This window comes from Brachycentrus maculatus, unplaced genomic scaffold (genome assembly GCF_059751285.1).
Source record: "Brachycentrus maculatus isolate JH-2025_06_01 unplaced genomic scaffold, ASM5975128v1 h1tg000087l, whole genome shotgun sequence".
Lineage (NCBI taxonomy): Eukaryota > Metazoa > Arthropoda > Insecta > Trichoptera > Brachycentridae > Brachycentrus > Brachycentrus maculatus.
Genome location: NW_028280841.1, coordinates 458,375 through 519,422, shown reverse-complemented (window position 1 = coordinate 519,422; position 61,048 = coordinate 458,375). Strand labels below are relative to the sequence as shown.

At 31.9% G+C, this 61,048-nt stretch overlaps 3 protein-coding genes across 4 annotated transcripts; 1 reads left to right on the top strand and 2 right to left on the bottom strand.

Moving 5' to 3' along the window:
* Positions 1 to 12,800: 12,800 nt before the first annotated feature.
* On the bottom strand, positions 12,801 to 25,303 carry LOC148310783 (BTB/POZ domain-containing protein KCTD3). 2 transcript variants are annotated; one of them, XM_088257763.1, is made up of 13 exons: positions 25,119 to 25,303; positions 22,756 to 23,069; positions 21,520 to 21,718; positions 20,892 to 20,983; positions 19,923 to 20,016; positions 19,090 to 19,274; positions 17,877 to 18,101; positions 16,753 to 16,869; positions 16,448 to 16,587; positions 15,722 to 15,902; positions 15,060 to 15,156; positions 14,336 to 14,505; positions 12,801 to 13,742 (listed from the first exon to the last, which is right to left on the bottom strand). In XM_088257763.1, exons 1-13 carry the CDS (start codon positions 25,178 to 25,180, stop codon positions 13,630 to 13,632), a joined length of 1,989 nt encoding a protein of 662 aa, XP_088113889.1. In that variant the 5' UTR covers positions 25,181 to 25,303; the 3' UTR covers positions 12,801 to 13,629. The 2 variants fall into 2 exon arrangements, with proteins under 2 accessions (XP_088113889.1, XP_088113891.1); XM_088257765.1 differs by lacking the exon at positions 25,119 to 25,303 and adding an exon at positions 24,074 to 24,212.
* Positions 25,304 to 26,810: 1,507 nt separating this feature from the next.
* On the top strand, positions 26,811 to 34,407 carry LOC148310782 (uncharacterized). Its single transcript, XM_088257752.1, has 6 exons — positions 26,811 to 26,950; positions 28,226 to 28,408; positions 28,936 to 29,062; positions 30,224 to 30,367; positions 31,985 to 32,153; positions 33,139 to 34,407. Exons 1-6 carry the CDS (start codon positions 26,878 to 26,880, stop codon positions 33,562 to 33,564), a joined length of 1,122 nt encoding a protein of 373 aa, XP_088113878.1. The 5' UTR covers positions 26,811 to 26,877; the 3' UTR covers positions 33,565 to 34,407.
* Positions 34,408 to 40,337: 5,930 nt separating this feature from the next.
* Positions 40,338 to 59,390, bottom strand: Sgf11 (SAGA associated factor 11kDa). Its single transcript, XM_088257753.1, has 4 exons — positions 58,886 to 59,390; positions 55,358 to 55,529; positions 44,733 to 44,900; positions 40,338 to 42,978 (listed from the first exon to the last, which is right to left on the bottom strand). The coding sequence occupies exons 1-4, from the start codon at positions 59,238 to 59,240 to the stop codon at positions 42,735 to 42,737; spliced, it is 939 nt and encodes a 312-aa protein (XP_088113879.1). The 5' UTR covers positions 59,241 to 59,390; the 3' UTR covers positions 40,338 to 42,734.
* Between the last annotated feature and the right edge of the window lie 1,658 nt (positions 59,391 to 61,048).

Genomic DNA, 61,048 nt, shown 5'->3' with positions numbered 1-61,048 from the left:
TATGTAAGTTGAAAAGCAGTGCCTACCCTACTTGCGTGCCATATAGGAACACAACCAGTGCCTACCCTTTCTTACTAAGTAGTGCCTACCTTTCTTTAAAAATAATAGGATTAATATCTAGGGTACTTGGGGTTATTTGTATTGAATTCGTACAAGTCCCTTGAATAAGTTTGTTTCTACTCTTCTCATTTTAATGTATGTATAAAGAGATTTCAGTAGGATTTATAATTGTTAAAACATGTTTTATGAACATTATTTAATGTTTTTAATCTGTTTTTTTAATTATAACTTGTTTTAAATGTATATTTAATCAACTTAAAACAATCATTACATTATAAAAATGCATTCAGAGTGTTGATAGTATGATAATAATAGTGTTAATCAAAAGATAAAAAATATATATGTTTATTTAAGGATCGCCATTTTTCCCAATGTGTCCTAACATTTTACCTATTGACTGTAATGTCCCGGTATCCCAGAAAATGTCACAATACTTCAACTAAATACAATGATATTAATTTTTACACGAGTTATGAAAAATATATAAAACACCAACCAAAATGAAAATTGTATGATGCAGAACATTGAAAAAACTAAATATAATATTTTTGAATTCAAAGACTTTTTGGTTGTCAATATGAAGGGATCTCAGGAAAATATGGCAACCCTATTTTACTTGCACAATAATATGTAATGTGTGCCATTTAGAGCTAACACCAAATAGTCTAAACTAGCGTTTCCTAAATTTATCTATTCCAAACCCTAAACCTCCACAAAATGTGGAGAATGCTACCCACCAGAAAAAAGATAAAACAGTGAAGTAAAACTAGATAACCGGCAAAATAAAGTTATAAAGACTGTTTTCAAATGCTTCCTTATAATTGATGAAAAGCTTGTTAACATTCAAACCTGTATGATTTCACGTATGGTGCTGTACAGATTCTAAAACGTATGGTGCTGTACAGATTCTAAAACAAGAGCGTATAAAAGTTATTTGGGAAACAAATGTAAAAAGCTCTACAAACAAGCATATACCCATGAAATTGACATAAATTTTGGATTTGTACATTTTGCCATGGTAGAATGCAAACAAATAATCTAGTTCAAAAAGGAGCAGTATAAAATTAGCTTGGCCATGGAAAAAGTTTGGGAAACACTGGTCTAAACCATAAAGCGGGTGTTTTTTTAGTGTATTTTTTTCACCATGCAAAATATCACTTAGATTTAAATCATGTTTCACAATAAATAAATTTTAAATGGCTTACTTTTTAAGACTAGTGTGAAATAAGGCTCAGACTTCATGTTCTTATGTTAATAATTTATATGTTCTGTGTGTTTTTAATAGAATTAAATTTAAAATATCACACTGTTTTCAATTTAAATACATTGTACCAAAATGTTCATACTGAGATAAGAATATAATATACGTGTCAAAGAAAAACTTTGCAGAACAAAAAATCTTTACCTTGTGGACGATTGAATTACTTGGATAAGGGTTCTTCTTTTTTAATTTCAATGTTTTTAACAAACTTTTTTTCCAATTTCTTCTTCTCTATTTTCAACCCTGGAGATTGGTTGGCAGTAATGCTCCGCATCTCTTCCTCCACTTCGTTTTATCTATTAGTGATATTAAACTCTGTATAGGTGACATATTTGGACCAGGTACTCCCGGTGAGTACGCTCTCTGCCAATCAATCCCTTATTATTCCCTCCAATATTCTGTGCAGGATCTTCATGCTGCAAAACATGACTAATCCATTCCGGATGTTTGACAGCTGTCTGATCTCCATTATCCTCTTGAGAACCTCGTCATTCGTAGTGTGGTCTCTTCGAAAAAGAAATTTGTCTATAGGTCCACATCTCGAAGGTTTCTTGGTCTCTTTCTCCTATGCACCATGTTTTGCAACCATACATCAATGTCTAGACTAGTTGCTTAGGGAGCTAAAGTTAAAAATCTTAACTTTCTTATTAAAGTCTAGCTTTGCCTGGTGGATGTGACTATCGACCTATCTCTTTGTATGGCCATCCCATGTGACTCGAAGGCAGACAAACTGTTTTGTATTTTAAAGTATAGCTCAAAACAACCTGGTGTTTGTCTCTGCCTTTGGCTATCCTTTTTGTTTTGTCCCTGTTTATTTTCAAGATAAATTTAGCATTTAGGACTTTCTCCACGGTTTTTAAGGTCTCTTTTAGTTATTCTTTGCTGTCGATGTCGGCGATTTTTTCATTATTTTGTGAATAAACTAAGTGATATTTTGCATGGTATATTTAAGCTTGTATTTCAGTACATTTAGCACACAGTTGTTTATTAATAGTATAGTCTTACGAATAATGTACATTTTTATATTACTAATAATGTATTGTAAATACTTTTTTATGTATCTTTGTATACTAAATTTTAAAATTGTTCATCTTGATTCTGTCCAATTTGTACCAATTTTATCATAGAATTAGATTGTTTCAATTAATCTTCAGTATTTTTTTCATTTTAATATTTATTCAATATTACCTGAAGCGGAGGGCTGATCACCTTTCCTTTATGTGTTAACGATCAAGATAACACTGCTTTTATGTGATGCAGTGCCCTATGCACCTTTGATTGCGGATAAGGGTTAGAAGAAGATTTTTTTTGGGACTTTATTTGTTAAAAACTTTACATGGCATTTATTAAATATCAAACTAATTCAGGAATTCAAAAAGATTAGTCGTCTTTTAGTTGTTAACTATTAACGTAAGTTTTCATATTCAATATTTCAATTGCTTAAAATTTTCGTTTTAAAAAGATATACTTATTATTATTGTTGTATAAAAACACTAGCATTTTTGTTTGTCCATGCTGTGATTTTTTACCCTTTGAACGCGTTAAGCAAAAAATAAAAGTCGATTTGAAAAATGCAAATTTTCCATAAAAAATAAAGTATTCTTTAAATTCCTTTTATTTGTTTACTTTAGTCCATGGACAAGTCATGGACTATAGTCGATTTACGCGTCCAAAGGGTTAATGTTGTATTATTTTATGGAATCAGTCTGGAAATATTTCGGTTTTATTGATTTTTCAACATAGTGATGAGAATACGGAAATTTGGGTATTTACAGGGCTTATTAATTGGCTGGTTTAAGTAATCACTTTATACACTGTGTGACATTCATTGTTTAAGCCATGACCGACTTTTAGTACTAAAAAAAATCTGTGACAATATTTCCAGTATAAACTTGACTTCATCGTTATACCTTTTAATTTATGCATGTGACAATCTTACAAATTATTTCAAATTCTAGAAAATGCCCATATCTTCCATATTACCATCTTAATAAACTCCTTGATCTATGTTGAGATATCAGTAAAATTTTATATTAATAGCTCCTAAATCCAGCGTTTGTAATCAAAGATTTGGACTGACTGTTGAATTCCAGGTAAGATGATTTTATTTCCTGAATCTTTTGAGTTTTAATTTTTCTTTCTTTTCAAGTTATAGTCTTAAAGTGGAAGAATGATTTACCTAATTTAAAAAAAAGTACAATTGAGGTTAGGTTGGGCTGAGTGAGGTTTGGTTCAGATAGGTTGCTTTGAAAATATCTTAATTAAAACATTAAATTCTCCATATATTTGAACTTTTACATCACATTCTTAAAAGCTAATCATGAAATCTACGAAACAAGTAGTCTCATAAATTAATACGGAATTTATCTCTTATAATAAGAGGTATGCAGGTATAATATACGTAAATATATATTTTCTGCCGAATGAAATACTGTATTTAGTATGACAACCTAATTAGTTTTTTTTTGTATTTTTGATATTTAATATATTGATTGTAAAAATATGATATGATAAAAGAAGGCAAAGAATGCCAATTGCATAATGACTGAGAAAAACGGTATCAGCATAACTGGTAATTTTTTATTTGAGTTTGACGAAACTTCAATATTGCTATCAAACTAGTAATAAAAAAAACTTATATAAAATGTCATTTTAAAAGCCAACCTAACTAATATTTTTCTTTTTTCTGTCGATATATGTAGTTTTAAGACCGAAGTGTGCCTAGTTATGTCGTAAAACAGTAAAATGTTTTATTTTGACATATTATATTTGTAATTTTTATCTTAGTGCCAATTATCAAAAAGAATTATATCGTTTCCGTACTTACCATAGCCAAATTGAAGATAAAAACCACACATCGCTCACTCCTTTCAAGAACGTCATAAATCGAAAAACTTGATTTTTCAGGAGAACGTTTTTAAAGTTTAAATATATAATACAATGTATTAAAAATAAATATCAAGCCACTTACTGAACTTTTTACTGTGCAACAGATCTTTTAACGTAAAATCTGAAGGTTTTTTCTCCATTTGAAATATATTTAGTATATTTAAAAAAATAATTAAACAATAACTTAGTACATTTTCTGGGCATTCCGAAATCATGCACAACTCAAAATTGACGATTTTTTATTTATGACGTTCTTGAAAGGAGCGAGCGACATGTCACAAACCCTTTTTATTTATGGGAGATTCAAGTTTTCTTGTGACATTTCTTGGTGGACCTGCATAAATAACAACCATATAGCCTTTTCCACTTTTATTTTATCTAACCAGTGACTCGGTTTTATTGTTACCTACATGAGACTGGTGATGACGTTGGTAAAAATAAAATAATTATTTGTCTTAATTTCTATTTTAAACCACTGCTTTTAAATTCCAAAGTACCATCATCACCAAAACGCTATGACAAACATATTTTATAACCAATAAATTGTCTTTATCGACATTTTTGAAAAATGTGAATTATTGGTTGTGCATTATAAAAGTATATAGTATATTATATAGTAATAATTTTCTTGCAATGTGTGATATCCAATTTTTTATATGAAGTAATAAATTAATCTTTCTAAATCATAAAATCTTTCATTTATTATGTAACTCGGAAAACGAACTAACCATCACGCTGCTTCTCCATAGGGGCAGGCAGAAATAATAAAATGCTACACCGCACTGTCTGCAAATAATCTTCGTCTGTTCCACATTCATGCTCCTCCTCATATACATACACAATGATTATTCCGACTCCTGATCTGACCACACCCAAGTATTTGAAATACTTGATAATGCCAAGTTTTCCTCAGTCTTTCTCTGTTCCTATTTGCAAGTACGTTTGCCACGTAAATTTCTTTTACTGTTCTCATTCTCATTCCCACTCATATGTTCCACAAGTTCAAACTATCTCAACATCAAAGTAAGTGTCAAATGTTTTGATATTTGAAAGAGAGAAAGAAGTAAAAGAATCCAAGATACATGACAAATGGCTAGAACAAGTGCTGGAAGTTTTATCTGGTAAGTATGTTTTCAAGGGATGGAAAAGTAGACATACCATAGATATTGAGACAAGATTAAAGGTAGAGAATATAATAAATTGTTCTCCGAATACAGTGAAAAATTATGTTTATGAAAGCTAAACTAGCAGTTCCCAACAGAGCGCTACTGCCAAAAATGATATATGGAACTGAAGCGTTGCAGTTTCTTTGATAGTAAAAATAAAAATAATAATGTTACAATTTTAGCTTATTTTTATGATAGATGTAATTTCTGATAATTTTTTTCTTGTGTTTTAATTATACGAGTAGTGTACCATACAATTATAACTACTGTATACTTACTACTCAAAATCTGCCAAAATTTCAACAGGAAAATATCATTTTCACAAAGTTTATATTTGGTACCTTAAATGACATTTTAACAAAGTTTCATTGAAGAAAACAAATAAAAGTCCACAATATTATTTTTTTTTTAATTGTATTTATTACAACAATTTATTTTCACAATAATGATTACATCACATCAAAATGTAAACAACATTCAAAATAAGCTTTACAATATTTTAAACACTAAATATAATAATAATACAGTCAAAATTTCATTCTACAAGAAATTATAGGAAACTCTGCAATCATCAGGCAAAAGATACCGGATTTCTCAAAAGAAAGACGCAGTAAGACCCCGCGCTTAACACTTATCAGGATTTCCCGAAATTAAATGTATTATTCACCAAAATCACACATGACATTGCAGTTTCAAAGTATATTCTACGTTATTATGGTAAGATTTAAAATATAAGTATGTATTTAAGTGTTAAGATTACCTTTGTTTAACACTGTTTTTTAGTGCTAGAACTTATCGGAGAATGTATCACCCGCATTAAGCAGAGTTTTACTGAAATTAAATTATTCAACTTGTTATAATTAGAATAAAACATGTAATCAATTTAAATTTATTTATTATACAGTTCGTATGTAAGATCTTCAACATATATGGAAATGAAATAAAGTTTTTTTTGACACAAGAACATATTTTATAATACTTACAAATGACACTCAAATTGATATTGTTTTCACCTCTTCAAATCTCACTAATTCCTATCTTCAGTTTTGTTAACTTAAATTTTCTTTGAGAAATCCGGTACAGTTAGCCAAATTGCAAATAAATACATTTGATGAATTCAGTCACATTATATTACATTACAAACAATCTACGCACATTGAGAAGATCTACAGACACAGTTATCACAGAAAGTTGACAGGTAAATAATTTGGATCAGGTTGATCAAGATCTCCGGAATAATCAACTTTATTTGCTACCATTTACCATTTAAAATAAACTCTTAAGCCAACATGATTTAGAAAAAATGTACATTATCAAGTTGTTGATTTACCAACAATTATTTGGAACAAAGCTAAGAATCCAAAATAACATTATATCATAGGAAAAAAATATTTAATAAAACCATATATCGCTCACTCCTTTCAAGAACGTCATAAATCAAAAAACTTGATTTTTCAGGAGAACGTTTTTAAAGTTTAAAAATAAAATATAATGTATTAAAAATAAATATCAATCCACTTTTTGAACTTTTTACTGTGCAACAGATCTTTTTAGGTTAAACCTGAAGGTTTTTTCTCCATTTGAAAAGTAAATAGTATATTTGAAAAAATAATTAAACAATACCTTTTCTTCAAAATGCAAAAACAACACTTTCTGCCCTGTAGCGGGTAAATATTAAGTTTAAAACATGCCTCTTTTGCTGGGATATAGTACATTTTCTGGGCATTCTGAAAACATCCACAACTGAAAATTGTCGATTTTTGATTTATGACGTTCTTGAAAGGAGTGAGCGATATGGTAATAATCATAATACACCTTGGTGTGAAAACTACATTAAGACCTCATTCATAAAAATACTGGTAAATACAGTAAACACATCATATGGCAATAATGAATAGATTATTTTAACACTGCCGGAAATTGAGTCTGGGTTCTCTCATGCATAGATACCAAACCGATAACCACTAGAAGGTAAATAAAAAGATGATAGAAATTGTTTAAAACCATAAACATTGTGATAGTTTCATCAATTGATTCGGCAGTCACTTGCAGTAATATCTATGCATTTCTAATTTATGTTTTACTTGGTAAATACTATTATTTTTTTTAAATGTATTGTGACACGTGTCCGCCTCCGTAATGTAATGGTCAGCATACTCGCCTACCGTTCTGGAGGTCCCGGGTTCGATTCCCAGGGGGGTTTAATAAATATAAGTGATTTTTTCACTCTAATATTTATTCAATATTACACTGGACTGGTACCTGAAGTGGAGGGCTGATCACCTTTCTTGTGTAATCGATCGAGATAACACTGCGTTTATATGAAGCAGTGCCCTATGCACCATTGGGGTGCGGTAAGGGATTATTATTATTATTAAATTGTGACACGTGATGCGGAACGCTTCGAAACACGAGTCACAATGGATTTTAAGAAATAGTGGTATTTACCAAGTAAAACTTTAATGTAAAAAATCATTATTCATAGTTATTTATTAATTTCACAATCCAGATATTAGATTGATGGATATATCATTTATTGGACATAACGACATTGGTCACTTTCTGGGTTGGCAGTTTATTTTTCTTAAATTTATAATTATTTGTTATTATCACACTGGTAGAATATTCAAATTCACCTTACGGATATATGTATATCAATATTATCTATTGGTGTCTCAACTTTAGATGAGACATCTCTCATTTTTATGAAAGATGGAAGTCCGAGTATCCCAGAGATTACGACCTGGCGTTTGGCTGACTTAAATGATCACATTGAACACTTGAGTAACAAAGACCAATGTTCAATAATGATGAACCATCTTCCTCCATAAAAAGGATAAAGGTTTGAACTTAGAAGTTAAGACAACTATGATAATTAATTTTTTTCCTATGATATAATTGACCGATATTGTTATAATGATTTCCTTTGCAAATTTGTTATAAATTACACATTTTTTTAAAGAATAATTGTACTAGAATAAAAACTTGAATTAAAGACGTGTTTTAAAGATTGCGCTAGTAACTTTGGCACTGATTTATTGAAATAAAGATTAAATAAATAAATAGATATAAATTAAATATTACAAGATATAGGAAACAGTCAAGGAAATAAAATTACACTAGAACTCAAGCCATATTTCATAAATCGCGACAGTCTTGTTTGGGGATGAAAAATTTATACTTTTTTCAAGGTCCGAGAGTCCGTGATAAAATAAAGAAATGTCAGCGCATTTGGAGTAAATGGGAGATTTTCTAAGCAGGTTTCTAAAGCTCTTTATAATTTAAGTTATTTTGACTTAAAAAACCAACTAACCAATCTAAATCAATATTTTAGTCATTTGGGAATTGATGTCCATCCATATTTCCACACATTGGAATACAACAGCAGGTAGAAAGCGTATTTGTATTAGTTTGCAACATATATGCAAAATAAAATGGATAAAAAAAACTATGAACCAATGACGATATAAGCAAAAAATTCTTTAGTCTTCAATTTTTTGTTTACAAATTAACATACATCCACTAGAGATTATGTTTCTTTTCTTGATGATAGATTAGACTCTGTTAACATACATAGGTAAAAGATATTGCGAAAATCTCCCAATTAAACATTTAAAAAATCCATAAATTGGTACACTATAGGCTGCAAAAAAATGACAACGGGTCCATACAAAATGATTTATTCCCCTTTGATGAAAAATGAAAAACGAAATAGAATTATAAGGATGATCAATAGTATTTTATAAATGTAATATTATTCCATTATCGGCAGTAACAGATAAAATAAAAATAATAAAGCGTGTAATAATACATTAATAGTGGAAATTAATACAACAATTGATTATTTAATTACATCCTTTAGAGGAGAAAATAAAATACACTGATTTATATTTTTCTTAAGTTCTATTCCTAATACCTACAGTTTAATATTCATATAAATATATAACTTTATTTTAAAATATCGAAATCATACTAATTTGTTTAACTAATATCTAACAATATAATTTACTAATGAGAAACTTCAGTGCTATTTAAATTTTTATATAATAGTGGAATCCAAATATTGCGATCACTTTAGAATCTGCTAGTTTTGACAACAATAACGAATAATAACGTTAAGCATAAAATAAAATCAATTTACGTATAATTTATTACAAACATACAATATTATCAAATTTTTACTAAAATTTAGATGCAGTTTATTTAAAAATTTGATAATTGTTGTCTGCTTTTATTCAAGTTTTCATACTCTATCATATTTCGATCTGCCTATGTAGCAAAGTGATCAGCGCTTTTGGCTACCGTACTGGAGGTCCCGGGTTCGATTCCCAGGCGGGGTCAGATAAAGAGTTTTTTTTTCACTCTAATATTACCCTGGACATTATCAGAAGCGGAGGGGTGATCACCTTTCCTTCATGTATTAAAGATCAAGATAACACCGCATTTATATGATGCAGTGCCTGCACCATTGAGGTGCAGATAAGGGTTTGGAGAAGATTTTTCACTATAATAAATATTTAATATTACCCTGCACTGGACCTGAAGTGCAGGGCTGATCACCTTTTCTTAGTGTATTTAACGATGAAGAAACTGCATCTAAATGTTGCAGTCCCCTATGCACCATCGGTGCTGATAAGGGTTGCAAGGACACAATGTACTGAACACTGAATTTACAACACTCAACACACTGACAGTTCCTTCGTACAGCTTGTATAACACTAAATTCAATTGAGAACCCTTTGACATACTATGAAATTCTTTCTTTTCTATCAGCAATGTTCAATTGAATGGCCTCCAAAATTGATAACAATAATTTGAAGATTTTGCCAAAGCTTCATTACAATAGGCGGATTGCTTATAAATAATTTTATATGCAAGATTTTGGGACTGACTGATAATGACAAAAAACAATTGATAACATTAACAGTGATCACTATACTAAGATTCCACATATTACTGCATATTTGTGAATAAATAGAATATTAAATTAAACTTCCGCGGGCCTCTGAATTATAAATTTTTTTAAAAACTGCCATACATAATTCAATTTCTTTTTAAAATATATTTATGACATGCGTACAAAAAAAATTAAAGTAGCATTGAACCTCCTCACTATGTAGTTGCTTAAATGCAAAACTAATATTACAAATATACTTGAAATTGTTAAATAATTTAGGTCAACTTGGAAAATTAAGACGCATCATGCTGATTTCTGCACACAAAATACCTGCCCAAAATTTGTAAATTAGATTAATTTTTTACTAGTGAGTGTTACAGTTTTGCATTTAAATAACTATTTTTTATAGGGTTCCACCAATTTTATGTATTAGGGGGTCTTAGGAGCAAATCTAAAATTATCCACCAAAATGGAAAAAATATTGGTGCTAAAATAACGGCAAGAGACATACCATTTTCATAAGATACATATTTCTATTACCATAAAATGTTTACTTGCAAATGATACATTATTATTGCTGACAATCGATATATCGACCCAGGCACACTTTCCCAAACGTGCGGTTGTCGATATACTGACGATGAAGCCAGTGTATTTTAACGGTTGAGCTGAGAGATTGTGCCACAGCGTGCGCGATGGTAAAGACGAAAACTGATTATCTTACGTCTTCTTTACTATTGGCAAGAAGCACAGCATCGTCAGCATACAAAAGGCAACAGACAGTCAAATCTATTTGATGCGACAAAAAAACGGGATTAATATTTATATTTGACAAAAGTTTTTTTAAGTAATTATTTTATTCAGCAGCCACATTGCAGAAGTATCAATGCAATGCTTTCATCCTTCTTTTGCCAACTACGTAGTTCACTTCCAAACATAAGGGTTATAATCCTAATTTAATTGAATAAATAATTGGTTTGTTAAGATTTACGGTAAAATAAATATATGTATATGAAAATGAATGTTGCAATGACCATAAACACAAACTACATTCCAACACAACACTTCAAAATTCAACACCATACAAAACTCGTGTTTTCTCAAAATGGTTGATATTTTTTCGTGAAATATCAGAAACGCAATAGCAGAAACGCCTTAATTGATGGAGAATTGTAATATTGTTTTGCGGCTAATACCCTTAAATGTGTTTTTTTTTATGGCTATTTTAACATTTTTATGGTGACCATTAACACTAAGTCTAAACGTGATCGGTTTGATTACATCTGTTAGTGCGAACATTCCACACCTAATTCGTATTACTAAAAACATCAATTAATATCAAATATATAATATCATATAAATTTTTACTATCAATATAACATTTATTAGAGCTAAAAATAAAATGCAGATTTTAAAGATCGTGTAGTTTTTAACTAACCAACCATCACGCCACTTTCCGCAGGGGTAGGCACAGAGAATGGAACGCCTCACAAATCTGTCTATCAAACAACCTTTGCTTCTTCAACATTCATGCATTTCCTTGTACACATCCACCGATCATTGATCATGCCAAGTTTTCCCCGTTCTTTCTCTGCTTCAATTACCATATTCATTCGCCTCATGATTTTGTTACTATCCTTTCTTCACTTATTTGATTCACATTCCCAAACCATCTCAACACACCTTTCTTAATTTTATCGATAATGCTTATCTCAGCCTTGTATTCCTTTCTTATATCACTAATCAAACATCTATCATATAACGTTTCGTCGCACATTTATCTGAGAGAATGCATTTCGACCACATTCAGTCTACTTTCATTCTTTTGCCAACTCCATCCTTGACTTTCATACTTTTACATTGGTTTTTACATTGGTTTGGAGTTCCATGCATCGTGGACTTTTTTCTTCTTCCAATATTAAAAATAAATACTAAATTATAATATCTCGTATACAAAATAACGTTTTAACAATACTTCAACAAAAAAACGGATAAATCCCTTTCTCTGAGAGATCCTCGAGGGATAAATCCAGTATTTGTGCACTTACAAGGATTTCACATTAAAATAATTATAACATACACAAACTTAAGTCAACAAGCATAAATTTTAATAATGATTCAGGAGTCTCTCAGTTTGTATTAATCATTCAGATAGAATGTCACATACAACAAAACATGTCTCTGCTAATTTACTTCGAAATAATTGCTAGATGTCGCAGTTCACTCACACGTGAATGAACGTGTGGATATTAGACATCTTTCATATACAAAGATCTGAAAAATCAAGCACGGATGTTGAAACTTAAACGGCAGAATGGTGAATGTCACACAAGTAACATTCACTTTTCGGCTCAAACCAATTGATGACAGTATGTAGGTCCTATAAATGACCAAAGACTCCCGTTTTCCCTTACCATAAATTACTTAGGGTCTGTGGGATTTCCTTTTTTATAAAAATATGGTTCATATTTGAATTATTAAACTGAAAATTCATCAGCAATAATTTATTCGACATTACAATATTTCGTTTCTTTTCTTTGAACATTTGAGCCGATTTGACTGTTCATCCCGGCACATTGTCCGCGTTGGACTCTCTGATTTTCATTTTGCATTTCATTTGCCCGATCACCGTGTTTCAAATCAAATATGACATTTACACCACACGCTACACTTATGACATCTTTCATTTATCATTTTGAACACAGATTTTCTTGAAAAATCATTGATTTTTTTAAATTAAACGTAAGTAAGTTACCAACCATTTAGATCAGGGCTGTCCAATTCAGATATGATCCCGGGCCAATCCAGATAACTAAATAGATTAGAGGGCCGCAGAAACATCTGAGAAACACGATAAATCGTAAACAAATACACCTATTGGAAATTCCCTTATTAATAGTGGCAAAACTTGTTGCCATATAAATAAATATTTCATTTATTTATTTGGGATACCATAAAAAAATAAATCCTATTTAATAAATTTTGTAAAACGAAAATGTTTGTATTTGCGGTAGATCGTAAATATAATGCGGGCTACAGAAATATAAGCCGCGAGCCACGTTTCGAACAGCCCTGATTTAGGTGATAAATTATACATTTAAGCTTTGAAGGAGATGACATATTTAATGTAATTACTATACGATAAAACAAAAACAAAAAATCTATCTCCGTTACCAGAGTTCAGCCTTATTAAAAAATAACGCTGCTGGCCTGAGATATGATATTTTCAGGTATCCAAGATGATTTTTCATGGTGAAAAAATGAATTTGCAATACAGTGTGGTCTTCGATCCCGAGATGGTTTCAGAGAAGGAAGAAAGGGCAGCAGAGAGAGGGCGCCGGGAGTGGGGGACAGGTTCAGATGAGGGGGCGGTGCGGGGAAGGGGGCGCGGTGCAGTGGAGGTCGCACTGCTCCACCAATCGGACCAGCTCGTCGGCGCTCGGACCTCCACCAGTCATCTGCTCCAGGTCTGGAAAAAGGAAATAAAATGTGGAAATGTTGTGTGTGCAAAAAACTATCTACATATATGCCTTGTCAATCTTCTTACATCGTTCAGAATCATTAAGACTTTTCACCATTTCATTTGGTGAACCCACAAATATTTCGGACATGTTATATAATATACCATTCACACATAATTTTTAGAAAATATACCTCTAATATAGGGTAAATCTCCCTTTCTCTCTCTCTCTCTTCACACACACACTTAGCAGGCATACTACAATTATTTTTTAAATGAATAACCCGAAAAGTCTCTACTACATAAAGACTTGTTTGCAGGTATAGGATAGTAAGTATATGGAAAGCGAATGTGAAAAATACATAATAAAACCCATACCAATTGAATTTTTTTTTTTTTTTATTTATTTTGCAATTTGCGGGAATCGAACCCATGAAACCAGTTTTGCAGTCGAGTGTCTACCCAACTACACCATGGCGCAGGTCAATCTCAACTATCCATTGTCAATTATCCATTGTCAATTATTGATGTCAATTATTGATGTCAATTATGCCATTGAACTATCCAGTTGCCAATCTGGGAGACAATCCTGCGATACTTACCCCTGTTGGGGTCCTGGGCCCTGTCTAGCGCGGTGGTGAGGTCCCACATGTTGGTGGCCCCCGAGCAGTGTCCGGTGAGGAGCAGACGGCGTGGACGGAGCACCCCTTCACACTCCATCACAGTGAAGCATGTCACCGCCGCCCCGTCCACAGATTTCAGCACACACACCCTGGAAAACACCCACACCAATTGTAATAAAAACACATTGTTTGCGGGAAATGCTTAAAAGCGTTATTTAAATACTATTAGTAGAGAGCGGAAGATGTTTATATGCGTTACTTTTAGTAGACCTCAAGAGTCCCCAAAAATCAATGTACAGATTGGAATTGGGTTTGTGGTTGATTGTGATTAGTAGGATTGAACAGAGTATAACTAGGGTCGGGGTTGATGAAAAAACCGTCCGACAACAATGTGTTAATACATAGCATCCAATTATTTAACATTTTGTCTGTAAATGCGGAATGAAAGTAATGAAAAAAAAATTGGTGTACAAATCCTTCTATACTTGTGTCCAAGTAACGTGCATAAGAATATAAAATGAATTATTGAAAAATTTTGAGACCGCAAGGTTGAATTTCCCCAACCCAAACAACCATGAAAAGTAGTTAGTATTAATGAAAAGGGTAAGCCATTTCATTGAACTATTTTGAAAATGTACTTGGTTGCTTTATGAATTATACAAAATTATTATTATTAATTATTAACTCATTTGACATTACAAACCTTTTGCCATTAGATGCGAGGCGGACATACAGAGTGTCTGTTTCTGGAATGACTTTCTGCACAAATATCTGCTCCTCATCCTGCTCACCATATGGTCCTGTGGATATTTTTAGCAATTTAGAAATAACTTTGATGGACTAAGCGTTTAGTTGAAATGGCAGGCGACTGTTGCACATTTTCACTGTGATTGTGTATCTCCAGACAGGTGACTATGAATAATGTGTATCGTCAATTGCCATACGTACAGGGGATAACGATTGTTTAAATTTGCAACTGATATTAAAATATCAGCGTAGGAGCTGTTTCATTTATTTTTTTTTATCAGTGGGAGCATGGATAATAGGGGGAGGCTTTAGTCCTTGTTATATTGTTATCTATGGGTATATTTATTATTATTTCTATTTTTATGAACTTTTATTGTTTCAAATTGTTGCAGTTTATGACTTTTTGTATGACCTCTTTATCCTTCAATGTAACAAGAAAATTGAAAATGATGAGGAATGCATCAAAACTCAAAATTGCCCTTCATTTCTATTAGAATCCTTCATATTGTGTGGAATGTGCCATGTCAGAATTGATTATTTTATGATATTGCTTTTGACAAATGGATAGACCAATTAATTCACTTTTGAAACAACATAATTGAAATTAAGTTTTCTTACCACAGTCATTGGAGGAGATGAGGTTGGGGTCGCTGGGTTCCAGAGACAGGACCTTGAAGGAGGCCTCCGGGGTGGTTCCGGGCTGCGTGGAGATCATGCCTCGGAAGCGGGTGACCTTCCACGAGCGTACGTGGTTATACTCGCTGCACACCGATACCAGGTACTTCTCCGATAGAGACACCTGGAATGCACACATTATTTACATGTCTGTGCAATCTGTAATTCGGTCATTATATTTTGGTGAATTTTTACTTCTCAGTATTATTTATAGCTAGGGGCTAACTGTTCTGCTAACAATCAAATTGAGTTAGGGAAAATTCAGTATATGGGGCATATTTACTAGTTAAGGTTCAGAAGTTTTTATTATTTATGGAGCAGGATATTGCTTTAGAAGTGGCAAATAAAAAGTACTTTTTATAAGGAGAGAGAAAAACAAAGTAACATAGTATTATGTAACAAGGCAAGTCAAAGGTAAACACAGCATAGGAAGAAGACGTATATTCAGGCTTAAAAACTTGAGAGAGTAGTTCCGGTGTACCACTGTTTAGAGCGGCTGCAGATAAAGTAAATATTACCATGATGATTGCCAACTTCCTTCCTTCTCGCAAAGTTTTGATGAAGAAATTGTTAGTGGGATTAGGATTTTGTAATATTTCACCGAATTATTGCACAATTTGGATTAAAATTGCACATTGGGATCTTTTTGTTAAAATATTGAGTACCAACCTTTGTGACGGGACTCTGGTGAACATTGAAGGTTTGGAAGAGCTGAGGGCCGTGCCCAACAGTCTCGGGATGCTGAACTATAACCCTGACGGACCCACCGCGAGTTCCATAAGCTATCTCGATCCAATTGCCGCATAAACCTAAAAAATATTCAAAAGTTTCATTAATTAATTGTGGCATTGATAATCAAATAATTATAGTTGAAATGAACAAACTTTTTTAATGTACATATATATTTCGGTTTGTAAATGTGGAGTACAAAATAGAATTCAGTAAGAGTGGTTTTCTTAGACTATATTACGTACTTGTTTTGGGAGTGAGGTACACAGAGATAGCCGTGACGGGTTCGTGGTTTGGATCTCTGTAGAGCTGTGTCACCAGTAAATCATTGTCCTTCATACGGAGTGGGAATTTCTGCATATCTAGAAACCGAATAACGTTTTTCATAAAACAGTAGTCCACAATCGAAAATTGTAAGCACTCATTTCAATACATAATAAAAAAATATACATATATCTAAAAATTCTAAATAATTCAATACAAAATAAAGTCATATAAAGATGCGCTGTTTAGAGCTGTCCAAGACAGGGACACATACTCTCAAGTGATAGTCAAAGTAAGAGGGACCTGACATGGTACATACACAAAAAAGAAGAAGAAACAAGATGAAATACATGAATAAGTACAGTAAGAAATTCCTAGGTACATAGATTATATCAACAAAACAAACATTTTAACAATAATAATCTTTGTTTTGGTGGGGTGACCAACTTTCCAAACTCTCCTGAATTGAAGCAGATTGACTGATAAGCGCAATCGACCCGTCAGATTGATCATCTCAAAATGCGATTGACAAATGTATTTGACGGCGAAGCGGCGTTGAAAGTTATGGAAAGAAATATCAAAAAACGACATGAGCAAGCTTTGCAAAAATAGTTAAGCCCTATTTCCACCCAGCTGTACACGAACACTACATATTACCTTGATCGCTAATTATATGAAGGCAAAGTGGTCAGTCACACGCACCAGAATTTTGGATGTAGGAGTTGAATATATTAGATAGAAAACAGATGATGTAATCGAAGGAGATCAGGATGAAGGATATTATTGTTATACGGGGAAAAAAAGAATTAATAGTAAGTAAAAGAGAAAAGAAATGAAATGACCAAGGCATTCAGGGTTGCAAAGTTAAAAAAAAATGTAAAGTTGAATAAAAGATAGCGGTTAGAAAAAACTACTACTATTAACATCATACAAGCTATTGCACCTAATCATAAAAGGCAAAATAGAGGGTCGACAATGTGTGGGCAAAAGACACATCTCCTGTCTCTGGAATATACGAGATTGGACGGGGATCAGAACTGTCGGGGTGCTGTTTGCAGTGCCCTATGCACCACCGGGTGGGGATGAGCATTTGAAGAAGAAATACCTATATAGTTGATGGCGCCGTTGATGGTCCCCAGGAGCAGGAAGGAGCCGGCCGTGTCGAAGGAGGTGAGCGGCGCGATGTCCTGCACCTGCCAGTGCTGCGTGGAGGTGTGCCACACGCCCGCCTTGCCCCCGCCCCCGCCCCCGCCGCCCCGGCTGGACAGCGCCACTAGCTGCGGCCCGATGAACAGCAGGTGCTCCACGCGGACTCCCAGGTTGAACGTCCCTGGAATGGGGTTTTATCACTCGGGAGGAATACATATCTAATTTAATATACTCAAACTAAAAAAAATATAGTTTTGAGATAAAAGAGTTTATAAAAACTAATTAACTAACTAACCATCGCGCCGCTTCTCCCGCAGGGATAGGCAGAGAGAAAAGAACGCCACACGACTCTGTCTTTGCAAACTTCGCCTCTTCCACATTCATGCATCTCCTCATACATACCCGCCGATTATTACAACTCCTAACCTAACCACTTTCAAATATTTGGCATACCTGATTGTGCCAAGTTTTTCTCGGTCTTCCTCTGCTCCTTTTTCCAATTACATTCGCCTCGTAAATTTGTTTTACCTCACTCATTCGTTCCACATGTCCAAACCATCTCAAAACACCTTTCTTAATTCTATCGATACTGCTTATCTCAGCTTTGCATTCCTTCCTTATTTCACTATTCGAACATCTATCATACATCGTTTTGTCGCACATTCTTCTGAGAGATGGCATTTCGACTGCATTCAGTCTACTTTTATCCTTATTTTGCCAACTCCATGTTTCACTTCCATACATTAGAGTTGGAACCAGGACTCCGTTGTATACTGTCTGTGTAATATCTCAGTAAAGGAAAGAGATAGAGCAAAATCTGTGATTGTATGTAATAAAATAATAATAATAATAATAACTCTTTATTCCAGCTTGACTAAGTGGTGGGTGCAATTCTTAGTCAGCCATATATGTTTTACAATATTTTTTTTATAAAATGAAATTAAAATTACAATAATAAAGAAATAAAAAATAAAGAAAAGAAACCGCGTATATGATGGAGCGTTCGGATTTGTAATCTGCCAATGAGAAATACTTATAGAGGCTACGATAAAAGATCATATTTATTAGATATACTGACTCTCTAATACAGATCCAGGGTTCAAAAAGATTGTAAATTATAGTACCAAGTATGAGATTTTGATAGTAATTGAACAGGTATGGAGTATTACCGACTAGGGTCCTGCGTATGGGGTCCATGTGGGAGGATATGGCCCAGAGCTTGATGAACGCCCCGCAAGCGAGCCCCAGCATGACTTCGCCCCCGCCCACCTTGGCGTTCAAGGCCACTCGCTCGATGGGCGCGTCCTGAACTGGAGACTGGAACCCGACGCACCAGCCGCACGTGTCCGTCAACCTGCACCGAGTAAAGAGTTTTGTAATTAGGCCGCCAATTTTAATAAGGTCTGATAAAATGACCCAGTGAAGAATATATTATAAATTCAATTATATTTATACTCCAAGCACAAGAGCTTAGTCTCTTTATTGGATAGAACATCGTAACTAATTTAAGGAATGTCAAAAGTAGAAATGTCTAGCAAATTAATTATTCTTCAAACCCTCATCTGCACCCGATGGTGCGAAGGGCATACATCATATAAATGTAGTATTATCTTGATCGTTAACAGATGAAGGAAAGGTGATCAGCCATCTGCTTTAGGCACTTTTTTTTTCTTTACTTCAGCCTTCTTTTTGTGTCCAGTATTGATCAAAGGCCTCCGTTCGGGCACCAGTCCAGGGTAATATATAATAAATATTAGGGTGAAATCACTTTTTATTTGAACCCCCCCCCCAACTGGGAATCACCATAAAGGAGAGAGAAGGACAGAAAATAGGCGTTTTGGAGAAGAGGCGTTTTGGAGAAGAGGTGCTGGAGTAGAATGCTGTGTGTATCATGGATAAAACACAGCACAAATGTCTCCATCTTAGAGGAACTCCACATTACAGAAAGACTGAAGTGTGTTGTAAACTCTAGAATATATAAAAATACTAGTTAGGTACTCACCGATAGCCAACAACCAAATGTGTGTACGCGACAACTATCCAATTATGGTGGGCCTTGATGATCTGAACTTTGAGGTGGTCGGGCCATCCATTTACTAGAAATATAAACCTTCATGTAATTACAGATATAAATAGTAAATCGTATAAAAATAGGTTTTTTTTAGATGGGAGTTGCAATTATTAATTACCACATTCAATGCATAAACAAAATTACATAGTGCGAATTTTTGAAAACCCACAACTTTGTTTAAAATTAAATACTACTTTCAACAACAACTTTACTTTAAACAAACAACTTTACTTTATTTATTGTAACTGCAGACGGTTGGTAGAGTTCCATTTGAATTGTTAGGTAATATATCCAAAATTTAACACGGTTAATGGTTTGAATTCTACTTTATTTACATATATGATATGTGACGCGTTTCGTCTTATTAATATATATTATATTTGAATGTTTGATAACGTCTTAATAAGACGAAACGCGTCACATAACATATATTGTAGTCATACAGGAGAAAGTGACCAAGTGCATTTTTTACAAAAACGTGATCATTGACTATTTGATATCTTTCTAGCTTAAAATTGCCATGAAAATAATCCTAAAGGATTTTAAACTTGGAAGTATAGTATATTGACTTGTTAAAAATGACTAACTGCATTGATGTTTATTTTGTTGCCGAGCAAAAGTGACTTAAATGGCCCTCCTGAACATTATACGTTTTGTTAGTTGGTCACTTTCTCCTGTATGACTACGATATGTAAATAAAGTAGAATTAAATCCAATAACCGTGTTTTATTTTGGATATATTACCCAACAACTTTACTTTAAACAAAACAAAATTTAAATTTTCATCAACAGATCTCTCTTGAATCTTTGTGGGTAGAAGGATAATGATCCACCAAAACTAGGAGCTCTGCGAATTTTTCCACTTCATTTGTAAACTTCATTTGTACATTTAAAACTTACTATCTGGCCTTATAGGAACTGATGGTTTGGTTACATCCTGAGTGCCGTTTCTTAAATCTAATGAAGCTGTTCTTGAATGCCCTCGATTGCATCTGAAAAAAGGAAAATCAAAAAGGTTAGGGTGGATCATTCATGACGTCATGATTGCTACGCAAATTATAATAATTGTAAATTATATGAAGGCAAGATATATTTTTATACTTATATTTTTTCCCATAAAAGGTAGAGATATTATTTTGTCCGCCTCCGTAGTGTAATGGTCAGCACGCTCGGCTACCGTTCTGGAGGTCCCGGGTTCGATTCCCAAGGGGGGTAAAATAAATATAAGTGATCTTTACATTGTAATATTTATTCAATATTACCATGGACTGGTACCTGAAGCGGAGGGCTGATCACCTTTCCTTCATGTGTAAACGATCAAGATAACACTGCGTTAATATGACACAGTGCCCTATGCACCATTGGGGTGCGGATAAGGGTTTTATTATTTTATTATTATATGAAGGCAAGATCTAATACTAAAAATGAGTATGGGAGTAAAATTGTAGTCAGAACATTATTTGCCAGAATTTCTTAGTTTACCCCTGTGTACCTACTCTAAATGTGTTAAATGCAAAATGGAAGTCACCTGATTTGATCAGTGGTGGTCACTCGACCCACGAGCCTGAGGTCCAGCGAGGAGTTGCGCGAGTGGGAGCGCACGGAGCTGGTGCCCGCCTCGGTGGTGGCGCTGCTCGTGCTCTGCGTGCTGCTTCTGCCCGAGGACTTGGGCTGCGACGGCCGCGCCTGCACCGGCGTGCACACAGTGGTGGGGGGCGTCAGGTTAGCTACAAAATAATATGGGATTCGAAAAACGAATGTTTGGATAAGGGAAAAGACCAAGGTAACAGATGTGGTTCAAAGAATCGCGGAACTAAAGTGGAACTGGGCAGGTCATGTGGCGCGTATTTCTGAGGATAGATGGACGAAAAAGGTGCTTGACTGGAGGCCTAGAACAGTGTTTAGACCCCAGACAAGATGGTCCGATGACATTAAAAAAGTGGCAGGCCTGCACTGCAAGAGTGTCGCATCCGCCAGAGAACTGTGGAAGTCCAAGAGGGAGGCCTTTGTTCAATACTGGACACAAGAAGAAGGCTGAAGTAGTAGTAATATGTAATTTCATTAATTGACTCAACCGTCACATTTTGGTAATATCTGTCCATTTTCACTTTTTGCATTCTTCTTCTTCTTCTAACCCTTATCCGCACCCAATGGTGCATAGGGCACTGAATCATCATATTGACATAGAGCCATCTTGATCGTTACTTACATGAAGGCAAAGTGATCACCCCTGCGCTCCAGTGACCAGTCCAGGTAAGTATAAAATAAATATTAGGGTATAAAATCACAATTTATATATTATTATATTTTCACCCCCCCCCCTCCTGGGAATCGAATGGTAGTCGAGCGTGCTGACCATGACACTATGGAGGCAGACAAAATTAGGAATACACTATGGTAAATTAGGAAGCTAAAAATAATCGCTTGACATTTTTTTTACTTTTTATTAATATGAGGTCAAGGGATCTTGCATCCCTTATGTCACTGCGACCATACTAGGTCTATTTTGACCTCCCTCTGTATCATAGCTCACTCTCAAGACCTACATGAGTCATGTAGTTTACGACCTATCTTGGTGGTAAGAGCTTCACCTTCTCGGAGTCCAGTAGTGGTCCTCCAAAGATGTGACTTCGTTTGCGAGCGAGTGCGTCACAGTTATAGAGAATGTGGATCGGAATTTCGTTATCCTCCACACAAAATCTGCAGACTCGATTACCATAGGCTACTGATAAACAGGCCACGTAATAGTAAAAATGTTGAGTACCTGGCGGCGGGAGGTATCCGTAGAACAGCACGTCTCCGCAGGAGGAGTGCGACATCTCGTCGCAGAGCGCCAGGCGCCGGCTGAGCGGCGTGATGCCGAAGTAGTCGGCCTCGTGGCGCAGCGCGCGCAGGTTGACCCCGCGCAGGTCCACGTCCTTGGTGCGCAGGTAGTTGAGGATCACGGCGAACATGAGCGGGTCGCGGTCCACGAAGATGGCGCCCGTCTCATCCCGCAGGCTCGGGATGCGCCCGCCCAGCATGGCCGTGAAGAACGAGTCCGGCACCCACATGAGCGTCTGCCACGAGGTCGAGAATCTGGAACCGAGATTTTAAAACATTTAGGTAAGTACTGTGAATTTTCATTGAATTGAAAAATTAATTCGAAGACTGGCAACACCAACAAGATGCAGAAGATCACCTGCAGAGGCCTCTTTCAAGAAACTATTTACGTATATGCCTTGCAATATTGATCCGTTGCAATAAGTAATTTTTACATCATTGTTGATTAATTCAAATTTAACCATATTACTTTTGACATCACAACATAGATGAAGAAGAATATGGAAGTCTGGACATTTACAGGGCTTACGAACATCGTAGGCTTGGTTAAGTAATCACTTTACACAGGTGTAACATTCACCAATTCTAATCATGATTGACAACCACACTACTCAAATTCTTGGAATTTCAACATCCAATTTTGAAACATTGTAATTGAATCACTTGAATTTTCACTAGAGACTTTTTTTATTGAGGAGAGAAACTCTTATATTTGTATGAATTTTTATTGTATTGAAAAAAAAATTGCGGTGCTTACGTGTCTGAAGGCTGGCAACACCAACAAACTATCTCTATCAAGAAACTATTCACTTATATGCCTCACAATATCAATCCGTTACAATAATTTGCTTTTATATCATAAATTCAAACTTAACCATTTTACTTTTTTTTTGACATCACAATATACTTAGATGAAGAAGAATATGGAAGTCTGGGTATTTACAGGGCTTATGACTTGTCATAGGGTGGTTAACAATAACTTTACACACGTGCAACATTCACTCATGATTTGGACAATCGAAATGTTATGAATTAACCATTTTACTTCATTACTTTGTGTGATAAAAAAATAAAAATAAAACAATACTTAAATGAATTTAAAAAAAATTTATTAAAAAAATTAACGAATTTTTAAAAAGTTATTTGTATTATTCAAATAAAACTTCCGATAAAAAAAGGGTAATGTGCTGCATGGAATTGTAATTCATCACATAGCATATTCTACACACATACATATATGTATTAAATTTTATTTTTACTTTGACTTCATAATCACGGGTTATTTCATTTCATTTTTTATTTATTGTCTTTTTCTTTTTCTTTTTTTAGGACTACTGTATGTCCTGTCATTCTCCGGTCCTCTCCTGGGAGGTGGAAGACCAGCTATCTTTAGTTTATTTATTGACAAATAGTTATCTGACAATGACAGGAAAATCTTAATCTAATCTATGGTATTTGTGTTGAAACATAACAATTCCATTTTTAAATTACACATCAATTTGTGGGAAGGTACTATTTCAAAGATAGTTGAACATCCATAAAACTAATTTTGTAAAATTCTTCTAATAATTAATATTTCTATTAAACATAGAACTTTAAGAATATTAATAATTTATTTTGCCTTCTTTATAATAAACACTCATTTACAATACATAATTATTACTTTAGAAATTTTCCAATTTCAGATGTGAAATGATAAACATTTCACAAACTTTTTAGCTGCCAATATTTATTTCAAGAAATGATCAGAAAATATTTAAATGACCAATTCAACACAATATCTATGAATATTTTTCACAATATTGTGTAGCAGTTTACATAAAGCTGCATATGTAATTTATTGAATACTAATAAATTATATAATACGAACACTTTTGCTGTGAACCACCAACTTTGTAATATAGATGTTCGACTATATTAGGTGGGAATTTACATGCCTAAATATCAAAATTACCACAGTTTGAGGGATGTAATAATTGTGCTATATTTTACACTATAATAACACAATCAAATATAGCATATACAAATTAAAAGTCAAGCACTCAAGAGTACTTACTTAGTTTTTGGGTATTACAGAAGTCATCTCAAACAAAATATATTTTCAACGTAAAGGAAATATTTTATTCAATCAAAAATACAACACAAATCGTCTCGAAGGATGTTTTTTTTCAATATCCACTACAATCGATTTTTAGTCATTTAGGTTATCAAAAATTATTTGTGTTTTACAAGCAATTATCAATTAATATATTTAAAACAAAAATAACAGAATATATTTATGGAGCAACACTATATTTTTCATACCTGGTTCCGCCGACATTTAAATGAACGATGTCACCAATTTTGTGTTGGTGAAAAGTAGACATCGTGTGTGGGTCTAACAAGAAATGTTCGAAATAAATATTTATAGCACTCCCATTACAAAAATGTAAACAATATAATTTTTCACTCCATACGTGGCCAGCTGTCAAAACAAAGTTGGTGCAATAGTCAATAGTCAATTGCCATAGTGCAAAATGATTATCCCACATTTTAAAATAAAAATATCACAGTAAGAACCACACTTTGGTAAATACGATGTCACGAAACTGTTGTAACCTGCTGATGATAATAGCAGGGTAAAATAAAAATATATTTCTGATATAAAGTCCAAAGTTGCATTTTTTTAAAACAACTTTAGACAATATAAACTATTTTAATAAATTATTAAAACAGTTGATGTAAATCATTAGGTAATTATAGTTACCATTTATATTAAAAATACAACTAATATGGTTCGAATTATCTAGAACAAGGAAAACTAAAACTTTCACTTGCATTTGTTTGACTGAGGTACAAGTGATATTTGTTTTGTTATTAAGTGGCACATAATACTATTGTTTACAGTATATGGCACATAATACTAAGGTTTCAAGTTTAATTATTTTCAAGGTCAACGAAGGTTAATTAGAAGGTTTATTTATTTTTATGTCATTTATATTATTTTGAATTGGCTCCTTAAGCCCACGAGGGATCGCATCATTTAAAAATATTTCATTTATAATCAAATAAAATATATTATGTACGAGAAACGAAGAGGTTTTAGTGAAATAGAGAAATAAACCCGTATCAGAAAAAGAAATATGATAGGACACATCTTGTGGCATCTCGATAATCGTAATAAAGGGTAAGATATAAAGTAAGAGAGGAAGAGGAAGATCGAGAAGGAACTATATGTAAAAGTATAAAATAAAGACTGACGTCATGTATAAAAATCTGAAAACCTCGGCTTTGGGCAAATAACGAGGAAACTGCTACTCAGGCAGAAACCTAGCTCTCAAATTTAATATATGTACAATAAAACATCGAATACAGGCTCACCCATGTTTAAAAAACCTTTCATAATTTCATAAGAAAAAAATATAGCATATAAATTTTGTGACCCCCATTCGATAATTTTTGTAAAAAAAATAACTCATCATCTGTCATTGGCCAATTATTATAGGTTGCCATAGTAACGGAACACGAGAAATAATAAACATTGAACATTTTGTTTCATGCGAGAAAAAATAATTGTATTAATAATCATAACCAATTATTACTTGTGACTGACTTTACTGATATGTATTTGAAATTTAAAACTAAACCTCATTTTTTCAACCGATTCGTTGGGTATTTGCGCGGAGTGAAATGTTGATGTGTTTCGTTTTTACTAAAATTAAATCTTTAAATATCCATTAATACTTCGCGTTAGGCATAGTATATCTTATCCAGTTTAACGCAAACCGATTTGAAGCATGACATCATTATTATTTAGATGTAAGAAAGGCACAAGTTACCGGGTGATGTCATCGAATATCCATTATTGTGCCTATTTCCGTTTGATTTTTATATAAATATAAACATTACAATTTTGTTGGTGCACGTGCACGCGCCTATCTAAACAAATACAAATATATAAATATAACTCCTTATCGAAAGTTATCGGAAAACATTTTGCGGCAATCATGCGTATGCGTATTTGTGCTTAGCTCTCTATAGTGAATGTTCTGCTCACAAAAACTGCTCAATTTTATAAATAAAAATGAAGCATCTTTTATACGATTATCACAAATTAATTGAACGTGATGGTTCTCAAATAAATGGAATATGGCGAGGTAAGAAATCATATTTTGCATAAATTTTAAATGAAAATATATAAGCATGTACACGTTTTTAGTACATCATAAAACTTTTATAACTTATGTTAACCTAAATACTTCTATATTTAATGTGTTAATGATTACTTTTGTAAATCAATTATCATTATAAATTGAATAATTATCATTCAATAAACATTTGGAAAACAATTTATATTTTCAATCAATGATTTCTCACAACAGAAATAATTTTATACATTCTACATTGATTATTATTATTGCTATTGTCCATCTTCGTAGTGTAGCGATTAGAACGTTTGGCTAGTATGTCAGAGGATCCGGGTTCAATTATTTTCAACCAACAAAAATTATTCAAATGCTTGTGATATTACATATGTTTTTTAAAAATTTTTTCCATCTCATTTCCAATAGCAATATAATGATATTTTAAAATTAAACATTAAATAATCATTCTAGAATTGAAACATGACTACATGGCGGAGACGAAGACTATTATTTTTAATTATGATTAAATGAACTCTGTTACATGTTTTGTGGATTATAATGTCATCAAACCAACCAAAAAAATATTACATTAATCACAGTGATGTTATAAATGCTGTTTTTAGGGCCCAATATATGTTAAACTGCAACTTAATTTTCCCGAAAATCATGCTTTCAGGCGTTTCCCAGTATGCCAAAATTATTCGGGGTTCGGATCTTGCATACAAAAAAAGGGTCTTTGCTAATAATAAAAGCTTTTTCAATCCAACGTAGCTCGGCTTTTGTGAACTCATATGTACCGTGCCATGAGTTAGATCAATATATCTAGGAGTTTAAAAAAATTTAGTAGTGCGGTTTTTAATCATGGGTAGAATGGTGAATGTTGCACGTGTGAAAAGTGATCACCTAACCAGCCTATAACAGGTCATAAACCCTGTAAATACCCAGATTTCCATATTATTCTTCCTCTATGTTAAGATGTTAAAAAAAAGAAGATGATTAAATATTAAACATTGAAATCAAACACTGATTTTAATATTTAATACCTAAATTGAAAGGAGCTCTACAAATTAAACGCCAAATCTTTAAATAAATTAACATGATAATTATTGCTAGTCAGTTTTTGTCAGTATTGAGAGAGATTTGTATGTGTATATTAGTTCAATTATTTTTTGTAAACTGGGTACATCGATACACTTTGAAATGACCCCTGAAAATTATCACTATGGACATAAATGATTAGCGTGTTTTTCTCAGAATAATATATTTATACTTATATGTTCATTTCAGGTATGCAGATAAGTTTGTTTGCGTGCGGGTTGGTCTTCTCCCTGATCTGCATGGTCTTTACGCAGATACTGTCCGTTTCCTTCGACCAAAACTGCATTCTTTCCCCAAAAAACATAGCTTATAAAAACCAATCTGATGCCTTCGTCGCTCTCAATGACTCGGAGAAAATGCAGTCAAACCTGTGTAAGTTGACGGGAATTTACAAAATATAGTTTTGTATAGTTTTACATCCCCAGATCCAAGAGTGTGAAACCTTTTCATAAAGAAAGACATTAATTTCACCTATAAGACCACAAAGGGATAAAAAGGTCAATATCATTTGTAGAAAACAGGTCAATGCTTAAAATATAATTTGGAGAAGAGTCTTATTATTTTAATTCTTTTTAGATGGGAGCTGCATTTATTATTTACCTTGCTTATTACGTACAAGGTTAATAGATCATTAAGTGGATTTTTGTTTCTTCTAGCTAGAAAAAAATGCTGTATTTTAAAATAACAGTTTTACAGTTGTTTCCACACTTATTTTATTTGAAAAGTGACTAGGTTTCATCATTATCGACATGACCAGATTGGTGAAATTGATATCATCAGATATGACAGACATCAGACTGGATGTCGGTAATGGCGAAACCTGGTCACTCGTCAAGTAATATAAATGTGGAAAAATATATATAGTTAAATTATAATAATTTATTAAATTTTGTTTTCAGATGTACCTGTTGATTTCATTAAATCCCAGTGGGCAGAATCCAGCGCCTGCTATTTCCCATTCTATAACCCGATAATGTCTATTATATTTTCAATTGTCTGGATTACCTTCTTTGTCATGTGTAATGCGTAAGTCGATAATTTTGACTATATTTTTATTTATTTTGTAATATTGAGATATAACTTATTTTTAGAGATCAATGTGCCAAACACAGCATACTGACTTACTTATTCAGGAGAGGATTCCATCCAACTTTGGGTATATGTCTCCCCCTGCACTCTACCAGTGATTCCTATCCTGGGCTGTTAGCATCCGTCACAATCCAGCATTCCTTGTGTGGTCATCAGTCCAGCGTGTCTCCGGATGTCCTCTGCTGTGTACTTCTAGTGAAAATTACCAGACCAATTGAAAATAAATCTTTCTTGAATTCGAATCGAACCTGCGACGCCATTTTCGCAGTCGAACGTCCACCCACTACGCCACAACGCCTGCCTCTCTGCGCAACCGCCAGTTATGTGAAAATCCATGTCTGTGCTTCATATATCGTATAGAAAGTATGGATTGAATGAAGATGTATCATACGTAAATATTAAAAGTATTTACTTCCCTACTTTTACAAAATAAATAGATTGAAAAAATCCTCTAAAAATTATGCCAAAATTGTGTCTCCAAAAATTATGTATTTTGTTGTTTATTTTAGAGTTTTCTATGTATGCATGAAATTAATATTCAATTTCTTAGATATTTTTTTCTGTCATATTAATAATAATAATAATAATAAAAACCCTTATCCGCGCCCCAATGGTGCATAGGGCACTGCGTCATATAAACGCAGTGTTATCTTGATCGTTTACACATGAAGGAAAGGTGATCAGCCCTCCGCTTCAGGTACCAGTCCAGGGTAATATTGAATAAATATGACAGTGAAAAAAATCACTTATATTTATTTTACCCCCCTTGGGAATCGAACCCGGGACCTCCAGAACGGTAGCCGATCGTGCTGACCATTACACTACGGAGGCGGACTGTCATATTAGTATTGCATTTATGTATTCGATAGAAATGTTATACTCGATGGGCACTGATTTGTCAATTTATTATTGTCATTAATTATCTAAATAATCTTTATCTTACTTACATATCTGTTATTGAAAGAAAAATCAATAGCTTTCAAGAAATAATCGTTTAAAAAGAATAAAACAAAAGATATTGTGACTGAGCCATATTGTGTAAATTTATAACTGATTTGAAATGCATTGATTGGTTTAAAATAACATTTATATTTTCAGATTGAAAAAACCGTGGCGCATCGTGATACCAGCCTTTGTTTTCTGTTTTATCTATGGCATCGTCTGTACAACAATCACAACTAATCTGCAACATGGAATGAAGTCATTCACGCAAGTATTTAATAACATGACTAGACCAGAAAAGTAAGTATGGTTTTATGAAATGATTTTAATACATTTTTTTATGTGAATATTTTGCAAATTTAACTAACTAATCATCATGCCACTGGGGTAGGCAGAGAAAATAGAACGCTACATCAATCTGTCGTTGCAAACAATCTTTGTTTCTTCCACATTCATGCATCTCCTCATACATACCCGCCGATTACTCCGATTCCTGACCTGACTGTCTTGAAGTATTTGACATAGTTGATCATGGCATTTTTTTCGATCTTCCTCTGCTACTATTACCAGCCACGTTTGCCTCATAAATTTGTTTTACCGTTCTTTCTTCACTCATTTCATTCACAAACCTCAACATGCTCAAACCATCTCAACACACCATTCTTATAGATAATGCTTATTTAAAACCGAGAAAAGGTTATTCTAGCTGAAAACATAGAAGTATACAAATATTTAATGAATAATACATTAACATATCCTGTTAGAGCAAGGTAATTAAAATAAATGTGTCCAAAATCAAATATATGATTGTCAGTGACAATCAATAATTTCCAATTGTGCTCCTCAGATATACTAGAAAGGGTACATCAATATAAATATCTGTGGTCTTGCTATATGACCTGGGGAATCATTCCCAAGTCAGGATAGAAATGACGAGAAACTGCTCATTTGAAAACCGTGATCTCCTTATTAACACATTTTGGCTAGGTATTTTTTACGTCTGCAGACCGCTGGTGATGGGATTTGATAATTATGTACATATAGTTAAATATTATTTTTTGACATCTCATCAAAGATGAAGAAGAATATGGAAGTCTGGGCATTTACGGGGCTGACGACCGTCATAGGCTGGTTTAAGTGATCACTTTACACACGTGTAACATTCACCAATTCTACCCATTATTGACAACCACACTACTCAAATTCTTGGAAGTTCTATATATATGAACCAATTTAGAAACCTTGTTCTTGAATTACTAGAACTTCACTAGAGACATCTATTGGTGAGATGTAAAGAAGCTTTTTTACTAAGCAGAAACTCTTATATTAGTATGTGAGATCCGAATCCTGGATTATATTCACACACATGAGAAACGCCAGAAAATACCATTTTCATTTTTATTATGAAGCTTATAATTTGACCAGTTAATATATTTACAACATTTTGAGTGTGTCCAAATACTTGTTCACAAAATCAGGATTATCTCCAATTACAGGAGTTATTTTCATATTATAATATGAAAATAACTCCTGTAATTGGAGATAATCCAGATTTTGTGAACAAGTATTTGGACACACTCAAAATGTTGCATATAGTTAAACATTAACTAAGAAATTGTTATATAATATTTATATAACATTTTTGGATAAATTCTTCTTTTCTGACTTTGAAACGAGGCTGGCACAGAAGGTAAAAATACCCTTCCCGGCCTTAAGCATCAATTGACCGAACGGGTAGAAATACCTTTCTTAAAACTGTGAGAGTGAGATGTTTTTTAGAAAGAAAAAAAAACTGAATCTCCCTTTATTTAATCATATTTTTATTTTACAGTTTAAAAAAAACATTCTTGCAGTAGAATTTTATGAAAATATAAGCCATTTAGAAAGAATTATTATTTTAAAATGTTTACTTTTCAGTATCGAGGATGATAAAACAATTGAGATGGTAGACATCTTTGTGCTGGTGAGCGTGGCGTCGGCCTGGATGTACACAATACTGTGGCTGGGCTCTGCAGTGTGGCTGGTGCTGCGCTGCGTCTTGGTGGCCGACTTTCAGCTGGTCCACGTCAAGGTCGAATTGGTCAAGGTGAGATAATTGTGCAGTAGTCCTTCCCGTATTTGCGGATGGTCCTTCAATGGTTAATTTTGCAAATTCATGTCAGAAAAGCAATTTAAGATTTTTGTAGATGACTCAACAGGGACAAATATTTTTAATAAGTTATCGCATATACCGTGTAATATGAACTTTTCTGCATATTATTGAATGCAAATTTCAATTTTCTTCAAAATTACATGTTTTAAGCTTTTTACTAACATTTCTTGGTGGAGCTGCATTTTATAAAAGAATAAAACAACAATTCAAATACTTTTTTCACTTTAATTTTGATCAGCAAACGACTGGACTGTTGTTTAGGATGAAACCCAGTTACTGGTCAAATAAAAGTGGAAAAACCTATTTAGTTGTAATCGTATATAAAATTACACGGATTGACTTTTGGCAGCATGCTTAGCATTAAATTCTTTCTTAAACCCTTAGTGCTACTATGCGGAGTGTGGCTATTATTACACTAGCATGATATTTATTACACCAACTGCAATATGTATCAAGTTTGACTCAATTTGGCATCACAGGATACAATTTCTAAAATAATATAAAACATAGAATCAATACACATTCTACATACAATGTTCCAGACTGATGTGAGACTCCATTTTAAAGAATCATTATGTAAAGCAATCGAGCTCTTGATTAGTAAGATATTAATGAAAAGATTGTACCTTGCAGAAATAGTTTTTTATGAATTTTCATTTTTGTGAATTATAAACTAAATTTTACGATTGAATATCAACATTTTAAAAATATGCCACACACATAATCAATAAATATTGTCAATTTGAAATAATCACTTTGTACCAAATGTGGGGCCATACGCCATAATCTACCAGGTCAGCCTGGTATTTTATGGCCCCAAAGTTGGGGCGCCATGCATGGAGAGTTTAAGCAATTGGTGCTAGGTAAAAAGTAATAGTTAAGAAATACTTAAGGTTTATATTGTTTATGATATTTACAGGCTGAACCTACTTCTCCATCTATCTGCAGCGAAGACTTCAGTCCCAACGAATCTCCAACCTTCCCCATACACACTCTCCACCCGCAGCAGCCAAACGAGACTCACTCGAGAATCCTCAAGCATCCCGGCGACAAGCAAAGGGAGAAGAAACTGGTCAACCTGATGTCCCCTTCCCCCATCGTTGACTCATCGATGGACGTACCTTCGCAGAAAACCAATGCCCGTATCGCTCGACCCGCCACGCCCCCTGAGAATGAACCGCATGGTTCGAACCGGGTTTCCCCGACGGCAGCTTCTAAAAATAACCCGGTTTTGGAGACTTCAAAACTTAAAGACTTAAAAACGCATACAGCCAAGTCCCCTAACAAGCCAACGGATTCTTACACTCTGTTTTCAATTGAGCAAGACGACAGCTCTCCGGATTGAACTGCTTGATAAAATCTGTCACAAAATGTAATTACGGTCAATTATGTAGTAATTTTACTTTATCTATTGTTTTAAAATAATAATCCAATCTAACCTAACCTAAACTATCCTTACCTTGCCAATGTGGTTTAAGGCTAAGTGAAAGATCACAAAATTGGCGCAGGTCAGTAGATTGAAAACATTTCTCCGGGTTAACTTCTTGAGTTGTAAGAAATTAATAAAATTTCAAAACATTGTTTGTTCAGTCGGTAAAACATGTAACTAACTAGCCGAAAAATTATTTAAGTGTGTTGTATCATCAATAGACGGCATTGGTAGTCCAAATCCCGACATAATCTGGAAATATTTGAGAAATAATCACTACGCCCCAAACGTGGGGCCACACGCTATCTGATCTGGTATATTATATCTCTACGGTTGGGGTGGTATCCACGGAGAGATTAAAGAAAAACCATAGGTAATAATTGCAAAAAGAAATGAAAAATTGTGAAAAAACAACTACCGTACTTTTAATTTTTTTATTTTATTTAAGTTTTGTACTGACATTTCTTGACGGAACTGCATTTTATATAATAAAATAACAACTATGTAATTTTTGATGTTTAATGATGTCGGTTACGACGAAACCCGGTTGCTGGTGAAATAAAATTCATGTGGAAAAAATTACATAGTTGTTATTTTATTATATTTTAAAATTATATCTTATTTTTAGTTTTAACAGGTACTACGTTGTACTTTGGTTAGTGATCAAATTTTAATGTGTATTTATTCTTCTCCTTTTTTTTATGCCTTTTTATTTTTTAATGGCAATATAGCCAAGTAACCGGCATTTAAAATTAAAAATATATAAATGTAATTTTTAAAGATGATAGATAGATATAAAGTTAAAAAATAAAACTTGTTCAAAATAAATAATGCGAAATTTTTAGATCTTTAAATATTAAATTATCAGTACAAATTAGCTTAGTTTTAAGTATTTTTTTTAGAATTACATACAAATTATGAAAAATGTGTCTGTGCATATAATGTTCTTGTGATTCTACATTTTATTTACATGATAAATAACTTTTTTGATTCTCAAAAAAAAAATTGGAAAATGCTACAAATCTAATTATGCCAAATTTTTATATTACCTTCTAGCAAATACCTGAATTATATGTAGATGTCTGCTCAACATTTTTAATGACATGCAACCTAGATAGGCAATACAAAGAATATATATAACTAACCACTTCATTGTACGCTGCAGTATTTCTCGACAATATTGATTGACTTATGTCAAAATGAAAATATATAATACTTTCAACTTTAAAGGTCGATTTCTCATTTTTTTTAGTAAATGCGTTCTGACATTGTGCATAGATATAACTTATGTATGAGACAAGAAATAAATAGGTATATAAAATATATGTAAACAAGTGCAAAAAATATATGTAAAGGATTAGACTGTCTATTTTCCAAATTGCTGGAATATTGGCTAATTTAAATATCGTCAGGTATGATGTTGTTGCTTGTCCAAAAGATAATAATTTCCTAAATTCCCCATCAAGACCCTTGTGGTCTGTATAACAGCGGAAAATTGGTTAAAGTGCACGGAGAAAATAAAAATAAACACTAACTAACTAACCATCACGCCGCTTTTCTGCAGGGGTAGGTAGAGAGAATAGAACACCACACTAATCTGTTTTTGAAAACAATCTTCGCCTCTTCCTCGTTCATGCATCTTCCCATACATACCTGGTGACTCCTGACCTAACTACTCCTGACATTTCTTTAACAAACTTCTCCATAACCAATGTTTAAAAACCAGGAAGGAACAATATTTAAAAACCATTTAAAATGTGTGCATGGAAGTATGATACCGAAAATACTTAACTATGTTTTGGAGTTACCTAGTACCTACCCATCTCTTGACAATTTTGTAGTGTATAAAAATAATAGAGAGTAATAATGGCAACACTTCTTCTTTTTCCACGTTCGCTCCCTAGGTGGAGAAAATGGCCAACACGAGATGTCTCCAAGTCACTCTGTCATGCCCCATCTCCTTGGCTGTCTATAAATATTAAAGGGATATTTTCTACGAATGTCAGCAGTTTGAAGAATTAGCTACGTTTCAAGCCAAAAATAATTGAGATATGAACGCTTAGTCTAGATAAATTTAGGTTTGAATTTCGGGTACCGCAATGACTTAAACTGTTCCCCAAACAGGGGTTGGGCATTATCAACGGTGTCACAGTCTGTGTGCCAATTGCGGGTTAAAAACTCTAAATAACAATCAAAACAAATTGCTCGCACGAAATAGTCATGCTACATTCAAATAACTTACACCAAACAATGTAAGTTTGTGTTGCCACTGCAAAAAAATACTTGAATGAATAGTATAAAATAATTATTACAATGGCAACACACTGCAAAATTATTTCTAGTAATTCTAGTAATAGCTGACAATTTAAAAATTTCTATTTTTTTTCGATAGAATGTACAAAATACATGAGTCTTTATTTTAAACCAAGTGTAAACTTCTTATTTCACTAATCAATGTTTCTATTTTCCTTGTGATAATGATAGTGAATTTGGTTCAATAATAATACCAATTTATTCTATTATAAAATCTCATTTTTATGTTATTTTTAAATTTAAAAGAAAATGCATTTATTTAGGTATATGTCGTTAGAACTTTAAAAAAATATAATTTTACTAATTGTTACCTGTATGGATTTTAAGTGACTATTCTAAAATTGCTCCAAAGTGCTCCGTAAGATTTCTAAATTTCGTACTATTTATTATAAAGCTAAATTATCTATATAAATGTTACATGCTTATTCGAAGCTCAATTAAAAGCCAAGAGAATCAAAAGTATTTTGTACAAAGCCTAAATTCTAATAAATCTTCATAATATGGTTAATGTTGTAATTAAATGTTGACCTTATTGCTTTTTGCATTAACTATGTACTGAAAAACTTATTACCTCAATTTAATATATCAACGTCATATATCAAACTCACTCCTTTCAACAACGTCATATATCAAAAATCGTAGATTTGTATGTTTTCGGAATGTCCAGAAAATGTACTATATCCCAACAAAAGCGGCATCTTTTTAACTTAATATTAACCCGCTACAGGGCAGAAAGTTTTGTTTTTGCATTTTGAAGAAAAGGTATTGTTCAATTATTTTTTTAAATATACTAAATATTTTTCAAATGGAGAAAAAACATTCAGGTTTTACCTAAAAAGATTTGTTGCACAGTAAAAAGTTCAATAAGTGGCTTGATATTTATTTTTTAATACATTTTATTATATTTTTAAAAAAGAACTCCTGAAAAATCAAGTTTTTTTGATATATGACGTTGTTGAAAGGAGTGAACGATGTGTGTTTTAAAAAAAAGTATTTTATTACATACAAATAATTGCAATGCTATAAAAAATAACAGATGATTGCACTGTGTCAATTAAATAAATCAAATTAATTTATCTATTCCTGTATTCATAAAAAATATTTCTACGACCTAATATTAAATTTGTCCAAAAATTGTAAATTGCTGTTGTTAAATGTCAATATTGTGATGTATGTTTACCTGTTAATATTATAAGAGTGTTATTTAATAAATATTTAATATTTTTTATAACACTTTAAATGTATTTTTTTAGCCTAAAGTCCAAACGTTAATTTGAACGAAATATTAATCCTGTGAGATTTTCATTTATCAGCAGACAAAATCTATATTTTTTCCGATAACAAACCTTGTATTTTGACAATATTGATCTCTATATTGTACATAACTGGAACACTAATTCAATAGAGAAGCTAATTTAAATTGAGAACATCTCTTTCTAGCACATTGAACATATCTATAGATTTTTGTTAGCAACCCTGATAAAATTTACACTGTTGTTTCCATCATAGCTTTGTAGGTAAGCACTAGAGCATAATGATCGACAAAAATGAGTTCCATAAACAATTAGAGTGCACCAATCGCAACGCTGAAGCCAAATTAAAAACATAGGTAAATGACAGTTGTGGACACAAACCAAACGGGCATTAAATGTCTTTTTTTTTTAGTATGTCCACACTTACCGATTTACGCTGCATGTAGGTTGGCAACACTGTAGATGTTACCTGTTTTTTTTTAGTAAAAATAATGTATGATTTAGGTTATGAGAATAAAACTATAAAAAGTTTTTTGTTTTTTATTGATTTTTTTCCTTGTACTTCCACACCCTTTTGAACGGTATCGATACACTTTACAAACAGGGATATGTATACATTTATATAAATTTTAGATACACATATAAATATTCACACGTCAATAAAATATAACAAGTCTGAGATATCTAAATCAGTATACTTTTCAGTCAAAATAGAAATCCATCAAATGAACCAGCTTCATAAGCCATTTTACCAACAATATCGACCCCTACTATGTACACGTACTAATGTAAGACACAAATGCACAATTTCGAGTTTTTTTCTAAATATTTTTTACACTGTATTGTATGTTTTTCATTATCTGATTCAATTTCTTTACTAAGCAGAATCGATATACATTGGCTTATTGCTAAGAATCAATATCTTCGACTGCATTCAGTCTACTTTAATTTTTTTTTGCCAATTTCATGCTTCACTTCCATACATTAGTGTTGGAACCAGGACTTATTTACTGCCAGTTTTGCTTTGCTTTGTGCACCATTCACTCTGTTCCCAGCATTCACTTTCCTTTCTATATCTTTATCAATATATACACTGTTTATTTTGAAAAAAGTAAGCTTGATAGTGTAAAATACTTACGAAAAATATGGGTATTTATAAATTACCCAACAAATAATATGAATGGTAAAAATACCCTACTCGCAGGTAAAACCATCAGATGGTGTTAAAACCTTTCCCTAATTTAATGCGTTACTCCAGGGATGCAGTACAAATGTACCAGACAAAATGTTCAAATCCTTAAAATGTACATTTATGGTCAACTATAGTACGTGAGGGGTTGATAAGTACATAATTACATATTTTTACAAACTTACACTGTACAGTTATACAAGAGGAGTATTTTTTCTACATACAAAACAAAAATCCGTAAAATATATACATGCATCCTTGAAAAAAGGTGATATACAATCATGCAATACTTTAAAACAAGCTTAATATTAATTCACAGTAAAACAGAATAAATGGACTCTAGTCCGTAAGGTTAGAGTTTATTTCTGCCAAGATAACAAAGTCGGAACTGCCAAATTACAAAGATTTATTTTAAATAAATAATGAATGAAGAATCAAGTTTTAATAAAAAATTATAGGTGTTTCAACTTGTTATGAAACATCTATGTAGAGTGAATATTCAGAGTGATACATTTAATAAATAATATTAATATTGTTAGTATTAAAAATTATTGTCCGCAAAATTAGCTGCCTTTTAAGATGTATTTACGATGAGATGTATTTCTTTATCTGTTTAGTGATGCATAAAATCATTGCGTAAGATGAATGTTTCTTATGCTGACCCTACAGAAAACCTGGGATGAATTCACAAAACATATTTGGATTTTTATAGGAAAATTTATATAGGTTTTGATTCCCACGTAAGTCAAAATAAATAACAAGTAACAGGACAAAATCAATACATAGTAAGTTCCTTGGGAGAAAAGACCAATAACCTTGCCTTCACTCAATACACGATCAAGATAACAGCTTTGATCAGATGCAGTGCCCTATGCAATATTGAGTTCGGATGAGGGTTAGAAGTATTTTTGAAGACATTAAATTTACTTGAAAATCAAACAAATCACATGATTTCTCCAGAAAGAAGACGTTTCTGGAGAAATCATTTGGGAAGAGTGAGTTTGGACCGGGTGGTGAGGATATCAGCGGACAGCAGCATAAGCGGGATCAGACCCCCAGGAAGACCACCTAAACGATGGAAGGATAGCTGGTCTACCACCTCTCAGGAGCGGACCGGAGAATGACAGGACATGGTCCTAAATAAAGAGGAAGAAGGAGAAAAGAAGAAAATCAAACATTATCTGATATGATGAAAACTTGGTTGATTTGGCGTAGAAGTCAACTATGTTTTGAATTAAATTAAGTTTGTGGTATGCGAATAAGTTAGTAATTTTGAAAGCAATAGCAACTTGGCATCCATGGCAAGTAGCTGGCAAGGTATATTAGTTTGCATGAGGTCCTGTTCGAATCCCCGAAGGGTCAGCAAAATAATAATTCAAGCGCTGCCGTAAACATCCGTTCATGTACGATGATCAAAACGCTGATATGTTCTATGCAGTTTACAAATAAGTTAAAAAAGAAGACATTTTTTCTTAATAATCAAGAAAATAAACACATAATGATGAAAATAAGTCAGAATTTTTATAACAGGTTTCATATTAGGAAAGTATATAATATTTTACATTATATAAAATTATATTACATATTTTTTTATAAATTATTATTATTTAATCCATTATTAAATTACGCGTAAAATAAATTCACTACCCATAAAACTCCACTAAAATTTACCTGTGATTTTGATTAACGTCATATTTTCATATCATAGTTATCATAAACAATATTTCGTCAAGATCTTAATTTTAAAAAAATATAAACTTCATAAAAATAAACCACAAACTAAGTTTATTTTTATTTTTATGAAGTTTATAAAAGTGTGCCACGAAGTATTGTAAAAAGAAAAAAAACATCAAATATAGTTTATTATTTTTAACTACATAAAGAATGTGGATTATTTTAGACATTTAGATGTTTCTAATAAATATTTGATTATATTTTGGATATTAATAAAATTACATATAGACAACATTCAATACAATATGAATATTAAACAGTTATTATAATAATCCTTAAGAATACAGTAGAACCTCTCATAACAAGCATAATTCGTCCCGGAATCTTACTCGTTAAGCCAAGTCCTGGCTTGCCCTTTCTCTGTAACTCGTTATGCGAAATATCTCTCATTAAGGGAGCAACACTTTCACATTTTTTTTGCACACTCGTTATACGAGTACTAGTTATGAGACGTGCTCTTTATCAGAGGTTCCGCTGTATTAACAAAAAAGAATGCAGTGTTCACTCAGTTTATTGTTATTACTTGGCGTTACTTATTATTATACAATGGAGGCAATTAAGATTTAATTTTTAACATGGCGAGGAATGTATACATTTGTTTTTCCCGTCCATTCAGAGTTGTGAAATAAAATGTGTCTTTTTTTATTGCACAGAAAATTTACGTGAGTGCTACACTTTGACAAATTTATCCGTAGAACAGCCAAAACTGTGACCAATTTCATTCCATTATGTTTGAGAAAAAAATTGCAAGCCCAAAATCGAAAGTGTAAAAAAAAAATGGCAACTGATTCTACAGATAAAGATTCTGTGAACCTGCTCCAAATATTATATTTTAAATACAAGATATTGACATTTATTAATCACTAATATAATCCTTAGAGGAAATATAGGCATGCATTAAAAATATTCACCCTCTTTTTGAATATGTGGACATCATATGGTAAATAATGAAAAACTTTAGGTTAATTTTCTAAATCAAACGTAATAGCAACAAAGCAGTAATGCCCCAAAGTTACAAATAATTAAAATTAAAGAAATGATTATGACATGTAATGATTGAGTATGTAATTATATTACAGAGATGATAACTCATTCACGCTTAGATGGTCAGCTGGAGTGTCCCTTGGAGAAAATAAAGAGTTCACATATTCATGGAAGCCAGTGTGTAACAAGCTTTGATAGTAAGGTAGAAGAAAGGTAATTGTGGTTTGGGCACGTAGGACGTAGAGAACCTGATCATATTGTGAACCAAGCAATCGCCGTGGATCTTCCTCGAAAGACATCTAGAGGAATACCACAAAATTCGTGGATGCTACAGAAAGATAATGTGATTCGAAGGCATGGCCAAGGTGACTTGTCCGTGATAGAAGGACCTACAACCTGAGGATGAGCAGAGGTGAAGCTAACAGTCTACAAAGATAAGTTGGGATGGAGCCAGGAAGATGATTACACATTCAATCGCAATCATTGACCTTTGATTTATCCATTATGATCGGTTTATCGGAAATCTGGTTATAAGACCAATCAGACATCAAACAGGAATGTTGCTGAGTGAGTCAACTAAACTGAACAGTAATAATAAAGTAGTATGTAGCTAGGGGCATTACTGCAATACGGGTATTTTGCTTAGATCAACACTACTAGGAAACAGTTCTTTTATTACTTATTACAAAATCTAACTATCCCTGCATTTTTTTGCCACACTATTTATTTTCAGTCAAACTTTCTTAGATAACAAACTCACTCGGAAAGAGCGGACCTTCTTTTTATCAATAATTACACATCATCGTGTTCAAATCGCCCCTCAGTGAATTGATGAATTGAATGTCCATGTCGGGTTGGTTCGTTTTATCAGTACAGATTAGAGCGGTGCATATCATATTTTAGCTATACTTTCAATTACGAGCTATCTTTGACCTGAGGTTTCGGTCACATTTTTAATATTCTAAACGGTCCAATGAAATTCAACTGGATTAAAAGAAACCCGATAGGATATGATAATATGTGACTACAATACAGTTGCTCAAAATACACCAATACACCAATACACCAATACATCAATACATCAATACATCAATAATACACTACATAAGTGCTATGAGAGTCGTAGATAGATAGACTTCGAATACAGACATTTATAAGAAGAAAGAAGGTTTTTAAGTGAGAATGTATGGTTCTCCTTTGGCGAGAAAAAAATTATATAGAAAAATGACAGGTCGAAAGTTTAGATACAGTAAAGTCTCTATAATCTGATATCCCCAGTACGCAATATAAAAATACCTCATCGATATGATGCAGTGCCCTATACACCATTGGGTGCTATGCACAATGAAAAATAACTCCTATAATTAGAGATAAAATCTTGGAGGTAAAAATCTGGCTGCAAGCAGCAACCAACCGGAGGAATTGGGAAGAAGGGGAAGAGGCCTATATCCAGCAGCAGAGGTTAGAGGGCTCATCAAGAAGAAGAAGAATAATAATTGGACATAATCCAGATTTGTGTAAACAAGTTGAAGATATTAAACCCAATTACAGAGACTCTACCGTATCAGACACGAGTGGTCCGAGTGCAGTGGCGAACGGGAGCACGGAGCGGACTACTCCCTGGAGTCCTGGCTGAGCTTCTCCCTCTTGGGCTTGGAGGCGCGCGAGCGGTGCTTGTCCCGCTTGCGCGAGGAGGAGGAGCAGCTGGAGGAGGGGCTGGAGTCGGGCGGCGAGCCCGCCGAGTGCGGCGCCAGCGGGGCCAGCGTGTCGCCGCCCGCCTGCTCCGGGCCCGGCTCCAGGACCGAGCTGCGCAGGGACTTGCGCTGCTCCTCCGTGTGCTGGGGACACCGCGTGGACCTTCAACAAAGCGACACCAATGACCTTCATACTTGTGGCTAAATCCTTAAGTTTGGTTAGGCACGCCTTTTAAATATGTACTAGGATTTCCACATGACCCTGATACTTGCGGCAAAACCCTAAAGTTTTGTTAGGCGCAACCCAATGGTGCAAAGGGCACTGCATCATATAACTGCAGTGTTATCATAATCGTTAACACACGAAGGAAAGGTGATCAGCCCTCCGCTTCAGGTACCAGTCCGGAGCAATATTAAATAAATATTAAAGTGAAAAAATCACTTATTTGACCCCCCCCCTCTAGGAATTAAACCCGGGACCCCCAGAACGGTAGTCGAGCGTTCTAACCATTACACTACGGTGGAGGACAATACTAGAACTTCTAGAAGCTCAATGCTGAGATATTTATAAATATATCGCAATTTATGACTTTTTACTCTGAGACGTCAGTTTGTGTATTGAGCCATAATATTTGGAACAGGTTGAAGCGAGCAGAAAAATTATATCAGATATCCGTAATACTAAACGAATCAGCGCTAAGTGGGATCTGTTTTCCACATTATAAATAACAATACACTAATAGAGCACTTTTTTAGAGAGTAGACATTAGTAATGGTAGAGCACTTTTTTGACACACTTCCTTGCACGAACGTCTGTCATTTTTGTACGCAGTTCAATTGTTGCAGTTTTATATATAAAAACTAATGCGTTGCAAATGACAAAACAGTATTATTGTACATATATATAAACTTATTGGGAATGCACACACCTTACACACCGAAAGGGTATAAACTGATTGGGAGTCGACACGCTTTACACATAAACTAATAAATATTAGGAAATCCCCGAGTAAAAGATTGCATTTTTCGGTTTCTTGGTGAATCAATGACCACTCTATTAACACAGCTTTATAGCGAACAGCGTAAAAAGAGGTGGGGGAGGGAGGGCTGGCTTTAAGCGAGATATTACTGTCCTGTTTTTTTTTTTTCAGTTTATTTGTTCATAGATCAGTCTATTGACTTGATCAGTCTATTGAGTGCTGTTGGTAAGATGTATGGTCGAATCCTTATTGAAAGAGTGAGAACCATAACAAAGGACAAAGTGTGAGATGTCCAGAGTGGATTTATGAATGTGAGAGGATGTACGGATCAAATTTTTGCCTTGCGCAACATTAAGGAAAAGTTTTTGGGCAAAAACTAAAAGCTTTTCTGTGCTTTGGTGAATTTGCAGAAAGCGTATGACTGAGTTCATAGATATAATAGATGATAGATGAAAGCAGACTGAATGCAGTCGAAATGCGATCTTCCAGAAGAATGTGCGACAAAACGATGTATGATAGATGTTCGAATAGTAAAATAAGGAAGGAATGCAAAGCTGAGATAAGTATTATCGATAAAATTAAGAAAGGTATGTTGAGATGGTTTGGACATGTAGAACGAATGAGTGAGGAAAGAACGGTAAAACAAATTTATGAAGCGAATGTAATTGGAAAAAGGAGCAGAGGAAGACTGAGAAAAACATGGCACGATCAGGTATGCCAAATACTTGAAAGTGGTCAGGTTAAGAGTCGTAATAATCGGCAGGTATATATGAGGAGATGCATGAACGTGGAAGAGGCGAAGAATGTTTGCAAAGACAGAGTGGTGTGGTGTTCGATTCTCTCTGCCTACCCCTGCGGAAGCGGCGTGATGGTTAGTTAGTTAGTAAGTTTTGTTCATAGAAGACAATGTCATTATTAGAAGAAAAAAATGTCTCACCTCGTGCACAGCTTCTTAGTATGCTCGGAAACGACTCCGCAGATCTGCAGCAGCAAGTTCTTCTTCTCATTCCACGTCATGGTCTCATACGTCGCTCCCCCTGGCTCCTGGGACGAGGAGGCGCTCTCCGAAGACATCCCGTTGGTGCTGGTCGCCTTAGCATTGCCACTGAAATCACATTATTTGTGCTCAAAAACCAAAGTCACATTTCAGTATCTTCAGTAATCCGAAACCACGGAAGTTTGCGTTTCATCTTCTAACCCTCATTTGCACTCTGCACTCTCAATGGTGCATAGGGCACTGCATCATATCGGTGCACCTTTATTTTGATTGTTAATTACATAAAGACAAGGTGATAAGTTCTGATCATCAGGTATCAGTCCAGGGTGATTTAAAATCAAGAAGATAATGAAAATCACTTTTTTTTATCCCCTCTGGGAATTGAACTCGGATTTCTGACGGGCTAACCATTACACAACAGAGGTGGAGAAAATGCATTATGTATGTATATATATATATATATATATATATATATATATATATATATATAACGTGGTAATATTTTCCTTTTGAAAATTAAGTGTAAATAATATGTAAAGTGGGTGTATAATAATAAAATAAACAATGTGTTGCTTTGTAATTAAAGTTTATAATTAAAGTTTATTCTTAATTTATCTTTATAATAATTTTTATATCTATCTATCTATCTATCTATCTGATTCTGACAGTTAACAATATTATCGGAAGTCTTTTGTTTTATACTGAGCGACGCATGCGGCATCTGGTGGTAGAACTGTTTAAAGTTTATTCTTAATTTATCTTTATAATAATTTTTATATCTATCTATCTATCTATCTATCTGATTCTGACAGTTAACAATATTATCGGAAGTCTTTTGTATTATACTGAGCGACGCATGCGGCATCTGGTGGTAGAACTGTTTTATGTAGGTACTTTTTGTAAGTACTTAATAAAATGTATAGGTAGGTACCTAGTTATTTTATTACATATATATATATATATATATATATATATATATATATATATATATATATATATATATATATATATATATATATATATATATATATATGTAATAAAATAACTAGGTACCTACCTATACATTTTATTAAGTACTTACAAAAAGTACCTACATAAAACAGTTCTACCACCAGATGCCGCATGCGTCGCTCAGAATAAAACAAAAGACTTCCGATAATATTATTAACTGTCAGAATCAGATAGATAGATAGATAGATAGATATAAAAATTATTATAAAGATAAATTAAGAATAAACTTTAATTACAAAGCAACACATTGTTTATTTTATTATTATACACCCACTTTACATATTATTTACACTTAATTTTCAAAAGGAAAATATTACCACGTTATAAAACGACAATTTTGTTAATATGGAAATGGATTATGAAACATTAGATGTATTAAAACAATTACTACAATATGTTCGGAGTGAGAGAGAAAAATTAGAAGATGATCAAAGAAAACGATTAGAAGATAATCAAAGAAAACGTGGAAATTTAAGAACTACAGTATCTACTCAATGAATTAGGGCCACCCATTATTTTTTTGAATACTCTGAAATCTTTTGGATTATTATATTTATTTTACATAAATACTTTAAGTTTTCTATTGACATCTAATATCATGTATATTACCTTCAATAATATGTAAAATATACCTGGATTGTTTAAGCCTTTACAAAATTTCAAACCCTTTTTCTGAGAAAGGTCCCTAATTAGCACAGGTAGACAGATAGTTGAAAGTTCAAAAAAAAGTCCTATCTCATTTATTAGTGAAGTTTCTTGAGTTCTGGTTGTTGTTTTGTTCAGAGAGGTTATATAGTTATCGTATCTTGTGAAAAAAACTTAATTTTTAATTTTAGTTCATAAAGTATAAATTTTTTTTGTAAACACAAGTGTTTTTTTTGAAAAGGACAAAATGGGAAAAAGTAAAGACATTTCTGAGGAAAAAAAGTCTAGTGTTATAGTGCTACTAAAATTAGGAATACTATCTAATAGAGAAATTTCAAAAAAAGAAAACGTTTCTCGTCAAACAGTGGACAGAATTTCAAAATCAATAAAAAATCAGTCACCCGCCACCAGCAATCGGCGAAAGAACTGTCGTAGGATTAGAAAAACAACACCGAAGACTGATCGAAAAATCGTTCAAAGTGCCTTAGAAAACCGTAGTGCATCAGCAAAAACATTAAAAATAAAATTGGAAGAAGAGGGTATAAATATATCGGTATCAACACTGAGGCGACGTCTTTACGAAGTAAATCTGAAATGCAGGCGCCCTGTAAAAGCACCAAAATTGACACCACGAATGAAAGCGGATCGATTAAAATGGGCCAGGCTACATCGAAATTACTCGGTAGATGATTGGAAAAAGGTATTTATTTAAATTGAATTTTCAACATATCATTTTAGTAAATAAACTTATATATTTGAATTAAACTTAAATTTTCATTATTTTTCAGGTCATCTTTAGTAATGAGTGCCGGTTAGAAGCCGTGACAGAGAGCCGTCGATTCGTCAGGAGAACACCAATGGAACGTTACAATGAGGCCTGTGTGGTAAAAGTAATCAAACACCCCCCTGCAACAATGATATGGTCATGTATTATTAACAATTTACCTGGGCCGTTGTTTTTCGTGGAAGGAACATTGAACCAAAATTTCTATAAGCAGGTCCTCGAACGAATTTTACTGCCCTTCTACCATACACTCGACCCAACAGAAGGTCCATACATCTTCATGCAGGATGGGGCACCTTGCCACCGGGCTTAATCAATAATAAAATTTTTGTCTAACAAAAATCTGCCTTTGCTCCCCTGGCCTGGAAATTCTCCGGACCTTAATCCTATAGAAAACGTATGGAGCATGTTAAAAAATAAGGTATACTCATTTCTAAATCCGACAGTAGACTGTCTAAAAAAAATATTCAAAAAATTTGGTCAGAAGACGAAGAAATAAAAAACATGATAAAACAGTGCATTTTAAGTATGCCAAAAAGAATTGAGGCAGTTATTTCTGTCAAAGGTGGAAATACTAAATACTAACTATATTTATATGAAAATATATGCATAATTTAAGCGTAATAAAGTGTTCATGTGTAAATAAAATTCAATGTTGTTTTATTCAAGGTTTTCTCTGAGTTATTCCTGTTTGAATTGAGAAATTGCGCGAAATTCTGCGTGGCCCTAATTCATTGAGTAGATACTGTAGTGATAAAATTAAAAATAAAAATCATGTGAAAAAAATTTCTACAAAATATAAAATAAAATATACTCCAGAAAAGAAGAATTTCGAAGCAGATTGTGTGAGCAGGAATCCAGTATTAGAATCGAAGGAAAATGCAAATGAACAATTAAAAGTTGTAAATTTGGTTAAATTAGAAGATATTTTAAAAGATCAGAATAAAAATGAAGACATACAAATAACACAGAAACAGTGCTTGAAAAATGAAAATAAAAATAAAGTAGAAAAAACTTCTACGAAAGATAAAATAAAATATACTCCAGGAAAGAAGAATTTAGAAGTGGATTGTCTAAGCAGGAATCCAGTATTAAAATCGAATGAAAATGCAGATGAACAATTAAAAGTTGTAAATTTGGTTAAATTAGAAGATAATTTAAAAGATCAGAATAAAAATAGCGACATACAAATAACACAGAAACAGTGCTTGAAAAATGAAAATAAAAATAAAGTAGAAAAAACTTCTACGAAAGATAAAATAAAATATTCTCCAGGAAAGAAGAATTTAGAAGTAGATTGGCTAAGCAGGAATCCAGTATTAAACTCGAATGAAAATGCAGATGAACAATTAAAAGTTGTAAATTTGGTTAAATTAGAAGATACTTTAAGAGATCTGAATAAAAAGGAAGGAATTCAAAAGAAAAAAACAAATGGATTGAAAAAAACTGTGTCTACTTTAAAATCGTCAAGAAGAAGAAAAAAATACAAAAAAAAGAAACAAAAAAAGAACGGAAAAAAGAAAAAAAAAAGAAAGAAAGAAAAAAAAACAAGAAAGAAAAAAAAGAAAGAAAAAAAAGAAGGAAAAAAGAAAGAAAGAAAAAAATTATCATTTCACTTAACTTATACCAGTCCCTTCACTACAAGAAGATGATCCGGAGGACGAGTGAAAATTTTACTATGAATTTTCATCCCCAAGGGGGGAGATGTAATAAAATAACTAGGTACCTACCTATACATTTTATTAAGTACTTACAAAAAGTACCTACATAAAACAGTTCTACCACCAGATGCCGCATGCGTCGCTCAGAATAAAACAAAAGACTTCCGATAATATTATTAACTGTCAGAATCAGATAGATAGATAGATAGATAGATATAAAAATTATTATAAAGATAAATTAAGAATAAACTTTAATTACAAAGCAACACATTGTTTATTTTATTATTATACACCCACTTTACATATTATTTACACTTAATTTTCAAAAGGAAAATATTACCACGTTATATATATATATATATATATATATATATATATATATATATATATATATATATATATATATATATATATATATATATATATATATATATATATATATATATATATATATATATATATATATATATATATATATATATATATATATATATATATATATATATATATATATATATATATATATATATATATATATATATATATATATATATATATATATATATATATATATATATATATATATATATATATATATATATATATATATATATATATATATATATATATATATATATATATATATATATATATATATATATATATATATATATATATATATATATATATATATATATATATATATATATATATATATATATATATATGTAATAAAATAACTAGGTACCTACCTATACATTTTATTAAGTACTTACAAAAAGTACCTACATAAAACAGTTCTACCACCAGATGCCGCATGCGTCGCTCAGTATAATACAAAAGACTTCCGATAATATTGTTAACTGTCAGAATCAGATAGATAGATAGATAGATAGATATAAAAATTATTATAAAGATAAATTAAGAATAAACTTTAATTATAAACTTTAATTACAAAGCAACACATTGTTTATTTTATTATTATACACCCACTTTACATATTATTTACACTTAATTTTCAAAAGGAAAATATTACCACGTTATAAAACGACAATTTTGTTAATTGGAAATGGATTATGAAACATTAGATGTATTAAAACAATTACTACAATATGTTCGGAGTGAGAGAGAAAAATTAGAAGATGATCAAAGAAAACGATTAGAAGATAATCAAAGAAGACGTGGAAATCTAAGAACTAGTGATAAAATTAAATATAAAAGTCCATGTAAGATTTGTGAAAATTTAAATAAGGGAACTCGATATCACTCTGAAGCAACGTGCTGGTTTAAAACAAAGGAGGATGATAAGATTAATAATAAAAATGAAGATTTACAAATTACACAGAAACAGTGCTTGAAGAATGAAAATAAAAATATTGTGGAAAAAATTTCTACAGAATATAAAATAAAATATACTCCAGAAAAGAAGAATTTCGAAGCAGATTGTATGAGCAGAAATCCAGTATTAGAATCGAAGGAAAATGCAAATGAACAATTAAAAGTTGTAAATCTGGTTAAATTGGAAGATATTTTAAAAGATCAGAATAAAAATGCAGACATACAAATAACACAGAAACAGTGCTTGAAAAATGAAAATAAAAATAAAGTAGAAAAAGCTTCTACGAAAGATAAAATAAAATATACTCCAGGAAAGAAGAATTTAGAAGTAGATTGTCTAAGCAGGAATCCAGTATTAAAATCGAATGAAAATGCAGATGAACAATTAAAAGTTGTAAATTTGGTTAAATTAGAAGATATTTCAAAAGATCAGAATAAAAATGAAGACATACAAATAACACAGAAACAGTGCTTGAAAAATGAAAATAAAAATAAAGTAGAAAAAACTTCTACGAAAGATGAAATAAAATATACTCCAGGAAAGAAGAATTTAGAAGTAGATTGTCTAAGCAGGAATCCAGTTTTAGAATCGAATAAAAATGCAGATGAACAATTAAAAGTTGTACATTTGGTTATATTAGAAGATACTTCAAGAGATCTGAATAAAAATGAAGGAATTCAAAAGAAAAAAAACAAATGGATTGAGAAAAACTGTGTCTACTTTAAAAGGGTCAAGAAGAAAAAAAAAAAGAAAGAAAAAAAAAGAAGGAAAAAAAAAAAAAAAACTTTATTATATCACTAGAAAAAAAACAAATGGATTGAGAAAAACTGTGTCTACTTTAAAAGGGTCAAGAAGAAAAAAAAAAAGAAAGAAAAAAAAAGAAGGAAAAAAAAAAAAAAAAACTTTATTATATCACTATTTTTTCTTTTGAATTCCTTCATTTTTATTCAGATCTCTTGAAGTATCTTCTAATATAACCAAATGTACAACTTTTAATTGTTCATCTGCATTTTTATTCGATTCTAAAACTGGATTCCTGCTTAGACAATCTACTTCTAAATTCTTCTTTCCTGGAGTATATTTTATTTCATCTTTCGTAGAAGTTTTTTCTACTTTATTTTTATTTTCATTTTTCAAGCACTGTTTCTGTGTTATTTGTATGTCTTCATTTTTATTCTGATCTTTTGAAATATCTTCTAATTTAACCAAATTTACAACTTTTAATTGTTCATCTGCATTTTCATTCGATTTTAATACTGGATTCCTGCTTAGACAATCTACTTCTAAATTCTTCTTTCCTGGAGTATATTTTATTTTATCTTTCGTAGAAGCTTTTTCTACTTTATTTTTATTTTCATTTTTCAAGCACTGTTTCTGTGTTATTTGTATGTCTGCATTTTTATTCTGATCTTTTAAAATATCTTCCAATTTAACCAGATTTACAACTTTTAATTGTTCATTTGCATTTTCCTTCGATTCTAATACTGGATTTCTGCTCATACAATCTGCTTCGAAATTCTTCTTTTCTGGAGTATATTTTATTTTATATTCTGTAGAAATTTTTTCCACAATATTTTTATTTTCATTCTTCAAGCACTGTTTCTGTGTAATTTGTAAATCTTCATTTTTATTATTAATCTTATCATCCTCCTTTGTTTTAAACCAGCACGTTGCTTCAGAGTGATATCGAGTTCCCTTATTTAAATTTTCACAAATCTTACATGGACTTTTATATTTAATTTTATCACTAGTTCTTAGATTTCCACGTCTTCTTTGATTATCTTCTAATCGTTTTCTTTGATCATCTTCTAATTTTTCTCTCTCACTCCGAACATATTGTAGTAATTGTTTTAATACATCTAATGTTTCATAATCCATTTCCAATTAACAAAATTGTCGTTTTATAACGTGGTAATATTTTCCTTTTGAAAATTAAGTGTAAATAATATGTAAAGTGGGTGTATAATAATAAAATAAACAATGTGTTGCTTTGTAATTAAAGTTTATAATTAAAGTTTATTCTTAATTTATCTTTATAATAATTTTTATATCTATCTATCTATCTATCTATCTGATTCTGACAGTTAACAATATTATCGGAAGTCTTTTGTATTATACTGAGCGACGCATGCGGCATCTGGTGGTAGAACTGTTTTATGTAGGTACTTTTTGTAAGTACTTAATAAAATGTATAGGTAGGTACCTAGTTATTTTATTACATATATATATATATATATATATATATATATATATATATATATATATATATATATATATATATATATATATATATATATATATATATATATATATATATATATATATATATATATATATATATATATATATATATATATATATATATATATATATATATATATATATATATATATATATATATATATATATATATATATATATATATATATATATATATATATATATATATATATATATATATATATATATATATATATATATATATATATATATATATATATATATATATATATATATATATATATATATATATATATATATATATATATATATATATATATATATATATATATATATATATATATATATATATATATATATATATATAACGTGGTAATATTTTCCTTTTGAAAATTAAGTGTAAATAATATGTCAAGTGGGTGTATAATAATAAAATAAACAATGTGTTGCTTTGTAATTAAAGAAACGACAATAAAAGTTTATTCTTAATTTATCTTTATAATAATTTTTATATCTATCTATCTATCTATCTATCTGATTCTGACAGTTAACAATATTATCGGAAGTCTTTTGTTTAATTCTGTGCGACGCATGCGGCATCTGGTGGTAGAACTGTTTTATGTAGGTACTTTTTGTAAGTACTTAATAAAATGTATAGGTAGGTACCTAGGTATTTTATTACATCTCCCCCCTTGGGGATGAAAATTCATAGTAAAATTTTCACTCGTCCTCCGGATCATCTTCTTGTAGTGAAGGGACTGGTTTAAGTTTAGTGATATGATAAAGTTATTTTTTTTATTTTTTCCTCCTATCTTTTTTCCTTCTTTTTTTTTTTCTTTTTTTTCTTTCTTGTTTTTTTTTTCTTTCTTTCTTTTTTTTTCTTTTTTTCCGTTCTTTTTTTTTCTTTCTTTTTTTTTGTATTTTTTTTTCTTCTTGACCCTTTTAAAGTAGACACAGTTTTTCTCAATCCATTTGTTTTTTTTCTTTTGAATTCCTTCATTTTTATTCAGATCTCTTAAAGTATCTTCTAATATAACCAAATGTACAACTTTTAATTGTTCATCTGCATTTTTATTCGATTCTAAAACTGGGTTCCGGCTTAGACAATCTACTTCTAAATTTTTCTTTCCTGGAGTATATTTTATTTCATCTTTCGTAGAAGTTTTTTCTACTTTATTTTTATTTTCATTTTTCAAGCACTGTTTCTGTGTTATTTGTATGTCTTCATTTTTATTCTGATCTTTTAAAATATCTTCTAATTTAACCAAATTTACAACTTTTAATTGTTCATTTGCATTTTCCTTCGATTCTATTACTGGATTCCTGCTCATACAATCTGCTTCGAAATTCTTCTTTTTTGGAGTATATTTTATTTTATATTTTGTAGAAATTTTTTCCACATTATTTTTATTTTCATTCTTCAAGCACTGTTTCTGTGTAATTTGTAAATCTTCATTTTTATTATTAATCTTATCATCCTCCTTTGTTTTAAACCAGCACGTTGCTTCAGAGTGATATCGAGTTCCCTTATTTAAATTTTCACAAATCTTACATGGACTTTTATCTTTAATTTTATCACTAGTTCTTAGATTTCCACGTCTTCTTTGTTTATCTTCTAATCGTTTTCTTTGATCATCTTCTAATTTTTCTCTCTCACTCCGAACATATTGTAGTAATTGTTTTAATACATCTAATGTTTCATAATTCATTTCCAATTAACAAAATTGTCGTTTTATAACGTGGTAATATTTTCCTTTTGAAAATTAAGTGTAAATAATATGTCAAGTGGGTGTATAATAATAAAATAAACAATGTGTTGCTTTGTAATTAAAGAAACGACAATAAAAGTTTATTCTTAATTTATCTTTATAATAATTTTTATATCTATCTATCTATCTATCTATCTGATTCTGACAGTTAACAATATTATCGGAAGTCTTTTGTTTAATTCTGTGCGACGCATGCGGCATCTGGTGGTAGAACTGTTTTATGTAGGTACTTTTTGTAAGTACTTAATAAAATGTATAGGTAGGTACCTAGGTATTTTATTACATATATATATATATATATATATATATATATATATATATATATATATATATATATATATATATATATATATATATATATATATATATATATATATATATATATATATATATATATATATATATATATATATATATATATATATATATATATATATATATATATATATATATATATATATATATATATATATATATATATATATATATATATATATATATATATATATATATATATATATATATATATATATATATATATATATATATATATATATATATATATATATATATATATATATATATATATATATACATATATATATATATATATATATATATACCCTTCAGTGATCCTTCTCAGATGGATTTGTTTTCGCATCAGCGATTTTGAAAGAAATCAGCATTTGAATAATCATATACAAGTAATTATTATTATTATTAAAACCCTTATCCGCACCCCAATGGTGCATAGGGCACTGTGTCTTATAAACGCAGTGTTATCATGATCGTTTTACTTATGAAGGAAAGGTGATCAGCCCTCCGCTTCAGGTACCAGTCCATGGTAATATTGAATAAATATTACAGTGAAAAAATCAAAAATACAAGTAATATAAAAAAATATGTCCATACTTTTAAACTGCTGTAAAATTTAATTTATATTTGAAGCACTAACTTTGTGATTTTCCATTTTAATTATTGTGCATTTTAATTATAATGCTGTAAAATTGTCTGTTGGGATAGCTGGTATTGCGAGAGACTCCGACACAAGGTTAGTATAATCTGTAACATAATTTTATTACAACATCATGACTTGTGGAATAATTAATACTCACTTCAGTTTGGTCTGCTTCTTGACTCCGTTGTTGCGAATTTTCTTCTTCCTTCGGTCTCCGACCCAGTCCACGTCGTCATCATCGTCACTGAGGAGTCCGGCGTACATAGCGGGCTCCTTGCTGTTACTGGCGATCCGACGGGACGCGATACGGGAACTGTTCCTGCCCATGCCTGTAAATATATTTTAATTTGTGATTTTCAACAATTGATAAAGTAGTTATCTCCATAGAAGAGGAACTGCTTTTAACTGACTGGATGTGAATGGACTCTGGGTATTTATAGGACTAACAACCTGTCATTAGCTAGCTTAATTAATTATTTTATTTTCTGTGAAACATTGATCATTCAGTCCATGATACCGCATATGATATTTGAAAATTCTAAATATGTATTATCTTTTATGTATCACATACATATATAGACTATTATGTGAGCTCAAAGTATTATTCTTCTCTGTGGAGATTTATTATCATTTTATCAAACATTAACAGAATATAACAAATATGTAAAAACACAATAAAATAAAATAAAAATTGGAAAATAAAAATCATAATGATGATATTTTTTTATTTATTGTTTCGGCATTAACTTTGTGGTAAAAAAAAAAACAAAAAAACCTGAATTCTAATAATAATTTATTAAATAATATATTGTTTCAAAATTCTTCGCCATTGCTTTAAATTTTTCCTTTGTTTTCAAACTCCGTTCCTTGACTAACCCCTTCCCCTTACTTTCCCCTCTCTTTATTTATAGAAAAATTTTATATTTTATATTTTAGTTATTATACAGACCTGAATGATGGAAGTTTAACTTCTGAAACATGTAGTCTATAATAAAACTCAAGTGGTAAAAAACAAAGTGTTTTCTTTAATTATTATGATATTTTTTGCTGTCAAAACAACAAAAGTTAATAAAGGGTTGATTTAAATAAAGATTTTTAATTAAAAAAAAAATCGTATAAGGTTTTTTGTTGCTAAATTTCCATGACAACGTATTAACCAATATTTTTATTAATTTGTAATAATTTCAAGAAATATATATATTTTTAAATTGAGAATAAAAACATTCGAAAAGCCGATAAATTCAGCCAATTATCGGGTGAATTTATCAGCTTTTCGACTGATTTGTAAAAAAAAATCTCGAGAATTTATTTATTGTTGTATTTACAATGACGATAAAAATGGGATAAAAAAAACTTAATCATATAAATTACAGAATTTTGGAAAAATCAGTGTTCGTTAGGCACGTTGCAAGTATGGCAAAAGAAAATCCCGCGATTAGTCCTCCATATTACGGGGCGCGCGCGAGGTCCTCACCAAAAAGTCAAATTTCCAATATTGCACAAAAAATCCATAAATGCAAATATGTTCTGTTTACTCTTTTCTATCGAAATCTTAATTAAAGTTGCAACAAAACGAGACCAATATTGTGTTAAACCAATTTGAAATCATTAAATTGCATCAAAACGTAACAATTTTACGAGCTAGAATTCCTGATTACTTAAAATCATTCATGGAAATGTAACGTTTTGGTGAGGATTTTCACTGAAAAAAATCTCTCGAATTTTTTCAGTGAAAGTCTTTCGAATTTTGGGTAAAATATTGTTTCGAATAACAAATTATCCTAATAAAATATGAACCCCCTTTTCGCTCCCGTAATTAGATTTTCTAAAAATGGTAAACTATGTATTTGTTTAGTCAGTTTATGAGATTATGCTCCTTAGGTTGTGTGTCGATGAGTCAGTAGGTCAACATAGGCATTTGTGTTATGTATATAAAATACATAGCCACAAAAAATTTCATGTTAAAAATATTTTAAATAATAATAAATTTTCCTTTGAAAATGAAACTAAGAATTACGGGCAATGCTAATTAGAATACGAAGTAAACCTAGGTTTATCCGAGTTAACTTAGCATTACCAAATGCTATTGCTTCAATAACTGACAAAAATTAAATTGAATTCGCAGTTCCCGTGTACACCTAGGTCTACCCAATGCTGATTGAATAATGTCAGAAAAACGTGGATAGTATAAGTCAGTCTATTTTTTTTAAATCATAAAAAAGTACCAAACATATTGTATAGTAAATTTAAAAACCTAACCTAACCTAACATTACCCGGCCAGTGTTGGATAGACCTCGGTATACATGGGTAAACGGCAAATTTCAGTGTATTTTTGTCAGTTTTCGAACATTACCCAACAGGATTGAGTAATGCCCGGATAAACCTAGATTTAATTCGTACGGTAGCATTACCCGTAACATATATTTTTGAAAAAAATTATCGTTCTTAGTAAATTTATTTCAACGTTAGTTTCGATTTAGATGGACTGACCAAATCAAAGATGCCAAAATTTCCGGATGGTAGTGTCAGGAAAAGAGGGAAACTACACAAAACGATTTGAGAACAAGGAGAGGGATGGTCACGACCCTCAGCAATGAGAACAACGACGTAGAAGAAGAAGAAGAAGAAGAAGACGTTTCGAAGGTGTATGCGTAGTACGGTGCGATAAACATTAATTTAAAATTAAAATTGATTAGTTTCAATAAATTAGGTCAGCCAATTATGCTATCGGGTAATTGATAATACAAGAATTACAAATCGGTGGATATTTTCCAATTTTAAAGCGTAGACATATTAATATTCCTCTGCCTCTTGGTGGACATGCACCCAAGTGGTGTATAGGGCACCGTATCATATTAATCGTCGATTATGTAAAAGACAATCATGTCTTCACTCGATCACCCGATCAGTCCTACACTCCAGAGTTGTAGATAATAAAAATGGACCTTTATATTACCATGCAGAATTTAATAGTACTTACTATCAATTGCACACTTTCTCGATAGAATTCTTAATTGGACAAGTGAACTCTAGTCTATAAAAACATATTTCTATTAAGATTTTAATTATCCCTCGTTAAATTCGGTATTTTTGTAAAAAGATTTGGACACACTCGAAATATAAATAGGAAGTATTTCATTGACGAGTGAAAAAATAAATGTTTTTGTAAAATTGTAGTTTTCAATCTTAAAATATGATTTAAAGATGTTTCGTTTTTGCAATATGTGAAAACAATTAATTGTTAAAACATTCAAAATTTTCATGAAAATCGGCATGTTTCTGTATTAAAATCTTTCTTAATATTGTATTATATATATTTGTATATAATATTATTTCCACCGAATAAATAAAGATGATATAAATTGTTTCTAAATTTAGTTAAAATACATCATGACAATGCTCAGAAAATACTGGAAAATGAAGAAGGAAAATTAAGTTTTCAAAAAAAAAACTAAAGGAAAATAAAAATTACGAGAAAATAATGTATGAAAATCCAAGAAATCCAGAAAAAAATCCAAGTACTAAATTTCGACGCGTTTTTTTTTTTCGAACCCGATTATTGATTGGCCAGATTGACAGCTTCATTAGATAATGAAAATATTGTTGTATTGCGCAAATCAGATGTTATAAAAATAGATACAGGTGGGAGGAAGAAAATGATAAGTTAACTTAATAATGACTGACCCATGCATTTTTCTAGATGTGGAGCAAATCTTGTAGCGGAAACAGGACGATCACAGTTGGGACAGGAGCAGTTGCAATCAGGAGTCTTTTTCACGACAGACAGCCCGAAAACATCGCATTCCGGCGCGTTTACAATCAAAAGAGGGTCCTCTTTCTCAAGCTCGCCTTCCAGGATGTCCGAAAGCCCGGTTTTCATTCCGTGGTGGAAGTCGAACAGGACTCCCATGGTCAGGTCTTCGATCAACGACTCGTAAATATAGTTCGCGGCGCACTCCACATTTTCCTGGCTCTCCATGTATTCGCCAAATTTTGCATGGATCTCGTTGACCGTTAGTTCTCGCGTACCGAACTGCATCCTTGTGTCTTATTTTTCTCGCCGGTAAACAATATTTTATTTCACTAAAACACTCCCAAGCCCCATACGGTCGGCGCGTTTGACTTGACAGTTTATTGTTGCAGAAAATAATGCAGCGGCAGCTATACAGAACAGATGATTTTTAGTGACACAAGCGCCATCTGTACTCGGGTCCACTAACCATAAATATAGATAACAAGCTTACAGCATACGAATATCGACATTCCAATACTAATGTATATCCAACGTCAGATAAGAATGGCGCACTACAAAAAACTTTCCGTCTCTTTTTAATCTCATTGTTGAGAAATTTTTTCGCTACCACGTACGATTCTTATGGTGTCTCTTTCTATTTGCGTAAGTTTATACTGAATGAAAAAAGATGGACATATTTCTCAGAAACCTTGTACTAAGTTTACGGCGTCATTACAAGTTAGGGGTCATTCACACTCGTCGAAAAGTATACTATATGCGCATATTAATTTTGTTGATATAGGTAAATTTGTAAAGAAATATGTAGGGGAGCTGGTTCAAAATGATTATTCGGAGTAGAATGATCCCTTTCAATTTTTATGCACCTACTAACGACATTTAAAAAACGCCCGGATTACAAAACTGTGAAAAAGAGACTGCGCACGAATGATTGAGAAAATTCGAAATTGTTTCCGAAAATTTGAAATTTGAAGTAAGGGCAGACGTTCTAAAGTACATGTTTTCTGTTTTTTTCTATTGGCATTGAGAACAAGAGAAAGTTTTTAATTTAATATTATTTTTATTCGAAGAGTAGAAGTCGTTATTTAATTCGGATTTTTGTTTCGACCCCCATAACTGACACAAATTATCCGTGATTATTTTACGACAAGAAAATGGTTTCAACAATAATGTTTATCGGCAGCCTTAATATATGGATTTACAGAAAGAAAGAAAAACGCAAGGAAAAAGTAGAGCTCAAACGTAAGACAGTCCAAGGAAACGAGAAATAACGCAACAAAAACAAAACCAAACAAATTCAGGAATCATACCAAAAAAAATTAGCGATTGTAGGTACGGATTTATAATTTCAGCATAAATTATAAAATAATAACTAAACGTCAAGAAATATCTTTGACATGCACTGCAGCGGATATGTCGATTTGAAGAGACGGGTGGAGACTGACCAAGAAAGAAGCTAACCGATCACACAAATTGTGACCCGCGATGAAGAAGCAGAACTCAGCGTCAAAAAATCATCGTGATCATTTTAAACCATCTCCCCTACCTATGTATGTACTATATATTACTGTTTATTATTTAAATGCGTTCAAGTCCATAATACGTAAACATACATAACATATTGTACATAAATTAAATAACCCTTTTACTCTCCTTGATAGTCAATGTGGTAAATCTTTATATGGTAATGCCTGTCATGACAGGTATTTTGGTATGCAGATTCTAAAAGGTTAGGTTAATAAGTTAAGCTGTAAAGAGCTTAAAACGCAGTAAGAGCGTGTAATAGTTATTGAGGAGGGAAAGGCAAAGAGTTCTACGAATGAGTATTTAGACATACTCATTTGTAGAACTCTTTGATATTCTTTTTATTATTATCAAAAATTAATGAAAATATCATGGGTACTGGCCCCCTGACAATTACTTTTCGCGCCAATATTAAGGATACTGTTTTCTGGATGGTCATCTTTTAAATTGAACACCGCTATTGAAAAACTATTTTAAACACATTTCTGTAACAAAACAACGATTTTTCAGTCGTAAGTTTGTTTTTAATGGCGTATTGTATAGTTATCCGAGGCATCGCCGCCTTGTCCGTG

What these genes read in the sequence shown, in the direction of transcription:
- LOC148310783 (XM_088257763.1), bottom strand. Translation starts at nt 25,180, where the DNA reads ATGTCTACTTTTCACCAACACAAAATTGGTGACATCGTTCATTTAAAT. An exon ending in TTAAATGTCGGCGGAACCAG is followed by an intron (nt 23,070 to 25,118) that starts GTATGAAAAATA and finishes TCTCGGTTCCAG; the next exon opens with ATTCTCGACCTCGTGGCAGA. An exon ending in GTACCTCACTCCCAAAACAA is followed by an intron (nt 16,588 to 16,752) that starts GTACGTAATATA and finishes AATATTTTTTAG; the next exon opens with GTTTATGCGGCAATTGGATC.
- LOC148310782 (XM_088257752.1), top strand. Translation starts at nt 26,878, where the DNA reads ATGAAGCATCTTTTATACGATTATCACAAATTAATTGAACGTGATGGT. An exon ending in GAAAATGCAGTCAAACCTGT is followed by an intron (nt 28,409 to 28,935) that starts GTAAGTTGACGG and finishes TTTTGTTTTCAG; the next exon opens with ATGTACCTGTTGATTTCATT. An exon ending in AACATGACTAGACCAGAAAA is followed by an intron (nt 30,368 to 31,984) that starts GTAAGTATGGTT and finishes TTTACTTTTCAG; the next exon opens with TATCGAGGATGATAAAACAA.
- Sgf11 (XM_088257753.1), bottom strand. Translation starts at nt 59,240, where the DNA reads ATGCAGTTCGGTACGCGAGAACTAACGGTCAACGAGATCCATGCAAAA. An exon ending in AAGAAGCAGACCAAACTGAA is followed by an intron (nt 44,901 to 55,357) that starts GTGAGTATTAAT and finishes ATGTGATTTCAG; the next exon opens with TGGCAATGCTAAGGCGACCA. An exon ending in ACTAAGAAGCTGTGCACGAG is followed by an intron (nt 42,979 to 44,732) that starts GTGAGACATTTT and finishes GCTTTGTTGAAG; the next exon opens with GTCCACGCGGTGTCCCCAGC.